Genomic DNA, 68,534 nt, shown 5'->3' with positions numbered 1-68,534 from the left:
GAACCTAAATTTTAAATGACAATGTGACTCAGATATCGAAAAGGGACTTGGTGATACAATCACCAAGGACAACAATGAGAATGAATTGGTACAGTATTCCATCATCTCATTGAAGGTCTAAAAGATCAGTACATCACTATGGAAAATCCACTAGACTTTGGGGATGCTTTACAGCATAGAAATTACCACCAGAAAACGGTGTTGCTTCCAAAGGCTAGAAATGACTAGAAGAATCTAAGATTCTTGGATTACAAAGTCATGGATGAGTACAACTCAGTCTTGTTTAAGACAGTCTCGATGCTGAGACTTTGTGGTGAAGTAGTAACCAAGGATGAGTTACTAGAGAAGTCCTATTCCACATTACATGTGTCGAAAGTCATACTGTAACAACAGTATAGAATAAAAGGCTTCACCACTTATACTGATCTAATTTTCAAAAGGACCAAATTTCGATACGACTAGTCTTATTGCTTTATGATTGCATTCGTGTTTACTTTAACCTAAGGATCATTCACGATTTATATGGAATTGGTTTTAAGTTTATTAAATCTTGCCTGATCTTACTTAAACATATGAATGTTTTAAAGAGTTGCCTAAAGGGCATAAAACCAAGTAAGAAATCATGAATGGTATAGAAAGCCTAGTAGGAAACTATGGCTAAGGCATTTGCCTATAAGGCATTATATACACCCAAAGAAATGTGGTCCTTTGAAAGTTATAATGAATGGTTTCCAAATAAGAAACAATGGGCAAGAAAGGTAACAAAGTTCCTTTAGATCTTTAAGAATAAAAACGCCTAAGACCTTTGAAAGAAAGTGGTCGAGACTATACCGATGATCTCTACTGATTTATACAATGCTAAGGATCAGTATGATAAGAGGCAAGAAATGTGATGACCATATTGAGAAACACCACGAAATTTTACATGGCATGATAGGATTAGCCATCCTAGTATAGAACTTGATGCAAAAGATCAATATTGAAAAGGCACAGAGTTATCCCGTAAAGATCTCACGTTGTGAAACATGTACACATAGGGAAACTCATTAGGCTTAATTATCCCAAAGCACCACGACCTTATAGTATGGTCATGAGGGGGAGAGAGGATAAACCCATGATCAATACTACAAGTTCGTGTACTATGGTCTAAACACCATGATATATGGCTCAGCCATTACTAGACCATAAAGGGCTATTACCCGGCCAAAGAGAGGCCATGATACAAACGGTCAAACCAAAAAGGCCATCACCTATAAACAGCTTAGCCACGACTTGGCCATGACTTGGCCGTGACTTGTCTGAATAGTGCAGGCTTGTCCGCACACAGTCCATGACTCGGCCAAAAGAAGCCGAAGAGACCATGAGAGACAACTGTCTGGCCGCAAAGGCCATAACCGGCCGGAAAGGCCATTACCTATAAAAGGTTCGGCCATTACCGATATGCTTGGGGACATTATGAATATACATGTACAGAATGATAATAAGCATCAGGCCATATAAGTGAGCATAGATATTCCCATCTAAAGAATGAATACGGGTCATTAAAACCAGACAAACCATCTTAAGAGATTCTGAGATAAAATCACCACATACATATATGTGCCGTTTAAGATGGAACCTCAGAAGAGGATTGGGAATATATGTTGGATAGGAGTATTACTTTCTCCCCGAATTCAAAGAAATCTTGAGCCAAAACATGGGTGATTAAAATAGTGGCCAAGTACGGATTGCATGATCAAATGGATCCGACTATCCAAACATTAAAGGAGAAAGATTATAAGCTGGATAAAGAAAGAGTAAAGGAATGATAAGAATGATTTTAACCATCATTGTCTTGGCAAGATCCTCGGACTATACATTATGATATAAGACGTCCAAAGAAAGATAATATAAAGATAGCCAATTGAGAAGCTAATCGAAATGCCAGACACTGACCCGAAAAAGAATGACTAACCAGCTTAGCACCAAACGAAATTTAAAGTCATAGAAGAGACATAATCAAGTTGCTATAGAGTGTATGCAAGATAGACCAAGTATTCCATAAGAGTAAAGAAACTCGGATAGAAAGAAAAGGTGCATAGACAGATCCGAAGTCATGATAAGAGAAACCATACCAGACATAGAGATAAAGGCTGGCCAGCTACACATCTAAGGTACCAAACCAAGTAGTCTTGGGACGCCAAGCTGCTAGGTAACAAAGGTCCTGGATAATGAAATCTCAAAGTGATCAGATCATGTCTGGAACATAGTGGAATCACATGAAAGTGTCGACACACACATTTGTATAAAGATACATAAGAGAATAGCACTTGAACATAAGCGAGGATCATGTACCCACGAATGAGTACTCATCATACAATCATAGAATCATAAAGATTATAAAAGAATAGAAAGATAAACGTGGAGGTTCAAAGTATCTAAAGAGAGATGAGCGTATTGGCCATGTACATATACAGAAACGCCATCTGATAAACCAGTGAAATAGATGGATCTTGTGAGATAAAGAAACCGTGAGAGAGGACACATGATCACGTGGCCTAGAGTGTCTATGTCTTCATATTAACAGCATTAGATCATAGCTTGTTTACACAAGGTACTCACAGAGATCAAAGGAACAGATTATAAGGAGATGAACTCCTATGTGGTGATTGCTGCTACAGATTTTCGATATTAAACCAAGTCTGGTCATAAGAAAGAAAATAGATACACTAAATGTAGTAAGCAGCATATAGATCACTGGATAAGATAAGATAAGAGAACAGCTTTGTTCCTAAGCTGATTCATAGACTGAAGCAAAAGCAGCTGCATAAAGTATATAAAAGAAATTGATCACACATGATCATTGATCTTGGAGTTGTGTAAAAGACAATCCAATAACAGTCCATATATATATATATATGATAATTTATAAAGAAATTCCTTGTGCTTATACTAAACCTAAAGAAGGTTAGTAGATATAGAATGAAATCTATGTGGGTGTCTGGCTAAAAACGTCCAGCACACCAGCTAAGAGCATCCGGCTCTCTGGCCAAAAGCGTCCAGCCCTCAGGCTATAAGCATCCGGTCCTTTCTACCAAGGATGTCCGACTCATATCCTTTGATCACGGCTAGTATAAAAGATCAACCAACAGGTTGTAATCCGACATCAGATCCCTTAAGGATCCGGGATAGCAGAATAGTTTACAGCTGCTGTGTAACCTACACAAGACTTTGTCGTGAGGATAATAGGAGATATTTGATCTACCCTTCCCGGTCGGATACCAAAAGTATTGTAAGCCCGTGGAGTCAAGATCCATGACCTAACAATATATATTAAGCGTGTGATATGATCCACAACAACTAAGGTCATGAGACGCCATCATATGGCATTACCTAAGGCAAATGAATCAATGTCCACATCCATGAGTGTGTTCGGCCTAAGAGCCACAGCAATGATTGATCTTGAACACTCATGAAACAAGTAGTGAACATGTATAGACAAGGTCTATGACCTGGACATAGATCGACCAGATTGAAACATGGTCGAATGATAAACCATATTTAGTATGCTGTCCATAAGTACTTGGTCTGTCCGACCTAAGTAAAGGAGTTTGATAAGTAGACAGTCACATCTAGACTATGGACAGATGCAAACACGTTTTGCAAAGACCAACATGTGATTCCCGAGGACAATGTGGTTCACATTGCTTAACACACATGCTTAAAACGGGACACTCAGTGTCAAAGGACATGAGAAACGACCTAAGAGGTCTAAGTGGTCTTAATTACGGTGCAGTAATGAAACTGGCCGATTACTCCCTTCCTACATAGACAGGATAGATCACGCATCAAGATGCGTAGTATGTAGAACCTACACCGAGGTTCACATCAGGGGGAGTAGTGCGTGTTGTACTCTTTTTCCTTCATCATGGTTTTGTCCCACTGGGTTTTCCTGATAAGGTTTTAATGAGGCAACATTAAGCGTACTACAAATCCTGTATGGTTATGGCATCCAAGGGGGAGTGTTATGAACATTGTGGATTGCCATTAACCAAGACAAGAAGAGATGGCCCATCAGGCCACGACCAGACTGGCCCATCAGGGCACGACCAGGCCCAACCACAGCCGTGTCCAAGAGGAGAGAGAGTCGGCGGCTGAGGAGAGAGAGTCGGCCTATCCTTTGGCCGACATTAGATATAGGATGTTTTCCTTTTCTATGTTTTAGATCTTTTCCTATTTCATGTTGTATTAGGTTTTGGATAATTTCTTTTTTCCTATTCCTTGTAACCCCTATATAAGGGAACACTTTGGTTGAGTAATATAATATACAGACACACACGAAATATTCAGTCTCAGACCCTTCGTTCACAACAATAAATAAATAGAAACTGTTGTTGCAAATGTCTCCAAAAAATAGCTAAGTGAATTTTGCCAAGATGTCAATCCAACTTGATAGAAGCCGAACTCAAATTTTTGACAGGTCGAACCACTAATAAATTTATTTTGGGGCTACATCTCGGACACATCCAATTTCAATACTGAGGTTTACTGTTTAGTGTTTACATTCAAGCTTTAAAATATAGCTGGAAATTAGTGTTGAGCATTTACATATTTGTGTTTTTTTTTGAGAAAAGCATTTACATTTTTGTTGCTCTTATATTTTGTAAGAACTTTATTATATTGAATTCTGATTACAACCAACATAAGCAAAAATTCTTTGACAAAGAGTGAAAACCAATTGTTCATAATTGAAAAGCAATAAATCAAACAAATAGGTTAGACGTTGCTTTTCATAATATTTTAATGTATATTTTTTTCTTATAATAAGATTTTCAACATGTCTTGTAATTTGTACTTATATATAAGAACGTAACTCTCTAGTGAGTGTTTGTAATCAAGATTTTATGATTTTTTAAAAAGAATAACTTATACTAATCGAGCATGTACAAGGTTGGAATATATGTATACGTTAACCAAATAGGAAGATATATACATCTAGAGTAGAACAGTTTATTGGTGGTCATCTCTTTGCCACAATATTAACAGCTTCATTAAAATTCTGTTTAACATGAAGAAAACTTGTTCTTTCAAACTTAGATGCCCGTTGTTTGGTGTCTTTAAGTAAAGTTTTTTAAGCTCAGGGACTTGGAGCTTGATGTATTGGTGCAATGACATAAAAAGAGTGTTCGATAACATGATTCTTTGGAATATAACTCGTACATTTTCAAGGATGTCGGAGTCTGGCGTGTTGCGGTTGTGTTACACATGGACGATAGTGTGTAGCACTTCTACATGAAATGAAGAACTAAAAGCGTGGTAACGTTGAGAGTTTTCATTGGCTGATCTTGTTTGGACATGCTTCACAAACTAGAAGATCCTCAAATCACAAATTAAAAGATTCGGTGATGCTGCTTTTTAGGAAAAGATATATTGCACAATTGGAAATAATTGGTGGCTATATATAGGAAAGCTTAAACGTAGGATTAGTTTAAGATTTTAACGTTGTACTCTCACAGAAACACAAAAGGAGTTTTGGGGTTTCAAGAAGTGAGTAATTTGTAGAGGTGACCAATGATATACCATATATTTTACCAGTTTTTAGTCATGGTATATAAGTGTTTTATAATCTATTTATTATGTTTTGAAGTCTTTTTAAAGTATTTACAGGTCCAGAAGTGTTTTGGAGCAATGTGGTGATTTTGGAGCATCTTGGTGACAAAGTTAGAAGAAATTCGTAGCTGTCCGTCGAACCAGTCCAGAATCGACATTCAGAGTCGACATTCAGAGTCAAACGTCGATCGACAAACACCCCGTGTCATCAATCAACAGCGAAGCGCACAAGGCTCGACTTGGTTCCCAGCCGACTTATAGTCCAAGTTCCACAGCAATTACAGAAATACTCTTGGCCGATTTTAACCTAATATTTATGTGCTATGTCTTTTTTTTTTTGGCAACCCACGCTTTTCGTACTTTCATATTTTCACAGCAAACATATTTAGGGTTTTTAGTAGTTTGGAGAGAAGATCCAAGACTCGTTCAGAGCTTTGTATTGGAACTCTAGTTTTTCTACTATATTCTATTTATGCATCTTATTCAGATTATTGCTATGCTTTACTTTTCTATGTCTGAGTAATTTCACCTGAAAGATTTAGAGTATTAGTAAGGTTATGAGGGATTAGCCCAAACTATAGAACTGTTAGGGTGATTGGCATCCTTCAAGGAATTGGTTGTAATGCTTGTGTTCTACAGTAGCTAATTAGAACCCTGATTTTAAGATTGTGGACAATTACCACGGTAGGTTCTGCAGCAAAATAGATACCCTTCAGATAGGATTGCTAGAAACAAGCGCAGCTGATTTAGTTAAGACTAGTGAACCAATCGATCAACTCGCTAATGCTTGCCTAAGGAAGCATCAATCGACGATAATATCATAGCATTGATCGACGTTTGATCTGTATCAACAAGCGGAAGCAGAGATATTGGACTTAGTCAATAGGATTGATTCACATACGAAAGCTGGAATATTTTCTCATTAGAGTTCGAGTTCTAGGATTGACAACCTAAGCATTTTATATCATTATAATCATGATTACCTGAAACCCTAGATCTAGCTGTTTTCTCATAACTATTTACAACCTCAATCAATCAATCAACTGAACAACTACCTTGTTCGCCTCTGCTGTTTATTGATTTACTATGTTTGCCTAACTTACTCATAAACTGATTAGGATCTATTGTGTGTCCTAGCTCCTTGTGGATTTGATCACTAAGTACTACAACTGAACCTCTTATTTGAGAGAGTAAAAATCACTCTTTGAGATCATTTGAGTGATATCAATCAACATGGGTTGGTTCACTCAAAGGGTAGATTAAGAATTGGGCTGTGTCAAGCCACTTGTGGCGTTGAGTAATTCGGATTAAACAAATCTGTAAGAGATTGTTTAAGTTATTCTTAATAAAAAGAGACAGATTGTCTTGAATCCCTTATGTTCACTACAAAAAAAATTTACATTGATAGCACATTGTTATAGCACGTTTTACTGAACTGCTATCGTTGATGATTTATAAATTTTCGTATTATATAATAGCGTTAGATAAACGCTATGATAGAGAAAAACCTAAAATAGCACTTAATTAATGCTATTTAAAAAATTAAGTGAGCGGGAATATAAAATCACTGATTCCGCCAATATTTAGCGGAAGAATGACTTAAGCGCCAAAGACATTATTTAAGCGGCTTCAGTAATGCTATCAAAGACGTATAATAGCATTTTCCTAACGCTAAGAAAAGCTATGTGAACCCTAAACCCTAAACATGGTTTTAAACCCTAAATTCTATAGACAACCATTAAAACTCTAATATTTTCATATTATAACTTCAAATCTTAAAACTATCTCAGAATTTAATATTTTTATCTTAAACTTTAATTTCCTCAACACAAATATTAAATCTTCAATCAAACTCTTTTATATCTAAACACAATTTTTAATTTTCAAAATTCTTTAATTAGTTTATAACTTTAAATTCATTTTAACATTTATAACCTCTAAACTAAAAAAAATAAATTCCAAACCCTATATCTTAACTCCAAACCCTATTCCCCAAACCCCAAATATACTTCAAACCCTATGTACTATACCATATATATATATACAGTTTCATATCTTAAATTCAAACCTTAAACTATAAATCCAAACCATACCCTAAATCATATACCTTAAATGCATACTAAAATCCTTAAAACTTTAATTTTTAAATACACAAATATTATTGCTGTAGTATATGTGAAATTAACATTCAAACTTAATATTTATAATTTTCAAGCCTTATACCCCAAATATAAACCCTAAACCAAATACTTCAAACCTTATATCATAAACACTAAACTTTATTTCTAAATCTTATATCATAAAAAATCTAAATTTATTTTAAATTTCAAATCCCATAACTGTGCTTCTAACCCTAATTATTTTCTAACTCTTACTTACCAAAGTAACAAAATATTAAAAACTAGATAAAAAATAGAAAGCTTGCTTATGACTGGTCAAGGCACAAAGGGAAGGATTGGCTTTGATTAGCCATCCACCGTTGATATGAAAAATCGTATGGTCACAAAATAATCAAATAATCAATTCTTTTTTTTTCTTCCTCTTAATTAATCATTTGAATACAAATAATATAATAAAGTGAAATGTTGAGATTGGTTAATATTTGATGACAAAGATAGCTAATTTTAACCATTGATTATTTTGATCCAATGGATCTAATTCACTCCCCTCCTTGTCCTATCATTTTCTTTTGGTCTTCCTCTCACCTCCAGACTCTCACGTTTCTCTCTTCTCATCTCTTCTGAGATTTCATTTCATCTTTCTACTCTTCTTCTTTCTTCACCATAGCAATCCTTATTCTACAAACACAAACCATCATCACAGTCACCTCGTCTACCACTACTTCTACCTCACCCACCATCACCTCCGCCCGACGCCACCATCACATCCGCCGCCTCCTCCTCCTTGTTCCCCACCTTCGCGGACCACAATCGCATCCTCCTCCTCCTCCTCGTTACTCAACCACAAGCGACCATCTTCTCCACTACCACCACTGCTTCTGCCTCAATCAAAAGCGATTCTTCCTCTACCCCCATTACTCTCTTTTATCTCCTAATCTCAAAGATTTTTGTTTCACATTTTTTTTCCAGATCTAGATTCGTGAATGGAGATGTGAGACTGGAGATGACGAACAGAGGTCTCAAAAAAACGTAAAGAAGTATTCACAAGATTGAGGAAGGATGAGAAGACAAACGAAGGTTGAGGAATGCTAATTAGGCAGACGAAGCTTGAGTAAGGTGGAGAGTCAAAAGATGGTTGACGGGAAGTGGGAGGAGGCACGGAAGCTGCAGTGGAGGAGACACTGACGCCGGAAGCAGAGACGACAACGTCTCCGGTCAAGGTTGGAAGAGGTGCAAGGCTCATGAAGGAGGCGGCTCGACTTTTTTTTAGGTTTAGATTTCTTTTAGATTTGGTTTAGTGTAAACCGAGTAAGGAACATTGTGTGCTTTGATTTTATTTTTTAATTTCAGGTTTAGTATTGTAAACCGAAATGTATTTGTAAACCAATTTTAATTTATAGATAAAATTTATTTTATTTTAAATTATAAAACAATTTTCATTTAATTTTTAATTTTTTTTTTTAATTTTTAATTATAATTTTTTTTTATTGTATAATGACCTATCATAGTACGAAAGTAGTGCTATAGTTAATTTAAATAATATCATTCAAACATTGCTATCGTATCTGCACATTTCGTAGCGTTCAAAAAATGCTATCGTAGAGGGCGTACCTACGATGGCTGCCGATGACATAGCATTTATGAATTCGCTATGAAACCCCTGCTATAGCATATTTTCCGCGCTAAGAATGTACATATTTCTTGTAGTGGTTTTTGTTGATTTCACTAGCTACATACTTTTCATTTGGTATCATAGCTAGGTTGCGATCCTTGGACATGTGAAGCTTAACGTGTTGGTTCAATTACACAAAAAGTGTTCGTTGACATGATTTTTTGAGCTTATATTTATTACCAAAACATATAATCCATTCATCAAAACTTTAAGATTATACATAAATTTATGGCTGCCTTCAAGTAGATTTCTTACAAAAGTTAAATGTCCATTTGATATCTTCATATTTTATATTAGAACTTGAAATACCATTTTCGTTTGACTATAAGCTTTTCTTCTTTTTTTGTCATCTGAATAGATCATTGTTCGGTTGCACAAAAAAAAAAAAAATAGCGGCCACCGAAAATGTTGAAATAATTAAAGATGTGGGTCCCGTTGTACTATTTGTACAGTAGATTTTTTCTCTATATATACGATCGAGTTCGATCGTTTAGAAACACACCATTTCACTCTTCTCTTCTCTCTAATAATAATCTTTCTATCAGTGTTAAAATTTCTACGGGTATAAAATTTTGCCCTTATTTAAATTCCTGCGATACAAATAAATTCCAGTTCTTTTTATAACACGTTATCAGCACGATCAATCTGCGATTCGGTAAAATTTATTTGTATCATTTATACCCTGTTATAATGGTCGGTATACCGCCTCTACTATTACTTATATCATGTTATAATGGCCGGAATACAGCCTATATTATTTACTAGTAATTTAAATTATTTATTGGTCGGCCGAGCCGCCTTATATTCTGTTTATTATTTATTGGTCGGCCGAGCCGCCGTATAATTTATTTATTATTCTGCATTGATCGGCTGAGCCGTCGCATGATTTGTTGTCATAACATAAATATTTCATTGTCATAATTTTTACTTTTATGAAATTTTATAGATTTGATTGACCGTTTAATACGATATTTTCAGACTAATTTTTGGTGCACTCGATTTAACCCCAACGGTCACAAAGAAATTTTTTCAAAAATTTCCCCTTTCTCCAACGGTTATGAACAGTGTTTTTCATCTATAAATACAACTCATTTTCACTCCATTTCATCATCCAAAACATTTCATCTTCTCTCAAAAAAATTTCAAATCGCTCTCCTCCGATTTTTTATTTCAAGAAAGATGATTCGCGCACTTTTGTTTTTATGTGCCATTTTTATTTGTGTTTCTATTTATGCTTTATTCGTTGGAGAATTTACTCCGAGTGAATTTAAGATGAATATCGGTTTAATTTTCTTTACATCGCTTCTCCTTGTAATTGCTTGCATGATTAATGTAAACGGTTCCTTTTAATATGAATAATATTCTAATAATTTTTTATTTATGTGCTTTAGAAATACAAATGGCAAAAATCGAGAAACTTCAGTTTCCGGCATTGGAAGTAACTGGGACAAACTACACGGCATGGGTTACAAACATGGAGCTTCATCTAGATTCCGAGGAAATACTCGGAACAATAAAAGACGGCAATATATCAACCTCTCATGAAAAGGCTAAGGCCGTGATATTTCTGAGAAGGCATCTAGATGAAAATCTTACGCATGATTATGCGAGAACCAAAGATCCCTTAGATCTTTGGAAAGCTCTGAAGGAGAGGTTTGATAACCAAAGAAAAATTACTCTCCCCCATGCACTTGATGAGTGGAAAAATCTACGATTTCAAGATTTTGAAAAAGTGGAAACGTACAATTCCGCTATATTGAGAATAGCGGCGCAATTAGATTATTGCGGTAAGCCTGTCTCGGAAGCAGAAATGCTCGAGAAAACTTACCAAACGTTCCACAAAAATCATTATGTTCTACAAGAACAATATAGAAATTGTGGGTATACGAGGTTCTCTGAACTCGTTGTGGCGCTTATGATAGCGGAGAGAAATAATGAACTCCTCATTAAAAACCACAATGCCCGACCCACGGGAACCAAAGCATTTCCTGAGGTAAATGCAACGGATATAAAAAATCCGGAAAAAGAAAATTATTCCTATCGTGGGCGTGGTCGTGGCCGTGGTCACAATCGTGGTTTTGGTCGTGGTCGTGGTTATCGATTTAACCGCAACCATGAAAGGAGTAACAACCCAAGAGGAAGGGGATCCAACACATGGAATCGATCTGATCGGGTAAAAGGGAAAGAAACCCAAGAAAACCCTACTCATAAAAATGAGAACGTCTGTTACAGATGTGGATCGAAGGGACACTGGTCTCAAGTATGTCGAACTCCTCGGCATCTATGCCAATTGTACCAAGAATCTATTAAAGGCAAGGCAAAGGAAGTAAATCTCAATGAACACCTTGTGGGTACAACATCGACATACCTCGAATCCTCTGACTTTATGGGAGATTTCGACGAGGCCACTCATCAAAATATTTGAAGTGCTTGTACTGATCAAGCTTAATAATGCCTAGTGATGCCATAAAATATTATGTATTTCACTTTCAAAATAATGTTGTATTTCAAAATATCTAATGTATAATTATTGTGTACTTGTTATTGATGAATAATATGTTTACTTATGAAAGTTTATTTTCTTTATTAATATTAACTGTGTGTTACAGAAATGGATAAGAAAGCAAATGGAACAACAACTAAACAAATTGGTAGAGAAGTTTGCATACCAGATAGTGGCACAACGCACACTATACTGAAGGATAAGAGATATTTCTCTACTTTAAAGTCAGTAAAAATGACTATAAACACAATATCAGGTCCTACAGACCTGATCGAAGGAATTGGCAAGGCGAACTTTATGTTGCCTAATGGAACAAAGTTTTCCATAGATAATGCCTTATATTCTCCAAATTCTAAGAGAAATTTGTTGAGTTTCAAAGATATATACCGTCAAGGGTATAACACTCAGTCTGCAACTGAGAATGGAAAGAAGTATTTGTATATAACTTCTGAAAAATCAGGCAAAGGCCTTGTACTGGAAAAATTTCCAGAACTTCCTTCTGGATTGCATCACACTTATATTGATGCTATAGAATCACATCTTGTGATAAAAAGAAATCCAGAAGATGTTACATTATGGCATGATCGCCTTGGTCATCCAGGCACTACAATGATGCGAAAAATCATTGAAAGCTCACATGGTCATTCAATAAAAACCCAAGATATATACCAAAGTAATAAAATGACATGTGATGCGTGTGCTCTTGGGAAATTAATCATAAGACCATCACCAACCAAAGTTGACAAAGAATCACCAAAGTTTTTGGAAAGAATCCAAGGTGATATTTGTGGACCAATACATCCACCGTGTGGACCATTCTACTACTTTATGGTATTAATCGATGCATCGAGTAGATGGTCACATGTTTGTTTGTTATCATCTCGAAATATGGCATTTGCGAGATTTCTAACTCAGATAATCAAATTAAGAGCACAGTTCTCAGATTATCCAATTAAAAGAGTTAGATTAGATAACGCTGGTGAATTCACATCCCAAGCTTTTAATGATTATTGTATGGTATCAGGGATTGAAGTAGAGCATTCTGTTGCTCATGTTCATACACAAAATGGTTTGGCAGAATCATTAATTAAACGGCTGCAACTAATTGCAAGGCCATTGATCATGAGATCAAAACTCCCAACCTCTGTATGGGGACATGCTATTTTGCATGCAGAAGCACTAATTCGGATAAGACCAAGTGCATACCATAGATATTCCCCATTACAGTTAGCATTTGGAAAAGAACCAAATATCTCTCATCTAAAAATCTTTGGTTGTGCGGTTTATATTCCAATAGCACCACCACAACGTACAAAGATGGGACCGCAAAGACGGTTGGGAATATATATTGGCTATGATTCTCCATCAATAATAAGATACCTAGAACCACAAACTGGTGATGTGTTTACGGCACGATTTGCCGATTGTCATTTCAATGAGAAAGAATTCCCAACTCTAGGGGGAGACAATAAACAAGTAGGAAAAGAGATCAAATGGAGTGTACCATCGTTATTACACCTTGATCCTCCTACGAAACAGTCAGAACTAGAAGTTCGACGTATCATGCATTTACAAAATATAGCAAATCAGCTACCAGATGCATTTGCTGATACCAAAATGGTAACTAAATCACATATACCCGCTGCAAATACTCCTGCTCGTATTGAAATACCACAAAATGGTGGAACGGCAGTTGATACACGTGAATCAGGAACACGTTTAAAGCGCGGTAGACCTATTGGTTCAAAGGATAAACTTCCTAGAAAACGTAAGGAATGTGAAAAGCATGATACTCCCAAAATAGCGGAAAATATTTTGGAAGAAGCGAATTGTGAATCGAACGACAATATAGAGCATCATGAATCTGATGGAAATCACGAGATTTCTATCAATTACATCCATAATGGAAAGATATGGAAACGAAATGAGATGGATGATATTGATGACGTTTTCTCATACCTTTTAGCAAAGGAAATAAATGAAGAAAACGAAGATCCAGAACCAAAGTCTGTATATGAATGTCAAAAGAGACATGACTGGATAAAATGGAAAGATGCAATTCAAGTCGAATTAGATTCGCTTAACAAACGAAATGTATTCGGACCTATTGTGCTCACACCCAAAGATGTAAAACCTGTTGGGTACAAATGGGTGTTTGTCCGAAAAAGAAATGAGAAAACGAGATTACAAGATACAAAGCTCGTCTCGTAGCCCAAGGTTTCTCTCAAAGGCCAGGAATTGATTATGAGGAAACTTATTCTCCTGTTATGGACGCAATCACATTTAGATTCCTGATGAGCCTAGCGGCCAATGAAAATTTAGAAATGCGTCTCATGGATGTCGTTACGGCATATTTATATGGATCATTAGATACTGATATCTATATGAGAATCCCAGATGGATTTAAAATGCCAGAAATGTTAAGTTCCAAACCTAAAGAGTTATGTGCAATAAAATTGCAAAGATCATTATATGGGTTAAAACAATCTGGACGAATGTGGTATAATCGTCTCAGCGAACACTTAACAAAAGAAGGATACACGAATGATCCTATATGCCCTTGTGTTTTCATAAAGAAAACAACATCCGGATTTGTGATAATCGCGGTGTACGTTGATGATCTTAATATTATTGGAACTCAAAACGAAATCCAAAAGGCATCAAACTATCTGAAAGGAGAATTTGAGATGAAAGATCTCGGCCAGACAAAATATTGTCTAGGATTACAAATTGAGCATTCTCGAAAGGGTATATTTGTACACCAGTCTACATATACCAAACGAGTATTGAAACGCTTTAACATGGATAAAGCAACTCCTCTTAGCACCCCGATGGTCGTTAGATCACTTAATGTTGAAAATGATCCGTTTCGACCATCTGAGGAAAATGAAGAAATACTTGGTCCTGAAACTCCATACTTAAGTGCAATTGGAGCTCTTATGTATCTTGCAAATTGTACTCGACCTGACATATCTTTTGCCATTAATCTTTTAGCGAGATTCAGTTCGTCTCCTACGCGAAGACATTGGAATGGAATTAAACATGTCTTTCGTTACCTTCAAGGAACAACTGATTTAGGCTTGTTTTATCCTAAAAGTTCAAAAGGTCAAATGATTGGTTTTGCAGATGCAGGTTATTTGTCAGATCCACACAAAGCTCGATCCCAGACAGGATATGTTTTTACAATTGGAGGCACCGCCATATCTTGGCGTTCTCAGAAGCAGACACTTGTTGCTACTTCTTCAAATCACGCTGAGATCATTGCACTCCATGAAGCAAGTAGAGAATGTGTATGGCTAAGATCAATAAGCCGACACATCTGTTCAAGCAGTGGGATTGACGAAAATACGGAGCCAACTATTCTATATGAAGATAACGCGGCATGTGTTGCTCAAACGAAGGAAGGATATATCAAAAGCGATAGAACCAAACATATACCTCCGAAGTTCTTCTCATACACACAAGAGCTCGAGAAGAATAAAGAGATTGAAGTAAGATATGTTCGATCATGCGACAATGCAGCCGACCTCTTCACAAAATCACTCCCTACCTCGGTATTCAGAAAACACATCCATAACATTGGGATGCGCCATCAGAAGGATCTATGACTGTTCATTCAAGGGGGAGCTTACGTAGTTGTACTCTTTTTACCTTACTATGGTTTTTCCCATTGGGTTTTCCTGGAAAGGTTTTTAACGAGGCAACAAAGACGTTAACCGAGAGCAGACAGTGACACCGGCCCCCAAGGGGGAGTGTTACGAAAGTCAAAAGCAGCGGCCACCGAAAATGTTGAAATAATTAAAGATGTGGGTCCCGCTGCACTATTTGCACAGTAGATTTTTTCTCTATATATACGATCGAGTTCGATCGTTTAGAAACACACCATTTCACTCTTCACTTTTCTCTAATAATAATCTTTCTATCAGTGTTAAAATTTCTACGGATATAAAATTTTGTCCTTATTTAAATTCCTGCGATACAAATAAATTCCAGTTATTTTTATAACAAATAGATCATTGTTCAGTTTCAAAACAAGATTATTACAAGAAACCCACTCTCTCTCGCGAACAAACAAACCCTAGTGCCACCGTCGCTTTCCCCCGACGTCCGGTGTCTTTTTTCCGGAGTCGGAGGTATCTCCATCTCTTCCTTGTCTTCTTTTTGCTCTCTCGGTGAAGCCCAACCCGTATAGCGATATGCTTGGTGCTCTGTAGTCCGATGAAACTTCTTGGGTCAACTCTGTCCGTGGCGGGGAAGAATCAGGTGGTTACGGAGGTTCCATGGAGTTTCAGCGAGCTATGAGAGGCAGAATCACTGTGATGGGTCGGCCTTTTGGGGTTTGGAGGATTCCGACAATCGTTTTCCCTTAGATCTGTCAGACATTTCCATGGAGGAGGACGCATGGGACCCGGAGTATTCTGCCTGTTGCAGATCTGGTGGTTCGCGAGATTAGTGGTCCGTTCTGGTGTCGGAGAAGCACGGCGTCAGTGTGGTTCTGACGATTCTCAATCATGGCCAAGTGAACCTTGAAGGTCTGTTTCTTCAAGGGTGTGAACAGAGTCAGAAATGCTAATGGGTATTGGCTCGACAGGCTCTTGTTTCATGTGTGTTTGAACCTCCAAGCCTCCGTAATGGGTCGTCTATGGCTTTGTCTGGAGCTGGGGTGGAGGATGCTTTGCTTTGGACTTTCCGGGTCTCACCATCAATGTGAAGGCAAGCTGCAAGAAAGCTATCCACTGGTTCTCGGTGGTGGCACATGGAGAGGCTAGTTCACTCTTCGGTTGGTCAACGAGAGCAACTATGTCTCGGTGACGCTCATGTGTTGGAAAAGGTCATTCACAGTACCGAAAAGAATAGGAAGGCTCGATCCGGTAGACATATTCTTTCTTTTTGGTTTGCAGACATAAGCTGGAGCGCGATGGATGCTAAATCCTCAACCCGTGTTTCTTGAAGAATGGTGTGGAAGCTTAAGAGGATATATGAGACTCCTGTCTCAGTGCCTCCATAAGGTATGATCATCCCTCCTTTGCAAGAATCAATTGTTGTGGCTTCTCATCATTTGGAGCTCCCTGGATGAGAAAATGCACCAACGTGGTGTCGTTATGGTTGGACAAGCACAACACTCGGATCTTTTGGCTCCAACCGTTATGGGCAGTACATAAAATTCTTAAGTCAAGGTTGACTGAATGGTTAAAAGTAGCTTTGTATTCCTGCATTTAGTGGTTTAATTAGATGGTCTAAGAGACAATTCATTATGAGTCGTGGGATGAAATTGTTTTTACCGTAGTGAAAAATACAATGTCGTATTTGATTGGATAGCTTAGGATCCTTCTAAATGTTCTTAAGTGATACTAAATCTTGGCATTGTATGTGGGATTAAAATCTCTTGAGATTGAAATCTTGCATCCACAAATTGGTTAACGAAAGTTGATGCTGAGAAAAAAAAAACAACGTAAAAACACATACAAAAGACTTCATAAATGATAAACCCACTAATACAAAATATCATCCGAGCCAAAAGCCGGACGCATACCAGAGTCAGAATCCAACCATTATTAAAGCCATTTCAAACAAAAGTGAAAAATCTATAAAGAAACTTCACCTAAATCCTGTTTAGCAAAAAAAAAAAACTTCACCTAAACGGCAGCATATTCGACCATTGATCGGAATCTGCCATTGAATAAGTATCAAGTTAATAAACTCTTAGACAATCAAACAAAAGATTTACCATGTTTGTTTTTATATACCAACATTCAAATTGTTAATAATAAATTATTATAGAAAAAAAATCAAGACGTTATTATTCGTGTCAGTCAATCAGCATCTACTACACAGCAATTACACATTCCAGTTTCATCTCTATAATAATTTATTAAGTATTAATAATTTCATTGTTGGGATATAATCACGTCTTGATTTGGTTTGTCTTTTTGTTTTTACTTTTCTCTTAAAAAAAACGAATTCTGTTCATAAACGAATACAGTCTGATTATCTCTTCTGATTTCAATCATGGGAGACATTAAAACATAATCACGTTCTGTGGACCCAATTATTAAATTGTTTACAATTAATGAAGGTATCAAATACTCGTAGCATTATACATTTTTTTTTGTTTCTTGTAGTTATTGTGAAGACAAGTGATGAACATATTTATGATGGTACTGTTGATGCTTTCTATTAAAGATTAAAATGTCACAGATCTTTACTATGTCAGATTAATGTAGACTTTTTTACATTTTTTTTTCTTTTCTAAGACAAATGCTTGTGTCAAGCAAAAATTTGGGAAACTGTATACAATTAGAAATGTTCAGTTTGTAAGGAAAACAGAAAGACACCGGGGATGACAAATGACAACACGTTAGCTCAAGACAACTCCATCTTCCAACCAATCTTGTCACACCAACGTCTATATAACCCTAGTTTCTAGCGCATCCAATTAATTCACTTGTATTTTATTAATTAGAATGTATATTATTATATTGCACATGAACATGATCAGATTTGTGATTTTTTTTTTTTTTTGACTAAAAGATTTGTGATTAATTAAAACATAAGATTTTTTGATAAAGAAAGAAACAATATTATTACTTAAAATAGCTGAAGTAAATCTACATTCGAATTTAGTTATTGTAGGCAGAAAAATATCCACATTCAAAAAGGGTGCTTGTGTGATTCCAATCTTGTCAAACATACGACACAAGCTGGTGGAACATGTATGTCCTATTTAATGAGACGATCACGAGTAGCTAACGATTCTGAATCGCTAGCTAGCCAGTGGATCAATGAAGTCATGAAGGAGAACCTCGGGACCGTTTCACTGAACAAAATTGTCCTACACCACATAACTGGAGAATGCGAACCCTTAGATGATTTCGAGTCTCTTTGGAGTTCAAGACAACGCAAAAAGAGTATCTAGCCATAGTGAGTTTGAAGGGGAGAATTGGCCTCGAAGCTTAGTTGCAAGCTCTCTGCTTTTATCTTATCATGCGCCACGCAGAGCCCATAATCCAAGCCGAATTGCATGAATCACTCTAGCATCAAAATTGACAAACAACTAAGCGGACCCGATGGACCAATAAATCGATAAGCCGATAAAATAGGAGTGTTTACGGAAGTGAATTAATATAATGAATCTATTATAGTTTTTTTTTTTTTTTTGTAACTTATGAATCTATTATAGTTTTGATCCAGAAACATGTGCACCTCCAAAATCTTGAACTTCGCATAAAAGTTTATTTTGTATAGGAGACCAAACACGCAATTCTTTCGGAATATTTTGTTGTTGTAAAAATAAATATATCAACAACGTCTGGTTTTTATGTAAAAACTGTATAGTCACAACTTGAATTTTCACGTTATTTTCATTTTGTACGTTTCAATTTGAGTATTAGTGCGAGATATTGAATGAAGGTTATTACCATGATAAATATATAGAGTTATTTGTTTGTAATGTGTTGGATAAATGGCGAGGACTGATGAGGACAAAACAAAGAAAGAATCTATATTATAATAGATCAGTTTTTGCTCACTCCTCAGCGCCCCACGTCATCGTTTTGTGGATCTCACTTTTAAAAAGTGTGAAAAAATATCAAGCTCATGGCTCGAACCCGGGTTATTGAGATATAAACACCAACATTTATACCACTAAGCTAACTGATACCTTTGTACATTGATGGCCAAACCTAATATATATTTATGAAGGTCGGAAGCCCTTGCTTCTTCGGTTTCCTCTGAGGGTCGGACCTACAAGTGTGTTATGAATTTCATTTTTAAACGGGATTCATCACGTTATATGAAAAAAGCTTAAGTTTGCAACAATTATGGTTTTCCTATATTGTAAACTGTTGTAGTTTAATATGGGTTCTTTTCATCATTGTCTCAAACAAGTCTGAGTTACAGAGTTGCGCCGTGTGTATGTTCGTAATCTATTTTTTCACCGGTGAACTCTTCATGTCCCCATCTTAAATCGCTTGATCATAAATGTTCCTGATTTGTAGCCCCTCTGTAAACCATATATATATGATTCTCATCTTTGATGAACCCAATCTGCATCTCCACAAAACTCATTGATTCCTCTTAGCTTTAACCATCTTCTAGAAAATGTTTCTCTCTGCCTTTCCAGTTCGTCAAACCGGCGTCCCGGCGTCCGTCACTCAACCTTCGAGTCTCTCCGTCTTGGTCTTAGTAGTCAGAGTATAGCCTCTCACTACAAGAAAACATGAATTTACCGACTGCATGTTGCGACTGATCGTGCAGTCGCAAAATATTGCGACTGGATTGCGACTGTTTTGAGACTGATTTGTGACTAAAATACGTTAGTCGTAAATCAGTCGCTAATGTGTGACTAAACAAATCAGTCGCAAATCAGTCGGTAATTAGCGACTGTTGTGCGACCATTTAATGTTGTCGGCAACTGTAGTCGTAAAACAGTCGTAAAATAACGACTGATTTGCGACTACATACTCCACATAGGGTATAGAATACGTAGTCGCAAAACAGTCGCTAATTTTGCGATTGTTTTACGACTATAGATGTCGATCACAGTAGGTAGTCGCAAAATAGTCGTAAAATTAGCGACTGTTTTGCGACTGCATACCTATACCCTAAACTCTTATCTTAACATCTATACCCTAAACCCCAAATTTAAACCTGCATATAACATTATAAAATCTAATCTTTTCAATCTTATCATTTAAATTAAACTTAAACTTTAAATACTTTTTAAATGATATAATCAAAATATAAACCTCGTATATGCTATATACATTAAATTTAAAATTAAACTCCAAATACTATAAATTAATCTTAGGTTTTTTTTTTTTTTTTATAATTTACCTTATACCCAAATCTAAACCCAAACAACTCTATCTTAAAATTTGAACACCAAATCTTAAACATATATTTTACAAATTTTAAATTTGATATCTAATACTTTAAATTTAGAAAATTTCTAAACAAACTGTATATAAATGGAGAAGAAAATTTTATTAGTTTCAACTATACTATTCCAAACTTTAAATTTAACCCTCAAACCCTGTATCATAACTTTTAATCAAAACTCCAAACATAAAATCACAAACTTAAAAAACATTAACCAAAATGTATCTACTATTTATACACTTAATCTTAAGTTAAAACTAAGACCTATAAAAGTATATTTTTCAAGTCAAAACTCCAAAACTTCAAACCCTACACAAATATAATCAATAATCTCTTCTCTTAAAAAAAATTTCTTCTCTTTTTATATTGGTCAATACACTAATTAAGGGATACTATCTCAATCGTTGATTAGCTTAAATTTCTTAAATCTAATGGTCTAGATTCATTTATTTTTTTTGTGTGTTTCTTCTTCTGAAACAAAGAGCAATCCATCCTTTTATTTTCTATTGGTTGAGTACCAATTGGCGAGGATAACCAATCTTTTAATCTCCACCTTTGATTATTCTTAATCCAATGGTCTACATCTCTCTCATATCTCTCTTCCTTTCCACGAGTAAATCAATCTTCTTCCTCTTTCATCTTCAACTTAGAACTCATTGTCCTTCTTTCGTCCTCTCTTCTCTGTTTCTCCATCTCAGCTCTATCTCCTCTGTTCTTTATTTCTTTCTTCTTTCTGCACCGAAGCCGGTGTTCGTCTTCAAGCTCAAGCTGTTCATTTCCACCTCACTTATACTCAATCCTTCTCCTCACTTCTGCTCAAGCTATTAATAGACGACGACGGAAGGTACATAGAGACAACGAAATCTACACAGAGACGACGGAAGCTACAGAGATAAAGTGGAGGCGGAAGCTACATAAAGACGACGACCACCACCGTTGTCTACGGTAAAGCTCTTCCCACCTCTCCTCACCTCTTCACAAGCTCACCGTCTGTCTTCTCGTCTCGGGCTCAGGCTCTTCACCGTTCAAGCTTGCCTCCTCTGTTCAAGCTCCGGAGACCCGCCGTCAATGGCTGTGAAGAAGCCCCACCGTAAATGGCGTGAAGAACCCTAGATCTAATTTTTTTTAGTTAGATTTAATTATTTTTCTGCTTTGTTCATTGTAAACCGATTTCAATTGTAAACCAATTCAATTGTAAATCAATTCAATTGCAAACCATATTTTTGTGTTTTAATTGATTAATCAAAATTTTTTAATTGATTAAATAATAAGAAAAAAATATATATTTTTAAAAATATATTAATTGATTTTGTGACAGAAAAACGACTACAACATCGACCATATAACAACTTAAGAGCAGCCGTGGAGTAGTCGTAAACGAAATAGCAGTTAGTTGCATATCAGTCGTAATATTTTGTGACTGAATTGTGACTGTTTTGCGACTAATAACAGTAATCGTAAATCAGCCGCTAGTCAGTCGCAAAATAGCAACCGATTAACGACGAATTGTTTTAGCGACGCGTGGTATTCTGACTATGCGATTCAGTCGCAAAATAGTCGCAAACACATGTTTTACGACTGATTTGTGACTATTTTTGCAGTCGGTAATTACATGTTTTCTTGTAGTGTCTGGCTTCCTCCGCTTCTGGGATTCCCTGAACTTCAAGAAAGACAGGGAGTTTGTGGGAATCACGGTTCTTTTCCTCGATGAAAAGGTAAGTTAATCTTCGATCTATCACACTTATTTAACATAATTGTTTTAATTTATTTCCTGATTCTTTGTTGGATAATACTATTTGCAGATTCCATGATTCATGGGTTTACTCCCGTCGGACGTGCTAATCATTACATGCCATCTTTGAAAGCAGATTCCATTGTGAAAGTCGATCGTTTTGAGGTTGCTAGGTGCTCCAAGTGATTGCGAACACAAACCTAGAAATTGGTAAACATAGCATATTTGGCAGCTCCAAGCAAGATTACAATCAGGCAAATTCAAGTGGAATGACATACCAACAACTGAAACTGGTAATTAGTCAACAACTTATCCCATATTTTCCTTATTCTGAAAAAAATCTATTGTGTTTCTGATCTATTTTTTTCATCTACGCAACTTTAGCCTCTGTCATGGATAGCTCTCTCCTAAGAATTGCATTGACTATGGTTTCAGGGAAGAAAAAGATCTTGCTCCTGAAAAAAGACCGTGACAACCCTGTTATAAGATTTTAGTTTGTGCAGAACAAAAAACCTTGATTTATTTTCTATTTAGTATAGTGATAGTTGTTGACAATCATTAGTTATTTGCCAATATATTTTTTATGCGGCATTTCAGAACTCTCCATTCCAAGCGGAACAGCAGATGGAAGCTAATTTTTCTAGAAGCTCTTTGACTTCAAGACAGAATCAGAAGATAGATGTTGGTGGGAGGTTAATCAAGGGAATACTTCAGAGAAGTGAGACGGCATAGCCAGACTTCATCTTTTGTACAACCTGAGCAAAGAGTGGAACCCGCAAAACACGAGAGAAGAAAAAACAAAACACAAAATTAACATATTCAGATCTTCTCTCTTGCATGTCTAACATCTGGCGCCGATGAAACTCAACACCCACGACAGACGAAGCTGATGCAAGTAAACCTCTCATCAATCATGCTTATAATCAATCTACGCTTTTCAATCTCACAAACTAAGAAACAATTTTACCTACATGAATCAGGAAATTAGTGCCCACATTCCCGACATTGAGAAAAAAAGGAGTTGAAGTCCTAACAGTTTTTTCAGTATTAGACTAAACCACAGATTCAAGGCCCAGTTATTTTGAAACCCTAACATTTTAAATCCAAATTTATTATCTTTTTCCATGCACTATTTGATTTATATACAAACAACTACCTAAGTAAACACTAACAAGTTCCATCACCCTCAACTTTGAACATATAAGATATAAAAATATCAACATATGACTTCGTCGTTCATTCTTATATCAAATTCATCAACCTATGTAATATCCAAAGTCCCATAAATCACATTATAGACAAAAAAAACAATAAAATCCCGTAAACAAAACTATACAATGCACCTATAATGTAGTCGATCCTGCGCTTGCGAGGAGACTATGCACCTGGTAGAAGTAATAAGACAGAAAACGCGTGCAACAGCCGGAGATTTCGGATTCGGTCGTATCCTTTTCATTTGTCTCAGCCATTAATTCCCAAAACCATATCTTCTCTTCCTCATCCATCCTTTTCGCTACTTGAATATAAACTACATAAAAATTCAATCGTTTTATGTATGGACGTATGATCACGCTATTACCTTTACATTTTTGATAATAAAACCTTTGAAGATCTAAATCCAAATTCTTTTTGGTCAAACGGAAATTCTGAGCATTATACTTCTATTAGATGTGCCCACTATATTTTTTCTATTTGTATAGGCACATTTGGTTTAAACTAGGAGATATCCCGGATCAAGCCCATGTACATCATATAAAAAGTTATTTGCAATCTTTGTATAAGAAATATGTTATTATAACAATGTTTTCTTTCTCTAGATCCAATAATAAAATAATTATTTTAGTTAAGAGATTGACAAGTTTTGGTTTAAATTATATGTATATGAATCCAACTGAAAATATTTCAATTATAAAAAATGTTCTGATTTTCAATATTGTTCAAGCCATCCAGTCGTATTTTACAATGTTAATGTTAAGGTGTTATATGTTCAAAACGGTTAAATATTAGGGAATCATCTAGACGTTTATACCGCTAAACTTAATTAGAAATGATTTCTACCAAATAATTGTTACAGTTTCAACTGAAATTTTATCGCTTCAATCACACAGGTTTTATCATTTCTGCCATTTGTGCACATGGCTAGTCAAGAATGGCGTTATAACAATATTAGATACATGTGTTTCAAGAAAATAAAAATACATATTTTTGGTCCATTTTATTTTGTTGGTAATAATAATTTGTGGTCCTTTTATCCAAACAAGCATCATCAGTGTATTAGTATTTTAAAATAAATTTTAATATAAATATATATATATGTTTGTGTGTGTAAGAAGAAGCTTGATTACGATTACAAGTTGAGACATTTTTCTCATCTCTTCACATCTTGATAATGTTTTCCTCTTGCCTCCTTTAAAAACTTCAAAAGAAGGCAATTTTCTTTTCTAATTAATAATTTTTTGATTATAGCTAGGGTTGATGTAAGGTTTGCGTATCTACATGGATCTATTTCTGTGCTGGTTTTGAGAGGCTGAAGCTGCCAGCATGATCTGGTAATCATACGACATACACACACCACTATTACAATACATACAATTATGTTATATGCAGGGTCATCTCAAACTCTAGAGAGACTCTGTTCAAAAAAAAACAAGGTCCTTTTTTATAACCTAAAATAATTTATGACAAAATATTGTTAGAATATAAAATGAATATACCAGTCTAATTTTTTTCATCTAAATAACGCCATTCTTCTAGGTCTTTTTGATGCAAAATCATCGACCAAATCATTAAACTTGATCTTCTCCGGAATATCATTTTCAATTGCAATCATCGCTAGCCCATTTAATCTTTCTTGTATCATTGTTGTCCGCAGATATGACTTCAACAATTTTAGTTTCGAAAAACTTCTCTCTGCAGATGCAACAGTTATATGAATAGTTAGTAAAATTCTATAAACAATAATAGCACTTGGAAAACAATTAGCACGCATCAAATAATTCAAAATGTCAATAGGATAAATTATCTCTTTTGGCATAACTTCTCTAAGTAATTTTAGTTCCATAAACAATTCATCTCCACTAACGTGAAAATTCTCACCTTTGTTAAAAGTATTTGTAAAACTACTACAATAATTATTTAAAGTCATATCATCTAAAGAAAACCATTTTTCAGGGTTAAATAAAAAACCAAAAATCTTTTCATACTCTTGATATTGTTCAAACCTTTTAGTAAGTGAAGTAATTGCTTGATCAACTATGCATAAAAAAATACTCAATCCTAAATAATTCCTCACTAGATTGTGGAGCAACTGAAGGTATATTTGAGATCTCATCAAATTTTCTTTTTCTTTGAATAACACGTTTTTGAGGAAATATTGGATCAACACCTATATCTATAGCAATTTTTCTAGCAGTTTCCAAAGCATTTGAAAACCAGTATCTGTATACTTTTTGAAAAACTCTACTAATCCCCTAACTTTTTCAATAGCAACATCAATAAGCATATTTTTAGACTGTAAACTTTTACTAACCAAATTAACAGCATATAACATTTCCTACCAAATAACAATGCTCACCAAAAACTCAGATTCACCAAGTTCATTTGTAGCTAAGGATTTAGCTTCACTTCTAATCATAGAATCATTATCACTTTCAGCTACTTGAAGTAAAGCCTCACGAATTTCTAAAATTTGGAATCTAATTGCTTTAACACTATTTACACGACTCTCCCAACGAGTAGATGACAATGGCTTAAGTGTAAGGTCTTTTATATTATCTTTTAAAATATCCCACCTCTTAGTAGATTTAGCAAATATTGTATAGATTCTTTGTATCACTCCAAAAAAATCTTTAGCTTTTCCACAAGTATTAGCCATATCACATAACCTTAAATTAAGACTATGAGAACTACAAGGAGTATAAAACGCTCTTGGATTTACATCTAAAAATCGTTTTTGTACTCCTTGATGTTTTCCTTTCATGTTTGCACCATTATCATAACTTTGGCCTCATACATTATGTATGTCAAGACCCAAAGACGATAATTCATTTTGCACGACTTCAAAAAGACTTTGACCACTTGTATCATTCACATGTAAAAATCCTAGAAAAGATTCTTCAATTTTAATAGGATGAGAAGAGTAATCTACATACCTCAATATCATAGACATTTGTTCTTGGTGGCCACTGTCAGGAGTACAATCAAGTATCACAAAAAAATATTTTGCTTGTTTTATTTTACTTAAAATTTCAGATTTAATTGCAGAAGCAATCAAAATTATCAATTCATTTTGAATATTATGACCAAGATAATGAAAATGAATATCATCATTTATAATTCTATCCACATGCTCTTTGATAACTAGATCAAATTCAACTAACATTTCAATTAGTCCTAAAAAATTCTCATTGTTTGGACTTGTCTTTTTTTCTTTGTGTTTTTTTTTTGAAAAGTTGGTGAAAAAATTATATATTTCTCTCCTTATTTATAATCACTAATTAATAATAGTTTCCTAAACATAATCAAATTAGAATATTAACTTTCTAAACTTACATTGAATATTAAAACAAACACCCACAGCTATTGTTTTTTACTTTCCAAAATTTATAATTGATATAAATGATAATTACTTCCTAACTTATTGCATTTTTTGTTGGTTATGTTAACAAAATAAAATTTGTAATTAATAAATACGAAAATTAAATTTACATTTAGCTATGTGATTTTTTTTTTATAAATATATGATTTTATATTTATACTATTACTAAAATAAAAAAATATGGACCCTCTATAATTTTGGACCCTGTTCGACCATTCCACTTGCACGTGCAAAAAGACGACCCTGGTTATATGCTAGACACATACTCATGCTAATTTACTTCCAGACATCAAAGTTGTTTTTTTCTCACCAAAACAGCATTTCCCCCTTTCTTTTTCATAATTCGTGATGATTCTCTCTTACATTTTTTTAGAATATGAGTTTATGGATCCATGCATGTGTATCTATCATAACTTAATACACCAATTAATTTATTTTAACCATATTGTACAAAGAAAAAGAAATGGCATTTCAAAACAGTATATAGATGATTTCATTGTTCATGTTGTTGCGTATATGTGTGTGTGTGTGATATGTGCATATATGTATGTGTAAGTGACTAAGTGAGTATATATGGTAGTACCAGATCATCCTGCGGCTTCATTCACTCAATCACCAACAATGGCAAAACGATGAACTTAAATTTCATGAGAAAAGCGATTCCCGTTTGACTTTTGCGACTAGCCTCTATCATCACTCGAGGTAACAATACATTTACTTATCTTTTTAATTTTGTTTATTTCGTATCCAATATGTTAGCCATTCTCTAAAATATACCCATATACGTATACCTAGTTAACTAGATATACTTACATATATACAATGGTACGAACAGAGACATATGATTTAGTTACTGTGTATATGACCATGTCCACACAAGCTCATGTTTATTGGTGGAAACGTGTTTACAAGTGACTATATGTTTCTTTGTCTAGACCTCTTGTTAGGAAACTCGCTACACATTATCCGTGTGGCAACCCCAGCCTAGTTATAAAAAATTAAGAATAAATCGGGGAATACTTATGATTTTTTTTCTTTAATACGTATAAATATTAGATATGTGGAACACAAACGTAACTACGTAAGTACAGCTTAGTCTACTGGTTTGTGATATATTAAATCCACTGGGCAACCCAGGTTTGAACCATATATGATGTGTTTTGCCATATCTGTATTTTCTTTAATAAGCTGAAAAGGACAAATATGTTCTTATCTTCAACCTGCGACTCAAGCTGACAAGCTCCAATCCATGGCGGCCAGCCTTTTTCATGACTTTTACCTCTATAGTCTCGTTTTTATTGGGTTTATCATATAAACATTAAATCTAACCTTAATCATAAAATTTTGAACAAAAAAAAATTATTTAATGGTTTTCACCAATTTGGTTCTAATTGCCATGGAGCTACACCGTGAAGCGTATAACCAGCGATTTTACGGCCTCTGGCCGAGTTTTGGAATAGGGTCTAGACCTATGCTTAGATTTAGGCCTGGGTATTCGAGTATCAGATCAGGTTCAGATATCAGATGTTTCTAATATGGAAAAATTGATATCAATCGGGTAATTTTAAATCTCGGATTAGATTCAGTTCTCTACTTGTCAGGTTTAGATATTTTTGGGTATATCCGAATGAACCGAAAAAATCGAGTTCCGGTTCGGAAAGATTTGTTGTGATCCAAATGTATATAAAAATAACCGATTTTATCTCAAATATTTGGTTCGAACCTGTTTTTTTTATATCCAAACATGTCTAAGAATATCCGAAAGTAACCAAAAATATCTATAGTATCTAAATTATCTATAAATAACTAATTTATTTTTAAAAATTATTATAAATCTTTTTTTACAGCAATTTAAAAAAACTCAACTAGGACTCTTCAAACCAAACTGGATAATCTGAATCCATGTGAATAACATAAAATGCCTTAGATCTAGCACTGCGTGCGAGACTATCTGCCTGTATATTCCGCGATGAACATAGATAATCGTTGTAATGCTGAAGCCCTCCTTGAGGATCCATATGTCTTCCAAATATGATGCAAAAGCAGGGGTTTTGATACTATCTTCACCAGCTGAAATTAATATGTAGCAAAAGTCACATGAAATTGATGTAAATTCTTCATGCATTCCATTGCCCATATGAATGCCTCAATTTTTGAGTGGAGAAGGGAAAGCGCTGCACTCGTGTTCCTTGCTCCTACCAGACCATCAAAACCCTGCAAAGTACTGTATCAGTCTTGTCCCAAGAAATTTTCCCCCTCCTTCCATTATAACTAATATTATAATTTTTAATATTGAAATTATTACATGTATGAAAATAACTAATATTTGTAGATACAATAAACATCTTTAAATTAATAATATCGAGACTGTGAAATTTTCTTAATTTATAGAGTTATAATTTATAAAAAGTTCATTTTAAAAAATTTCTCTATTTTAAAATATAAATTTTTATAAAATATGTGTCATATCATTTAAATGTAATTTTAGATATAACTTTACAAAATGTTATCAAAATATATTGAATTGTTAAAAAAATAAAGATAAATTTTATTGTGAATATAAAACAAATAATACAATGTGTTCTTTGTACTTATATAAACCTTATATAGCTATATATAAATTATTAGTTTATAATTTTAGTGGGACTATACATTTACGTAAGATTTTCTAAAAAACGATTATCTTATTATTTTATCGATTTATTTCATATTTTGAACATGTCCAACTTGGGACCAAATTTTTTAATAATTTACCGTGCTTATTAATTTATAAATTTTCTAATGTATATATTTGTACTTCAGATTTTTTCGGATACGAGTGATTTTTTAATTCGGTTCAGTTTCAGATTGGGTTCTTCGAGTATAGGAAATCATGTAACGTTCGGATATCTATATCAGATCGGGTTCAGTTTGGTGTCTTAAAATTTGGTGTCTTCGGATCCAGATAATTTACTCAGGTGTACTTAGATTTTTAATTAATTTTAATATAATATATTGACAAAAGGTGTAGTTTATTGACAAGACACATAATTATCATATTAATAATAGTTCATCAAACTATAGAATTAGCCTATCACCTTTACATGCTGAATGTGAAGCCTTTATTTTGCAAATGAAATGCATGAAGATCCTATATTTTATGGAAATGAAGTTTGCAACGGACTAAGCTCAATTGGTGAAGATGGTGTCTGCACCGACAGAATGGCTAGCTTTCGCACCCCTTCGAGGAAGTACAACGATGTAAGACGCTCTTTCCACATTTCTCACTCCAGCATATTTCTAGAGCAAAAAAATATTATGGCAGATAAACTTGCATGAGGTGCAAGAACCTCTCGTTCAGCTATGTACTATGTTGGCACTTTGACTTCAACTTGGGAGAATATTTTTATTAAATCGTGAAAGTCTTTTCATATAGTAGTTCTTAAAAATAATTTATAAATTTACAAAAAATATTTTTATGAGAGAAAATATTTAATCTTATTAGAATTTTGGTCTCCCTATATAAAGAAAATGTACACATTTTCTCACACTCTCTCAAATGGCTACAACAAAAATGTAATGTTACTCATTCTAAAACTCTCAAACCTCTCTCTAATCTGTTTAATTTTAAAAACATCAAACTTTATATCAATTTCTCAATTTTTTGTTTTATGTCTTTCTCACTGATTTATCTTGTTTTTGCAGGTTTTTAATTAGATGGTTTTCATCTTCCACCTCTTTTATGGTATATTTATCAATTTTGTGTTTGATTCTAAAAAGTTATATATTCAACCTAACGTGACTGTTTTATTTATTATTTAAGCATTAAAAACTTATTTTGAGGTTTTTCTCTGTTTTGAAGCCATTTGAATGCATTTGGATATGTATGTTTTTCAGATTCGAGTCCGACTTTTAGGAAGTCTTTTCTTCTTAGAAGTCTTCTAGCATATAATGCAGTAGAATACTTCCCAAAAAGTCTTCTCTCATGTCTCCTCTTTCATAACAGACCTGAGTATTTTGGTTAGTCTACATGTCTGATTTTTTTTCATTTGATCTCTTATTGATTAAAGCTCTTACCTCTCTCTCAAACGATGCCGGAGTCTTTGATTTAGTTTTAGATCTAGAGCTGTCAAAGTGGAGGAGCTGTCCGAGCTAGAGGAAGAGGCCTCAGAGGTTGCTGTTGGAGGTGTCAAAGTGGCGGATGAGGTCTCGTAGGTTGAAGTTGATGGTGGAGCCAAAACAGATATGAGCATTTTTTGTAACTCTCCATGTCTAAATTTTCTTCACCTGGTAACCGTCTTGTTGCTTAAAGCTCTTGTCTTTTTCTTCATCTAGTAAACAAATCTGAGTGTGTTAAAGCTGATGGAAGTTTCAGATTTCAGGTTTTTGAAGATTTCATGGAAAACTTCCTGGAAGACTTCGAGGAAGTCTTCCACTTCATGCATGCGAATTCTTCTGAAGTATTCCAGGAAGTCTTCCACCTCATGCATGTGAAGTCTTTTGAAGTATTTCAAGAAGTCTTCTCAAGTATTCAAGACTCCTAATATTGACTAATGTGCATGAATTAACAAGAAAATATTCAGCAATCATTTTTAATTATAGAGAAAATGAAAATTTATTAAACATTGACCTATAAGACTTCGACGAAAGTCTTCCGGTAGAAGACTTCTAGGAAGTCTACCATTTATGTCATTTTTGCAATTGCAAATTTACAAAAGAAGTCTTCTATAGAAGTCTGCTCTGCATCATATTTCTTAAGAAGTCTTCCTTTGTAAGTATTGGTTTACTTTGGTATTTGAATTTTTTTTGAAAATACCAGATAAGACTTTCCTGGAAATCTTCAATAAAAAGTCATATTTTGGACACAGTTCGGTCAGTTGCAAAACTAACATGTGTTTATCCGAGAAGACTTTCACAGAAGTCTACTCGTTTTTTTTTCTTAACAAAGAAAATTTGGAAGACTTCCAGAGAAATCTTCTCTAAAAACACAAACAAAAAGTCAATTACGAAACTAACTTATATATTGACCAGAAGACTTCAAGAGAAGTCTTCTCTACCGAGAAGATTTCAAGAGAAGTCTTCTTCGTGAAACATATCCGAAAAAATTCATCCGGCGAGATTCATGTTTGATATTCTCAGGCACACATAACTTCTTAATGATAGTTACCCACTCGTTCTTGACCACGAATCATGAACTTGAGTAACTCTAATAAGGTTATAAAATTTGAAATAAAAACGTTTGGATTTTGGGATGAAATAAGAGAGGAAATGAAAAGGTAATGGTTTGTGTGTGTAAGATATAAGAATTATGAAGATGTTGATTTTAAGTGCATTTAGAGTTTGAAATAGTTTGTTCATGGTGGTTGGTGTATTGATGACAATGACAATGTTGTAAATAAAAGAAGAAGATGAAGATGATCGAGTAAAATATGCATTTTCAAAAAAAAAAACTAATGATATTTTCGTGAATAATTTGAACTTCTGTGGTGAATAGAGCAAATGAATGTTCCAAAAATCATGGGTTAATTTTGCATTTGACATTTTGTGAGTATATTTTGAAAAACACATTATTCTTTATGCATTACTAATTAATAAATGCATTACTAATTTAAAAACTATCATGATAAGTTATTGTTTATGTTCTCAAATTTTTTACTTGAATATCAAATTATTCAAATATGACAACGATTTTCATAAAAAATTAATATTTGCTATTGCATTAATTTCTTTTAAAACTATCATGTGTTACAGATATTTTAAAATTTATTTATACACTACCTTTATTATTAATAAATATGTTTTTAAAATCAATCAATATTCTTTTTCATTTATATAAAATTAATATTTTTATTTGATTAACATTTAATTAAGTGTTTTCTATTTTTTTATTTCTTAAATTTTAACTTTTTATAATTGGAAGATATTTTTTCGGACAATAAGACAATGTATATAAGGATTATCTTTTTATCTTATTAATTTATTTAATTTTGAGAAAGTTTTATTATATTAGTTTTAATCAATTATCCAATATATTAAATTAAAATTATATTTACTTTTTGGTAATTTTATTATATTAATTAATATTCAATAATTTAATCAAATAAATAGATATAATTATTCATTAAGGATAATAACAACTTTTGCCAGTATTACCTTTAACGTGAAGTCTTATAGGCAAAAATCATTTCACAAATAATAATAAACAAGTTAATAAATTAGCCATAATAAATCTAGTCAATATATTTACAAGAAAAAAAATTGATAAGAAGATATACTTAATTTTTTTAAAAACATTTGTCAACTAAATTTATTATATATAATTTATCTAGCTAAAATAGAATATATCTCACAATATTTCATTTTTAATAATGAATAACACTATTATATAGAACTTCGATCATTATTGTCATACTATCCTCTAGACATTATTTGCCAAATGATTTCATACACTTTGCATATGTGTCCTTTGTACAATCACTTTAAGTAAAAAATGTGATATGACATAGCTTACGGCTAAATATGACATGGACAATTACATTTAATGTTGATTTATATTTTCGGTAAACTTTTAAAAAACCTAGGGGGTATCCGCGCTTCGCGCAGAATATTATTTTATTATGGTTAAGTATGATGTTTTTGGATGATGTAATTATTTGGTCAGTATTTATTTGTGAAGAGTATGATTTAGTATTTTATTGTGTTATGTAGTATTAGGTTATAGGTTAATATATTATGTGTTCGTCTTTTCAATAATGTGTTGTGTATAGTAGTATTTGTTAGTGGTGAACTGAGCTTCTGATGTAAAGCATATTGAATTTCAAAAATTTTGAATTTAGGCATTTGTTGATTCTAACATTAACGGTTTCAGCGTTAAAATTTTATTTCATATTTTCATATTTTTGAACATTATTCTTTTTTAACAACATTGAACATTATTCTCCTAAGATGTTTTTTTCGTCTCCGCATATTTTGACTTGAGTCGTCACCATCTATACATTTTGTTTACATTTCCGGTATGCGGTATTTCTTACCATCACCAGAAAGACTCACCTTTGTTGCTCTTGTTTTCCTTGTCTTATTCTCTTGTGAGATTATCTAATATTTGCTGTAGATCAGTTTTATGAGTTCCCAGTTGTGCGGTTGTTTCTCATGATGTTGTACGCTGTTCTGCTCAATATTTTTCCTCTTCTTCCTTAGATTTGGCTAATGTTAGGAACTACATCTCTTTGGGTTGGGTCAGAGTTTAGTTGTCTTCCTCGTAGTTGGCTTGCAGTTGATAGTCCCTGCTTGTCTTGGTTTTCAAGATCTGGTTTTTGGTGATCTGACTTTTATGTTTTCTTCATAGCTCGAGGATGGCTCCACAGTTTTCTGATTTTGTCTAGTCTTTTTTTCTTTCTTTGTTCTCTCATCTCGTTGCTCTTTTCATAGCTGGTTGCATCTCTGGTGGCTCTCCATTTCACCATGTTTACCAGTCCAGGTTTGGATAGTGTTTTCCTTCGTGTATGTTTTGTGGGCTTGGAAGATTAATTCTTGTCTCAAACATGAGCTATGGTTTCTCCGTGGTTGGCTTCCATTCTCCTTCCCTTATGTTGCTTGCTTTTCTTCTTCCCCTGCTTCCCTTGGTATAGGTGTGTGGAGTTAGTCTCTTGGAGCTTTGATCTCTTCTATTCAGAGCTTTATGTTTCATCGTTGGTATGAGCTCCTTGTATGTGGTTGTTTTGTTTGTGCGGTGATTCTTACCTCTTAGCTGGTGGTTGTGCTTTAGGCATGTGTTTTCCTGCTTCGTGATGACTTTGGTCTTCCGGTGATTATTCTTTCTCTGATCCATTTTTTTAGTGTTTTGGGTTAGTGTTTGATCGCGTTTATTTGTGTTCCAGACCTTTATTGAGTTAGTATTACTATAGTATTTTGCTTTTTCTTTGTGATTGTGAAGATTTAGGTTTAGATTACTAGTTTTTTTTAGTTTAGTTATTTTATGATTTCTGATAGTAAAATAAATTATATTTGTAAATAAAGTAATAGAAAATAGTAAAAAATAATAAAATAGTAAAAGTTTAGGTTATTTTTTAGTTGTGAATAAATAAAATATTTAAAATTTATTTATTTATATTATTTTATTTTATTTTTATTCATCTCCTGTTTTATTGACCAATAAAATAGATTATAAAAATTCATATAATAATGGTTAACACAAAATTCTATCATGAAAATTATACCATGAAAATTATATCATGAAAATTCAGGCATCAGAAAAGCAGGAATATGTGGTATTCATCTGGGGATCTCAACACAAAATTCTATCATGCTTTAACAAAGCAACGACAGATCTGTAATAGAATTGTTGGTGGAGTTGAGATTAGCTACAGAGGAGGAAGTTAAGGAAGCTCTTTTTATAATGCACCCAGAAAAGGCACCTGGGCCGGATGGCATGACAACTCTATTCGTTCAACATTCCTGGAACATTATTAAGAAAGATTTGGTGGAGTTGGTGAATGACTTTTTGGTTTCCGGAGAAATGGATGCTAAACTAAATATTACTAATATATGCATGATCCCAAAAACTGAGAGGCCTACAAGGATGACGAAATTAAGACCAATCAGTCTTTGTAATGTAGGGTTTAAAATTATTTCGAAGGTGTTGTGTCAGAGATTGAAATTATATCTTCCCATACTCATTTCAGAAATTCAATCGACATTTGTGGCAAGAAGATTGATTTCGGATAATATTCTCATAGCACATGAAATGTTTCATGGATTGCGAGCTAATAAAGCCTGTCAAGGAAAGTATATGGCGATTAAAACGGATTTTAGCAAGGCGTATGATAGAGTGGAATGGGATTTTATTAAGGCATTACTCCGGAAAATGGGTTTTGACCCTCATTGGATCAAATTAATGATGGAATGTATATCCTCAGTTCAATATCGGGTTCTATTAAACGGTCAACCACGTGGTCTCATTGTTCCACATAGAGGTTTACGTCAGGGGGACTCTTTATCTCCCTACTTATTTATTCTCTGCACTGAGGCTTTAATCGCAAACATAAAAAAGGCAGAGGCAGGGAATCAGTTGACGGGAATGAAGGTTGCCAGAGCATGTCCATCAATATTTCATTTGCTTTTTGCGGATGAGAGTCTTTTCTTTTGTAAAGCTCAAAAAGAAAGATGCCAAACCATTCTTACGATTTTAAAGGAATATGAGCAAGTATCAGGTCAACTCATAAATTTCGATAAGTCATCGATTCAATTTGGCCACAAGATTGAGGAATCGATCAGACAGGAATTAAGGGATATTCTGGGTATTCATAATTTAGGAGGAATGGGCTTTTATCTTGGTTTTCCAAAAGACTTGGGGGGATCCAAGATACAAGTGTTTAGCTTTGTCCAGGATCGGCTAAATTCCAGAGTTACCGGATGGGCCTTTCGGTTTTTTACAAAAGGGGGAAAGGAGGTGATCATTAAATCAGTGGTCACGGCATTACCAAATCATGTGATGTCATGCTATCGCTTACCTAAGGCAACTGCGAAAAAACTGACGAGTGCGGTAGCACAATTCTGGTGGAATCCAGGGGCAAGCACCAGAGGCTTGCACTGGAAATCATAGGACAAAGTATGTGTTGATAAAGAGGAAGGAGGGTTGGGGTTTAAAGACATCACTGATTTTAATACAGCGATGCTTGGTAAACAGCTTTGGCGTCTCATAGAGAAGCCAAATACTTTATTTGCCCGAGTTTTTAAAGGCCAGTATTACAGGAATGCTTCACCCCTGGAACCGATCCGTTCATATTCTCCGTCATATGGATGGCGAAGTATTGTATCTGCTAGATCTCTGGTAAGAAAAGGACTAATCAAAAGGGTGGGAACTGATTCTTCTATATCTGTATGGAATGATCCATGGCTCCCAACCACTCGCCCGAGACCAGCCAATAAAAATCAACATAACTTATACCTGGACCTTACAGTGGATTCCCTCATTGATTCCACTTCGCGTACTTGGAATTCACAGGCAATTCGAGCTTTGGTGGAACCACGGGATGCAAAACTTATAGAAAGCCTACCACTGAGTAGAACTCAGAGGACAGACAGGGATGGATGGCATTTTACCAAAAATGGGAAATATACAGTTAAATCTGGATATCAGGTAGAACAGATATACCCAGATAGGGCACGACCACCACTTTTGATTGGCCCCACAGTTGACGCATTGAAAGCTTTTTGTTGGAAAATACGGTGCCCACCAAAGTTAAAACACTTCCTATGGCAGCTCGTGACATGATGTATAGCAGCTAAGAAGAATTTACAAGGGAGAAGGATTCAAGGAGATATTTGTTGTGCCAGGTGTGGAGCTCAGGAGGAATCGATAAATCATTTTTTTTCAAATGTCCTCCAGCAATTCAGGTTTGGGCTCTCTCGAAGATACCATCGAACCCATATATTTTTCCAACAAAGTCTCTTTTCACAAATATGGATCATCTCTTCTAGAGAGTTCTACCACAAATGGAGGACCATCAGTTTGCGTGGATTTTATGGTACATATGGAAAGGCCGTAATAACAAAGTTTTTAGTAATTTGGACACTGATCCCATGGATACGCTCAAGTTGGCAGAAACAAAATCTACACTTTGGGCGGAGGCCCAAGTTTTAAAAGAGCAGAGAATAGTACCACAAGTTGTGGTCACGTCCCTGCCGACAATTCCTGGAAGATGGTGTTTCACAGATGGTTCGTGGAAAGAGGGTGATATTTTCTCCGGACAGGGATGGCTTAGTATGCTAGAAGGATTTGATGGTCGATCTGTTGGGGGCAAGGAATGTTCGGGCTAGCATTTCTCCTCTTCATGCGAAGATGGAAGCGCTACTCTGGGCAATGGAATGTATGAGAAACCTATGTCAATTTCAGGTTACGTTTGCAACGGATTATTCTCAATTGGTGAAGATGGTTTCGGAATCAGAAGAATTGCCAGATTTTGCAAATTATTTGGAAGATATCAAGACCTTGAAAGAGAGTTTCATCCGATCAAAAATTATCCATGTTCCAAGGACGCATAATGCAATGGCGGATAGTCTAGCCCGTAGAGCTAGGATGCAACCGTCTTACGTTGTCCACATGGATGCAGATCACCCAGTTTGGTTTACATAGTCTATATGAGTCTGTAAAAGTCGATGACAAAAAATAAAAATAATAATGGTTAATGTGAGAAAAATTATAGTGCACAATTAGAAAATACTAAGCCAAATGACAATAGTGTAAAAGAAAAAGTACATAAAATGTAAAAACAAAAAAATACATGGGGACACATGTCATCGAACCTCTTTACCACTTGTCATAAGAAGGGAAAAAGTTAACTTTATATATATATATATATATATATATATATATATATATATGGTAATAACTCATACATTTCATTAAAGTATATATATTCAAACATGATATTAAATGATATAATACTAAAATATAACAACATTTTACAAAATTTTGAAATATTATTTAATTATTTTTTATAATTATCCAATTTTATCACTAAAATTTTAAAATATTCTATACTTTTTAAGAGACTTATAAATGTTTAATCATAATATCATTAGTTTCCTTTATATATCTACAAATTTTAGAAAAATTATTTAGTTTTATTTTTTTGATAATCATACAATTTTTTATAAACAATATATTTTCTCAATTTTAAGTTTAATTAAATCAAAACTTAGATTAAATATTGATAAGAAAATAATAAAATATAAAATAATAACAAAATTTTATTTAAAAATATAATTTAAATTTGAAATTTATATGACTGAACATGGCTGAGGAAAACACTTAGTATACCATAAAAGTATTGCATAACATTCAGACCAAATTAGATCTCTTAGTGACCATGACTTTAAGGCCTTGTTTCATGCGAAGAATAACAGAAGGAACTGGCTCAATCGTGTGTCCTTCAACGATCTTTATCTCATAGTTTTGTATGATTTTCACAGCCACTGTCTTCATCTGCGTCATAGCCACTTCTTTCCCCAAACAAGTTCTTGGACCGGCATTGAACGATAAGAACTTAAAAGATGGGACATGTATCGAACTTCCAGTTTCCGAAATCCATCTCTCTGGTTTAAAGTCTGATGCATCTTCTCCCCATACCGATTTCATTCTCCCTAGTGAGTACAGACAAAACACAATCTTCGTACTTGGCTCGACTTTGTGTCCGCTTGGAAGAACGTCGGGTTTTGTAGGAGACTTGTGCTGAAATGGAACCGGTGGATATAGCCTGAGGGCTTCACACATGGCGCCATGTAGATACACCAACTTGTTTAGTTCTTGTGAAGAGAAATGATCAGAATCATTATTGGTTCTTGGAGATATTTTTGTGTTGATTTCTTGACGAATCTTGGTCGTTACTTCCGGATTCTTGGTGAGAAGCCAGAAGAACCAAGTGAGAGCAGAGCCTGTGGTGTCCCTACCTGCTATCATGAAGCTTAGAATCATGTCTCTGAGGAATTTGTCATCACCTGGATTCAACGACTTGTACTTGGTGGTGTCTACATCCATGTAAGACATCAACAAATCTTTAGAAGAAGAGTCGATGCTAGTAACGCCACGTGTTATTTCATCTCTCTTTGAAGCTATGCACTTAGAGCAAACTCGATCTAAAGTCGAGTGAGCAATTTTCATCTTCAACTCATCTCCAAACCCAAGCAACCTTTGTATCTTGCAAACAATCTCCGGCTTGATATGTCTGAAAAATATCACTTCCATTGCTTCATCTAAAGCTCTAGCAAACTCGATTTCTGGCATTTCAATCGAGAGACAACCCGGATCAATCCCGGTCGCTAAAACCAACGTAGTATCGAAGGTGAATCTTTGGAACACATCCTGTAAATCAAGGACTAGTTTCTTCTTAGCAAAGTGATCAAGAATTGGGACAAGCCCTTTCTCTAGCTTTCTCATGTTTGTTCTTAGTGTAAACCTTTGAAACTCCGGGCGACTCATCATGCATTGAGCTGACTTCCTCAGATCCATCCATAGATCGAAATCCGCGTTGAAAATCCCATCTCCCAAAACATCGAATATCTTCTTGAACTCTGATCCTTTTGGGTAGTTTGTGAAGTTTGAGCTCATGATATGATGAATATTAGCCGGATCTACAGTGAACAACATGTTGACGCCAACGAAACATGGGCCTTTAAAAAGAAAAGTTAAGTTTGAGGCTTCGAGAAACTCGGTTATATAGTCGTACACACGAGGGATCTCTACGAGTAGGCCCGGAAGCATACCGAGGAATGGCCAGTTCGTGGGAAACGAACGGTGAGGTTTCTTCATAATAAAGAAATATCCAAAGAAGAAGGAGAAACAAAGGAAATAAACTGTGATTTCAAGTAAGCTTATCATAGCCATTAGAGAGAAACTTAAGAGTTCAAGATTTTCAAGATACACACACGGATATTAAAATGTCAGTGCGCCGTTGAAAGTGGTGATGTGTCTCCGTCGTGTTTGGATCAGAAAATAATATAAACCTTGTCGTTTGCTATTTTTAATTCCTTACTTTTGTGGTTTGCTATTTTTAATTAACATTTTTATTCCTCAACTATCCACTATGCAATTAAAATCTTGAAGTGCTAGTTGACTTTACAAAATCAGACGGACCTCAATTATCGACTATGCAATTCCTCAACTTTTGTCGTTTTGTTGAAATTGAACCTTGATTAAATCCAAGAGAAGAAGTGGAAGCAAGGAAGCTTGCCACACAAGAAACGAATAAGAAGAAGTGACCAAGGAGTCACGTAGAAGAAGAATGAAGAAGTGGAAGCAAGAGATTGCTTACCATCGAAGGAAAAGAAGAAGAAGCAAAAGCCAACTAAAAGAAGAAGTCCAACGAGAAGTTGAGATGTGACTTTAGTCACAAATAATCAAGTTGAGAAGAAAATATATTAGTTGGCCAAGCTATCAAGGAAGAGCGAAGTGTTGAATAAAAGCTTTAGCTAAGAAGAGCTAGTGAGAGTTGTTAAGAGTGGTTAGTAGAAGTAAGGGCTAAGTTGTAGTTGTTAAAGTGCATGTGTAGTAGTTAATGAAAACTACTATATTTTTTTGGTATGATCAGTGGTCCCCAATGGGTTGCTTGACTGACATTTTTGGACCACGGGGACAGATAGACACGGGCATTGGCCAGCATGATACTGTCTACACAGCTAGGACAAAAAGAAGGCGACGAAATCATCGCTCAGAAGGTCTCATTAATGTGGAACACCACCTCATATCATTGCCTAGCTCTGACGCAGAGGATATCGTTCTCTGGCGGGAAAACAAAATATCTATAAAAGTCAGTTCATTACTCGGGACACTTGGAATCTCATCAGACCAGTGAGGGAGAAGGTGGCTTGGCACAAGGGCCTATGGTTCAGCCAAGCAACACCGAAATTCCGGTTCTGCTCATGGCTTGCTCTGCATAATCGACTCACCACAGGAGATAGGATGATATCGTGGAATCTAGGTATTGACGGGGGCTGTGTGCTATGTCAACATCATCTTGAAACTCGGGATCATCTCTTTTTCCGGTGCACCTACAGTTCTTCTCTCTGGAGTAAGCTAATGCGTGAGCTCATGGGTAACCATTACACAGATGAGTGGAGCAGTATCATATTTTTCCTGTCGCAGTCTCAGCTTTCTCGAACCCGGACGTTCCTTGCACGTTACGTATTTCAGACCACGCTCTACATGCTATGGCGGGAGCGCAATTCTCGAAAGCACGGAGAGAAACCACGATCACCTGAGACTCTTTTTCGGGTAATTGACAGGCAAGTCAAGAATCGCACTACTTCCATACGAACTCTGGACAAGAGACTAGACATGGCGTTTCAAGATTGGATCGTAGCAGTGGGGACATAGCTTTTCTATTCTTTTGTTGTTAAAAAAGTCAGAAACAAAGTAGCTTTGTTGTAAACAAATTCATTTTCTTTTGAATCGAATTTAACATTTTATTCAAAAAAAAAAAAAAAATGAAAACTACTATAAGTATGTTTAGTGTTGTTGTGAGAAATATATCCAATTCTAATACAAAAAGAGTTGGAGAAATAACAATGTAGACATACAAGATAAACTCTCTTCTCTCTCTACACGAGCAAAGACAAACGTGAGAGAGAGTAAAGAGAGAGTGCTTGTGTTATGACATTGTAACACAAGTGTAAAAAAACAGAGAGTGAGTGAGAACAAAACAGTCTTGAGTGAACAAGAGAGATAGAAGCTGGCCCTAAGTGAGTGGAGAGGTCAAGCCAAGAAAGAGCAAAAATCAGAACACGTTTGCTATGAAAACACTCGATTTCTGCTTTTCGAGTTAACTCCGGAATCAAATTCTAACGTGCTGCACAACCTGTTGAATTAAAATAGTGGGAGTATAGATTTTTGTTTTAAGGGATTGTGAGATGACAGAATGTAATAATAGCCTTTTAAGAGAATCATAGAGCTCTTCTATAATCTGGGAAATTGTAACATTTTTTTCTGTTAGTGTATTTGGGGAGGAAGCAGAACTCTATTCTGTGACACTTAGCGTTTCTTGTTTTTTCCAGAAATTGCTCTAATGAAGCTGACATTAATGGGAGGGGGGACATTGTCAGTTGTCACGCAATCGCGAAGGAATCCAATAGAGCGCAAGGAAAATGGTGATAGATGTGCAACAAGATAGGATTAAGAAGGAGCTTACAGAATACACTAACGTTCACAGTTAACCATTAACGTGAAGTTTGTAGACGTTTAATTTTGCAAAGTCAACCAACACACTTCAAGATTTGGATTGCATACCTGATAGTTGAAGAATAAAAATGTTAAATGCAAATACTTGAAGATTTTATTGACCATTTTCCCATTACCCTCTGCTGTACATATTTTTGAAACCATTAAATCTCATATCTAAACTATTAAAACAGATGTACAAAAATAAAATAACCCTGAGTTTTTCTCAAAAATTACAACATTTTACCACTGCTTTAAACACGGTCGTTTTATAACATTACAAAAAACGTTCTAATTAAATTTGACTCACCTTGACCTGAAATAACGCGAAACAAAACTGACGGAACCTATCTCGCGTGTTTGTGTTGTAAATGCAGAGCAAGACAAATCCAAGAATAAATTAGATGATGAAGATGCTTGGTTTTCGTCGATAGCGGTGGAATCAGATGGAGATTTAAGAATAGATTTTCTAGATCTTAAACTTGAACCGAAAGTCTAGATCTTTATCGAAGAAGATGGTGATCTGATGATATAGGAATCACATAGAGTTTTCTTCTCCGTCGATATCATTCGCTAAACCGGTTGGGTTCCATTTAATTGAGTTAGCGAATGGTTTCATGCTAATAAACCAACAGTGATCTATTTTCAGTATGTTTTTGAGGGATTCAATGGGATCTATGAGGTTTTTCTGGTTTATATGGTGGATCAATTGAGATTGATGTTTTTAGGGTTATTTGGCCGGAGCTTCCGGAGGTAGACGCGGCGGAGAAAGCAATAGAGGTGGAATTATCTGAGAAAGTAGATCAATCGATTCATCAACACCGAAGACACCAAAGTGATCGACGGAATCTCGCCATTTGATTTCGAAATCTCAATCCTCAGGAAAATCTGGCTCGAGTTAGATTCTCCGACATTTCCGCCTTTTCAATTTGGTAATATCTCTGAAACAAGTTTTGGGTTTTGCTCTGTATCGTCTAAGTACCAACGCATGATTGCTCATGTTAAAGTCTCCACCCTTATAACTTTGAGGTTGAAAGGAGTGAAAATGTTGAGCTTTATTGATGGGTTTCTTCAGGTTTGGCTGGTACTATATACATCAAAGGCGTTGCAGTTACTAAGTACAAAAGGTGAAGTTTTATGGAACTTTCTGTTAAGTCATTACATCTGTGCTTATATAAGTTCATAGAAATGAAATAAAACATTGTTTGTATAGATCTGCTGTAAAGTAATCAGAGGAGTGGTCATAAGTTCAAAGTTTTTTGTCGAGGTTTGAGGAATTATAACACTCGAGATGTGTTCACTATTTGCTTCGGTCACAAATGAATTCTATTTTTTTTTGTTTACAGCTTGACGATGGTTTGGAGCTTTCATTTACTAACAGAAGGAAATTTGCCAAAGTTAGATATTTAGGTACTGTATAGATGTTTTAACTTTTTATCATGCTTTTCGTTACTAAAAAAAATTGAAGTAAACAAATAGTCAAAACAATTAAAATACAATTACATGATATATTTTACAAAAATAAGACAGTAATAGATATTATGCACACTGAAAAATTATTCTCATATTTTAAGTGTTTATTAAATTATTTATTGAATAATACTAAAACTTAAACAATATAAATAGTTACAATTAGGTGAATTTGAAAACTTATAATATTTATAATAACATAAGATAATTAAAAGTATATTCATAATATTTGATGAAACTAAAAGATTATCAACATAAATTTGTGAAAATAAAAATTATAATAAACCAAGTTTTAGCCATTTAAATTACCAGTAATATCCCTTGACCTTCATGACACATCTCTCAACACCTCTTTGAAATCGAATACTAGCCTTTAGAGACTCCACTATCTTCGTCACCTGAAACCTTGTGGGGTGCGATCTCCGAGGTGAGATTCCAGCGTTAATAGGCAATCTGAACCGTCTAAGCTATCTTAGCCTCGAGTATAACTATCTCATAGAAGAAACACAACAAAAATAAAATAAATGAATGTGAATCTCACATTAATATCAAGACAGAAAAATTACATGTATGTTTAAAAATAATAATATTAACTAAATTAATTGGGTTAATTTTGATTAAAGTTTTTTAATATCCAAATAAACTAAATCAAAATAATTCAAACCAAGTCCAAATTTAAACCGAACTAAACCCTAATCTAAAGAAATACTAAGTGGAGGCCCATTTATTTACTTTGTAAATGATCTTAACCATTTAATCTGAAAGCTTATGTTTATAGGTTTATTCTAATGAATACACTGGCCCATTTATTTACTTATAAATTATTTTACTAATATGATCTATTTTACTTGTAAAAAGATTACGTGAATTATATTAAAAATTGTATGGTGAAGTGATGGCGACGGCGATTGTGTATGAGGGTTGAATGGGTCGTCAACGGTGGGATCCGGGGAGTCTTTGGGCTATCGAGGGTCTTCAATGGATAGATCATCAGCATCAGTGTGTTTTTGGGAATCGATGGAAGCAAAAGGAAGTTTCTGCAGGGCAAAATCTTTCAGATCTCGCAAGAGATTTGAGAAATCAAGGGAAGTTTTGGGGTCTAAGGATTATTGTCAAATTAAGGATATTCAGGGTATGATTTTCGTTCTGTTTAAAACGAAATCCAAGATGATTACTAACGAGTTTGGGGAGATTCTTCATCGCTACATATACATGGAAAGCTTTGAAATTTCATCAGTTTTATTTTGGGGATGAGTTCCAGAACCTAGAGTTAGAAGAGATTAAAGAGGAAGATGCTGAGGGGAAGGAAGTAAATGTTGGTGTTGCAGAGAAGAAGAAGGGCGCACACACGGTTTTGTTTAAACAGTCGGTAGCTGCGGGGATAGGGTCCCTCAAACCCCAAAATAAAACTGATGAAATTTCAAACACAGCTTTCAAAGCTTAATGTTTATGGAATTACAGGTTACTGAAGAAGAGTTAAGTGAGCAGATGGAACGCTCTGGTTGTTTCGTTTTTAGTTTTTTAATAAGCTCATTGAGAAGTTTTAGTTACTTTATCCTTGTTATCTCATGGCTTCATGGTTTGATTTTGTTACCTCCGAGATCTCTTTATACGATCTCGATTTGGAATAAAAATGGCTTTTTTGGTTTCTGGTATTACTATGTTTTGGTGTTCAAATCCAATGAGGTAATTTCGAAATCTATGGAGCTGGAATGTGGTATAGATGAGCATATTGAGAATGAGAATGTGGAGAATGGTATTGCTTTGGCTAAAAGCATCTATTTGATTATTGGTTTCAATTTTATTTGGCATTATGTTGGCCATTTTGGTTTTATATGGTTTGATTATCAGATTGTCCTTTGGAATAAAGTTGGCTCTATTGGTGTTTATTGTATTTGTGTGGATTTTCTTTGGATATGGAAGTTGGAATGCAATGTCATGAATTGGTATTGTATATGCTGGATGGAAGGACCTTGGTCTGTGCGTGGGTATCAGAGTGGTGGGAGTATGATAGTGCTCCTCAATAAGGTTTTATTACAGAGCCGGTCTTTGGTCTCATCAAACCAAAGTCGGTTTCAGTTTGGATGCAGGGAACAAGATCGGATCACTTTCCATTTTATTTGGCTTTTTGGCATTATTATGGATGCATTCTATACATGTACTCTATCAAATCGTACAACTGGTGTTATAAAGGACAAGCTTTATTTGTGATTATATTGATGGAGCTGTGGTGTCATATAGAGTTTAACTTTTTTCAAAAATCAACTTTTTGGGATACGAGGTTGCTTGGAATGGAGGTCATGTGGTTTTAATGTTCAGATTAGTATAAAGATTGGTCTTTTCCTAATTATGTTAATAGTAGCAAGGACTAAGTTTTTTCCATTGTCTCAAGTTCTTGTACGTTATGCGTCTTTTGTAAAGAACGAAAATGGTAAATATGGGAAAAAGGAGTTTTTAAATTTTCTTGGAGTACAGTGAAATGGTTCAGGGCACAAAGAAAGGATATTAGGTGGTTTGTGGAAATATGGGACCATTACCCAGCGATTTGGCTCTTCGGAGCGAATGAAGAACAAATTTTTTATACGAGAATATTAAGTTGGAATTGCCGAGGAATGGGTAGTAAGTGGACTATAAGTTATCTAAGCGAGATAAGAGATAAACATAAACCGGACTTTCTATTTTTAGCAGAAACAAAGCAAGAATCAGAGTTTGTCTAAAAATTTCAGGCGCACTTTGGTTATGATAATTTGGTCACAGTGGAATGGGAAGAAGTGAGAGATTAGCGCTTTTTTACAATAATGAGTATCAGGTGAAGGTATTATATTCTAGTAACCGAATGATTGATGTGGAAGCATAGGCTCTAGGCAAGAAGGTGTATCTTACTTTTGTATATGGGGACCCAGTTCAACAAATGAGGGAACAAGTATGGGAGCGCATAACTAGATATGGTCTGGCGAGTCCGAACCCTGGTTCATTATTGGTGATCTAAATGAGATTACTGGAAATCATGAAAAAGAAGGAGGATCTATAAGGAGTGCGGATTCATTTATTCCTTTTAATAATATGATACGAATAGTGGCTTATTAGAATTTCCGGCTCGGGGAAATAAATTGTCATGGCAAGGGAGAAGAGGAAAAGGGAATGGGGCGGTGATGGTCCGATGTCGTTTGGATCGCGCTTTAGCAAATGAAGAGTGGCATACGTTATTTCCTTGCTCTTTTACAGAATACCTGGGGATGGTGGCCTCTGATCATCGGCCGGTGGTGGCTTATCTAGACGACAAAGTTCCCAGGAGGAAAGGACAATTTCGGTTTGATAAGAGATGGATTGGACAAGCGGGCCTACTGGATTCGATTACAATGGGTTGGGCAGAATCCAACGACGGAGGAGTAGAAGGAAGAACAGAGGGTATTGTGGAAAAAAATAGCAATTGTCGCCATGAAATTGCTAAATGGCAGAAAAATAATCCACCTTATGGGAAATAAAAAAAAATGAGTTACACCAAGCGCTTGAAGAAGTCCAAACAGATAATGCCACGTCACAAGAGGATATTTTGGAGGTGTCTAGAAAATTACAAGAGGCATATAAGAATGAAGAAGACTACTGGCACCAGAAAAGTAGGAACATGTGGTACTCATCTGGGGATCTTAACACAAAATTTTATCACGCTTTAACCAAGCAAAGACGGGGTCGTAATAGAATTGTTGGTTTACATGATGTTGATGGGAATTGGATTACAGAGGATAATGGTGTGGAAAAGGTGGCAGTAGATTATTTCGAAGATCTTTTTAGTACAACCTCCCCATCGGAATTTGATAGTTTTCTGGCAGAAGTTATACCTGGAATTACTCCTCAGATGAATCAACGATTAATGCGGCTAGCGACGAAGGAGGAGGTCGGAGAGGCGTTGTTTATGATGCATCCCGAAAAGGCACCAGGACCGGGCGGCATGACCGCCCTTTTTTTCAAACACTCCTGGCATATTATTAAGAATGATTTGGTAGAAATGGTCAATAATTTTTTGGTTTCAGAAGAAATGGATGCAAGAATAAATATTACTAATATTTGTATGATTCCAAAGACGGAGAGACCCACAAGGATGACGGAGGTCAGACCAATCAGTCTATGTAATTTGTGGATATAAAATTATTTCGAAGGTTTTGTGTCAGCGGTTGAAAATTTTTCTTCCCTTACTTATATCTGAAACTCAATCAGCATTCGTGGCAGGAAGGTTAATCTCGGATAATATTCTCATCGCTCAGGAAATATTCCACGGACTACGGACCAATAAAGCATGTCAAGGAAAGTATATGGCAATTAAAACAGACATGAGCAAAGCGTACGATAGGGTGGAATGAGACTTTATTAAGGCCTTATTGCAGAAAATGGGTTTTGATCTACATTGGATCAAATTGATGATGAAATGTATTTCCTCGGTTCAATATCGGGTTCTTATAAATGGTCGACCACGTGGCCTCATTGTTCCACATAGAGGCTTACGTCAAGGAGATCCTTTTTCACCGTATTTATTTATTCTCTGCACTGAGACTTTGATTACAAATATAAAAAAGGCAGAGAGAGGGAAACAACTAACGGGAATGAAAGTGGCTAGAGCTTGCCCATCGATATCTCATTTGCTTTTTGCGGATGATAGTCTATTTTTCTGCAAAGCTCAAAAGGAAGAGTGTCAAACCATCCTCAGAATTTTAAAGGAATATGAGGTAGTTTCAGGGCAGCTAATAAATTTTGATAAGTCTTCAATTCAATTTGGACATAAGATCGAAGAATCCGTCAGACAGGAATTAAGGGATATTTTGGGCATTCATAATCTTGGAGGAATGAGATTCTACCTTGGTTTACCAGAAAACTTGGGGGGATCAAAGATCCAAGTTTTTAGCTTTCTCCAAGATCGCTTAAACAATAGAGTTAATGGGTGGACTTTTAAATTTTTCACAAAAGGCGGAAAGGAAGTGATCATTAAATCAGTGATTACGGCTTTACCGAATCATGCAATTTCTTGCTATCGGTTACCTGATGATCATTCATATGTGGGAGAACTCTCCAAAAGAGATGATCCATATTTGTGAAGAGAGAACTATTTGAAAAAATGGCTGGATTTGATGGTATCTTTGAGAGCGCCCAAACCCGAAGTGCTGGAAGGCATTCAAAAACTACATGGTTTATCGATTCCTCTGAAGCTCCGCATCTGGCACAACATGTATCCCCTTGTATCACTCTCACTTGCAGATTTTTCTTAACTGTTATATACCCTGACACTAATTGCCATAAAAAAATGCATAATATTCGGTGGGCACCGTACTTTCCAGCGGAACACTTTCAATATATCAATTGTGGGTCCAAACACCACTGGTGGTTTTTCCTTGTCTGGGTAAACCCGCTCTTCTTGGTATCCTGATTTGACCGTATATTTCTCATTTTTTTTGTGAAATGCCATCCATCTCTATCCACCATTTGGGTCATGCTTAGTGGTATGCTTTTCGATGATTTTTGCATCCTAGGGATCCACCAAAGCCTGAATTTCCTGCAAGTTCCAAGTTCGCGAAGCTAAATCAATGAGAGAATCTACTGTGAGGTCATGGTAAATGTTATGTTGGTTTTTATTTGCTGGTTTCGGACGAGTGGTTGGGAGTCACAGATCGTTCCATACTAGCATAGATGATCCTGATCCCACCGTTTTAATTAATCCTTTGATAACCAGAGATCTAGCTGATACAATACTCTGCCAGTCATATGACGGAAAATATGATCTAATCGGTTCCCAGGGTGATACATTCTTGAAGTACCGTCCTTTGAAAACTCGAGAAAATAAAGTATTTAGCTTCTATATCAGACATTTTAATACTAAACTTTCACAGATTTGCCAAAAAAACTACAGACTTTTAATTAATCAATATAAATCATAAACTTAAGTTGACCAAGCCATATAAGATACACTACTTTTGGTCAACTAATTTTTTAGTCAAACGTCTATTAACTGTTTACAGAGGCTTTATACGGTGCCATTCTAAAAATAGAACAGATTTATAAAACTCCCCAAACCGACTCTTGAACCTTAGCCCCCAATACAATTTCAACTCTTCGTCTCTTATCTGCAACTCGATTTCATATATTCTTGTCTTCTTTGTAATTTGATTTCATTTCTTCTTCTTAGAATACTTTTCTCCTACGTAACTATTGCAAGCCAAAACTGAGAGAAAGAGATAAGTTTGATTCCTTTGGGAAACAATATTTTGGAAAGCTTGAAGAGCAGTGTTTAAGATTCACTTCCAACGCTTGAGAACATTCTATCTGAGATTTACAATATGAATATCGAGGTTGATTGCTTCAAGAAGGTGATTGATGACTTAATAGAGGCTGTTATTTGGACGAAGTTGGAGATAAGAATACTGAGACATGTTATCGATTCTTTTGTTTGATATTGGTTGTAATCGTAATTGTCTATCTCATCTCTTATGCTCTTGTATCTTTGTCTCAAGACTGTTTTAGAATGTTCACAGTTCAGAGACACACAAATATGAACCGTACACAAGTATTTCAAGAACACTTTCTTGTATATTAGAAATCTTTTAAACAATCCTCCTAGATCTGTTTAATCCGGTTTATGCTCACTCACACACGACTAGCGACAGACCAATTTCTAATCTCTAAATTACTGAAACCCAAGCTGAAAACCTTTCAATCGATTTCTGTAGCCGACAAGAACAAGCCTCTTGCTCTAGCTTTTACTCTCTTAACGCTTAACCTAAAACACTTCTAGGTTCCCTCGTTAAGTACCCGTGAAAGACAATATTCTACTTCCTAAAATATCGTCAACAGAAGATCTTCTTTGATTCGCGCCAAAGCAATATCTTCTACTTCCATAAGTTTGTGACACGTCATCACGCTGTAACAAACTTAACGTACTATGTTACACACTCATCACCATGTGTAACACACTCTTGGCTCAGAACGAACAAGCTCACAATTCTTGAGCTTACATTCTCCCCCTTTTTATCTGAATGTGACAACCTACTCAACCTGTTGCAATAAAGCTCAACACAAAAGACAATCTTCCATATCAAGCATAAGGATTAGTCTACCATCATACCACAAGATACGAGAAAGCGAAAACACCACACACTTAAGAAATTAAGTGTTTCAAATCACACAAGCAAACAGAAGCAAAAACAATAGTACGATGCAGACTACAACATCTAGGTTCAGTACATAGTGCGTAGAGTAAGAAACAATAGATTCACTCATTAGAAACTCTCTTCACTATCCAGTTCCACTTCATCTTCCTCCTCATACTGTGGGGTTTGACGAGGATATTGTGGATATTCTCCCCCTGAGTAGATGCACATTAAGATAAAAACATAAGGTCATAAACTCATAGAATTCAAGAAAAAAAGTTCAACAAGTACTACACCCTTACTCCTCAAGCGAATCCGAATGCTTTTAAGATCAGCTATGGTTCGCTTAATGTCAGCCAGAAGATCCACGGATCTTGAGTCAGCCCCTTGCCCTCTGCCTGCCTTTTTGTCTTTGACAACCAGATTCGGATACCCAGTATACTCCTCATCATCTTCAAATGACAGCACTATACGTTGATAGTCAATAACTTGCTGAATCAATGTAGGGAAAATGATCCTCCGAGACCTGTCAATGTTGATGTTAGCTGCAAAGCTGATGATTTGATCGTAGACCATCTAACCAAAGTCAAAGCTTCTGTGATGATGCTTATGTGATGATTTGATCGTAGACCATCTAACCAAAGTCAAAGCTGCAAAGCTGATGATGAATCATATAGAGAAACTTGAGTCGTTCCTGGTTCATTGACGTGTAGTTGATGGTGGGAACCCAATTTGAGAACACTAGTTTGTAAAGGACTTGATTCGTCGGGGTCAGATACTTGGAGCTCATGGCTTCCCAACACTGCACACAATTATCCGTCAAAAACGAGCACACTCGATCAATGTCTGCGGCCATGTAGTCATGATCTTCTTCAAATCCCGGAACCAGATACAGAGCATTAATCAGGCTAGGCGAGAAATCAACCATAGACCCACGAAGAAACACAGCAACACCATTTCTTCTATCCTCAGCAGCACCCAAATTGGCAATAAACTCTTTCACCACATTAGGGTGAAACAAATCACTATCAATCAGAGTGTAGATCAAACCCGACCTAACTACCACCTGTTTCACATCAAACAAGTTCTCATCATTCACATCTAACCTCTGTTGAATCACAAACTCACGTGGAGCCAATTTTTCATACCTCTCAGCCGAATTGCTCGTGACGAAGCGACTCGAGAACGGAGTGATGTTGGAATGAAGCATCTCGGGGTTTTCTTGATTTCGTGCTTGGAAGATAGCACGGCTTGCTTGATAACGCGGCTCTTTGGGTTGAAAGGCTTCAACCTCGTCGTCGGTAGATGAGGAAGACTTATTTGCAGCAGGCGGAGAAGACGGCGGCGGAGTGATCTCTCGCCGTTGCTTCCGGATTCGTTTGCGGGAAGATCCGGAAGGACCAGCGGCGGAGGGAGCCGGAGTAGATGTTTCTCTCTCAGACAATCGGGAGCTTCTTCGGGTGCGTTTCATGTTTTGATTTGGGAGTGAGATGTGTCGGAAACTGTTTTTGAGAGTAACACAACCGATGACCTAATTTCACTCAATTTAAAACATTAGCCCCAAATAAAGTAACTCGGCTCAAATAAAATAATCGCAAATAATACACTGTGTGTGATGCAATAAAACTTATGTGTAACTCATGCATGTAATCAGGAGCATAAACTTCACTTACATTCGTATGAGAGTACGGAAGTCATGAGAATTGTGATGATAGCCAGCCTTATACACATAGACATCGATGGGTATGATGCCTGCATCTCGGGGGTATAGTCACTGAAGAACGATTTCACCACACATCTAGCTACCAAAACAGTTTTTATTGAAATCAATGAGTCAACCCAAGTCTGTAGCTATTTCTCATCCGAGTAGCTGTCAGAAACGAGATTCTGCTGTGTTCATTCAGTCAACCCAACTCTGTTTTCTCACTCAGCTGTATGGTCTGGAAACACACGTTAGGATTCTTGTGTGTCTGTCTCTCCAACTCACAGACATTCACGTTTTATCAACAGGCAATTAATACACAATTCTAATTCTAGGAAAGAGATGGAATCCAAAGACAAAGTGGGGTAACACCCTGGTCCAAAACATGTATCCCAAGAGATTGGTAACATACCTGCCCAGTCAAGATAGTGATCAAAATCAGAGACAAAGTGGGGGTAACACCCAGCTCCAAAACGAGTATCTATCATTCCGGGCCTTCCTTTTTTTTTTTTTTTTTTTTTTGAGTCACATACCTCTTTCATGACGTTACATATGAGCCTTACCTTTGACACTTTTGCGTGACCCACATTTCTTCTTATGTAACACTCATCCCCTTATGTGTTTCCTCATTCAATCCAGGCAGTGATCAATGGCTCAAACGTGAAATGGGATAACATCTCAGTTCAAGATGAGTGCCCTTCACTAGTGAATCAGAAAAGCGAGATAACAAGAGTCAGGTGACAGAACTTACACAGTAGAACTTGTTGACTCAAGGTGTTAGTGAGGGGGTAGCATCGAAGCATAGAGTCCAACATTTTTACAGTGACTCTTCCCCCTTCTTCAGGACTTAATCAAAGTTCCATGATTCCCAACGCCTTTCTAAGACCCAGAAAGGTGTTGTAATCTAGTGGTTTGGTAAAGAGATCCGCAAGTTGTTTCTCTGTTGGGACATGCTCTAAAATCACAATCCTCATTTCCACCAACTCTCTCACAAAGTGATGTCTTATATCCACGTGTTTAGTACGTGAATACTGAACTGGATTTTTAGACAGATTTATAGCACTCATGTTATCACAATGAACAAGCATGGGAGCAGAGGTGATATCGTAGTCAACAAGCATTTGTCGCATCCAAAGGAGTTGAGTGCAACAGCTTCCTAGTGCAATGTACTCAGCTTCTGCTATGAAAAGAGAGACACAGTTTTGTTTCTTGCTATGCCACGAGACCATGTTGTTTCCTAAGAAAAAACAACCACCCAATGTGCTATGTCTGTCATCTAAGCAACCTGCCCAATCAGCATCACAAAAACCTGCAAGATTCACATTAGTCTCAAATGTATAATGAGGACAAAAGTCAAGGGTGCCTTTCACGTATTTGATAATACGTTTTACCGCATTCATGTGAGACTCCTTCGGTTTAGCTTGATAGCGAGCACAAATCCCCACACTGAGGCATAGATCAGGACGACTTGCCGTGAGGTAAAGAAGACTTCCAATCATGGCTCGGTAGAGTTTCTCATCAACTGGTTTCCCATCGGTATCTCTGAAAAGTTTGGTTGTTGTGCTCATAGGCGTTTTTGCAGTCTTACTTGTCTGCATTCCAAATCGTTTGATGAGATTTTTGGCATAGGTACTCTGTGACACTGTGATTCTATCGGTTAGTTGTTTGATCTGAAGTCCGAGGAAATAGCTCAGTTCGCCAACCATACTCATTTCAAACTCCTTTGTCATAGTCTTCACGAAGTCATCAACCATTTGCTTAGACGTTCCTCCGAAAATGATATCATCCACGTAAACTTGAATGATCAGCATATCATCTCCATCTTCTCCGATGAAAAGAGTCTTGTCCACACCACCTCTTTGAAAACCAGCTTGTACCAGGAACTCCGTCAGACGGTCATACCAAGCTCGTGGAGCTTGTTTCAATCCATAAAGAGCTTTCTTGAGTTTGTAGACGTGATCCGGAAAATGTGGATCCTCAAACCCTTTTGGTTGTGTTACGTAGGCTTCTTCTTGTAATACACCGTTTAGAAAGGCACTCTTGACATCCATCTGATAGAGTTTGATTCTCAGGTTGCAAGCTATACCAAACAGTAGTCGTATTGATTCAAGTCTCGCAACTGGAGCGAAGGTTTCATCAAAGTCTACTCCTTCAATCTGAGAGTATCCCTTTCCAACTAATTGTGACTTGTTTCGAATGACGTTCCCTTCCTCATCAGTCTTGTTCTTGTGAATCCACTTGGTTCCAATGATGTTTACATTCTTTGGTCTTGGTACCAATACCCACACTTGGAGTCGTGATTCAGTCCAGAATTCATCATCTAATGCTTCCTGAATGTTCTTGGGCTCAATAAGTGACACAAAGCATTCCACTTCATTCATTTTCACCATGAAACACGCCAACTTGACCATCTCTTTGAAGTTGATTTGTTTCTTTCTTGTAACTTTTTCATCATACAGTCCGCCAATTACATATGACGAGGAGTGGTTTTTGTGTACTTTTCCTTGATCAAGATCGACCTTGGTCATCTCAGGTTCGTTGTCTTCTTCAGACTCATCCTTCACTTCATTTTCAGCTTCATTTTCAGCTTGTCTTGAAGAATTTGGCGTTACACTGTCTATTATCTGTGTTACTCGAGCCTCCTAGAATCCAATGCTATCATCAAAGACGACGTTAACATTGTCACCAACAAACTTGGTACGCTGATTAAACACACTGTAGGCTGAACTGTTCACTGAGTATCCTAGGAACATCCCTATGTCACTTCTTACTTCAAACTTTCCCAGATGCTCTTTATCATTCAGAATGTAGCACAAGCATCCAAACACATGCATGTGGCTCAGATTCGGTGTTTTACCCTTGAAAATCTCATAAGGAGTAGTCTTGGTCTTTGGCTTGACATAGACCCGATTTATCACATAGCACGCAGTGTTGTTTGCTTCCGCCCAAAAGCCAGATGGAACACTGTTTCAACACAACATTGCTCTAGCCATTTCTTGCAATGTTCTATTTTTTCTTTTCACAACCCCATTTTGTTGAGGATTTCTCGGAGCGGCATACTGATGACGGATACCTTGACTGTGACAGAACTTATCAAACTGCTCATTCTGAAACTCACCCCCATGATCGCTCTTAATCTGAATGATTCCTCCCTTATCCTGTTTGAGTTGAAGAGCCAGGATTCTGAAACTCTCAAGAGCATCAGACTTGTTGCGTAAGAAGTCAACCCAAGTGTACCTGGAAAAATCATCAACCAATACAAAAATATATCGCTTACCAGCAACGCTTTCAGGTGTTATAGGACCCATAAGATCCATGTGAACCAGTTCCAATATCCGTGTATATCTGATCTCTGAAATTTGTTTGTGTTGTGCCTTGACTTGCTTTCCTTCACTACAGGAAATGTGGTTAGTAATAGCGGACGAAAAGCGCTATCATTTTGGTTTAATAGCGTTTCCTTGGACGCTCTGACATCACCCGTTATAAAAAGTCCAACCCTTTTAATAGCGATTTTCCTCTGTGCTATTACTAAGTGTATAACAATAGCGCTTTTGTGTTCGCAATTGTTAGTATTTATAATAACGTTTAATAAATGTTATTAGAACCAAATAATTTGATTTTTCCTAGTAGCAAAGATAGTAAATGTTTCGTGTTATTAATTAGTTTTATAATTATCCCAAAATTAATTAATAATAATTATTGAATTGATTTTTAAATAATTAATTCGAAAATATGAAATAAAAACAATATAAATTATTAAAATTCCAAAAATCAATATAATTATTCAAATCCCATAACACAACATTATCACATTCATACAAACCATCACACAAGCATACAACATATCATCAATCTACCACTAATAAACCTTCACAATCATCCCTAACATATACACTATCATCATCCATATCATCACCCATATCATCAACTTCTTGGACAGGTAAAGGAGCACCACCTAAATCCTCTTCTGTTTCCAACTCATGATAACCTCTAGGTGGTGCTCTCATAACAACATACCAATTTGAAGCATCATCCTCCCTAGAGTAGAAAACCTGTTTCGCTTGAGAAGGTAGAATGAATGGATCTTTCAAATAGGCTGCTTGGTTCATATGAAGGTTAACAAGAGTGAAGCCATCTTCTTCCTTCACACCATTCGCTGTGTTTGCCCAGTTGCATCTAAAGAGTGGCACTTTGAACATGTGATAGTCGATGACCAAAATCTCCTTTATCACTCCATAGTATGTAATCATATCCGCGACCTGTCTCATATCTCTTGCACTTGATCTACACATGCTAAAGGCTTCATAAGTTACTCCACTGTTTTGTGTCTTCAGCTTGACCGCATCAGTATGAAACCGTTGGCCATTGATGATGAATCCTTTATGTGCTAAAGCAACATTTCTTGGTCCAAATGCCAACCACCTTATCTCCTTAGAATGACTATCTTTTGAGTCTAAATGAATCTGCCGCAGGAAATCAGAGGATTATCATCAAGCCGAGGTACTTAAATTATAATCAAAACATGATAATATGTACCACGAAACCAATCATCAATCTACAAGCTAACCAGTCATAAAAATACTAAAAATCCAGACAGTTTCATCAAGCTATAAGCTACTCAGACATCAATTCGCTAAAATATGGACATGTTCTTCAAGATACAAACCAGGCATCATGATACAAGCTAACTAGTCATCACCAAACAAGCTAACCAGTCATCACCAAACAAGCTAACCAGTATTTACAATAATAATCAAGAAAAGAATTTGGAGTTTGTAACCTTATTTTTAAGCCATTCTGTAAAGTGTTCAGTATGGTTTTTCCATAACAAAGTTTCATTTTTAGCCAATCGAGCATCCTTAGCTTGCAACTCTTCCAAATGCATCCTGATTTTAAATTAAACAACAGTATATGAAAATGAAATTATGAGTAAAACAAGTAGAAGAAACATAGAGAATTACTTACTCAAGAAAGGGATCCAAAGATGCCATGTTCATTAGCACATATCGATGTGCAATGTCTCTATCTTTATCTGACAGGGTAACCTCTATACCCTTCTGCAGAGGTCGGCCTTCAACCACCATTCTATCAGCCTCAACATCTTCATTACGATTAACTGCTTCTTGAACTGGTACTGATTCTTTAAGGAACTCTAAACAAAATGCAACACATTCTCCAGCTAAATACGCCTCAGCCATACATGCTTCTGGCCTTGCATAATTCTTAACAAAAGCCTTTAGTGTTTTCATGTACCTATAACTCAGGAAATATGAATATTAGTCAAACATCATTGTGGGAAGTGGATATATTGAAGAGAGATGTTGATCAAACCTTTCGAAGGGATACATCCATCGGAAGTGAACTGGTCCTCCCAACCGTGCCTCTCTTGATAAATGTAGTGGAAGGTGAAACATGATATCAAAAAGGGCTGGAGGGAAGAAGCGCTCCAGCTGACACATTGTCTCCACAAACTCTGTCTCCATGGATATAAGTTTCTCTGGGTCAATGATGCGCTGACACAACCTGTTGAAGTAACTGCATAATCTATTTATGGCTATCCTAGGACCCCTATGTAACAACCCTCTTAATGCAGCTGGTAACAAGTTCTGTACTAAGACATGATGATCATGCGACTTTAAACTACCAATATTTGGAGGGTTAACTGAAACACTATTCGCAATATTACCACAATAACCATCAGGGCCTCTAAACTTAGCTAACCTTTGGCAGAAAATGGTCTTCTCTCTCTTCGATAACCAGTAGGCAGCAGGAGGTAAGTATGTTTTCTTTCCCCTCACCTCTGTGTGCAAGTGCTTTCTGATTCCAATATCTTCTAAGTCTTTTCTTGCTTTCAACCCATCTTTTGACTTCGCACTTTGCATCAACAGAGACAATATAGCATCGGACACATTCTTTTCTACGTGCATAACATCAATATTGTGACGAACAGGCAACTCCTAACACATTAAACAAGAAACTGTTAGACATATTGATCTCTTCTTCCAGTAATCAGATAATATAGGTCAGTTACTATAGTTTACCTTCCAGTAAGGTAGATCAAAGAATATTGATCTCTTCTTCCACCGCCATAGTTCATTTGATTCTTCACACTCTTCTTCTTGTAACCTCTCATCATCTTCCAACTCTAGTCTTTTCCTTTTTTTTTCCTTCTCTAGAGGTCTACCAAAATCATTCGTAAAAGCTTGTAGTGTCTCATATATCTCAGCGCCTGTTTGTATCCTATTAGCATTCCCTTCCTCCACAGTGTTGTCAAACCAAGCTTTTTTATATCTGTAACGATGGCCAGGCGGTAGTCTCCTTCTGTTACTCATGTAGACAAACTTGCGGCTAAACTTAAGCCACCTTGCAGGTGTATCCTTTCCACATACATTGCAGGCTTGTTTCCCCTTTACTTTACATCCAGACAGTGTTCCTAAGGCTGGATAGTCACTGATACTCCAAAGCAGCAAGGCTCTGAGATTAAAGTTCTCCTTCGCAAATGAGTCATACACTTCAATACCCTCAGCCCACAAATCCTTTAGATCGTCTATCAGTGGTGCTAGGTAAACATCAATGTTGTTACCAGGAGCAGTAGGACCAGGGATCAACAAAGTCAGCATTATATTCTCAGCCTTCATACACATGGTTGGAGGCGTGTTATAGTTCACTAACAACACTGGCCATGTGCTGTGATTGGTGCTTTGCATGGAGAAAGGGTTCATCCCATCTGTAGAAATCCCAAGTCGAAGATTCCGTGGATCAGCAGCAAAGTCTGGCCATTTAGCATTCACTTGTGCCCAAGAGATAGAATCAACAGGGTGCCGCATTGTACCATCTTCAGTGGCATTGGTATAGTGCCAACGCAGATCTTCAGCCATCCTTTGTGATCTAAACATCCTCCTAAACCTGTCCTTGATTGGAAAATATCTAAGGACCTTTGCCGGAATCCCCACCTTTAACTCATTACTGTGCTTATCCATTTCCCATCTTGAAACTTTGCATCTTGGACAGCTTTCTAGGTTCTCATACTCCTTCCTATACAATATGCAATCATTCTTGCAAGCATGAATACTGTCGTAGCCGAACCCAAAGATCTTCAGAAATTTTTGATTGCAGCTAAACTCTTGGGAAGAACATTGTCTTCAGGTAGCAAATCCTCAAGTAAAACCAACAGCTGATCAAAGTAGTTCTCCGACACACCACTTTTAACCTTGAATCTGTAAAGTCCCATGATAGCTGAAACCTTTGTGTGCTTGAGACAATCCGAGTATAATGGCGTTTGAGCGTCTCTGAGCTTTTTCTTAAACTCAATTTCCTCTGGTGCTTCATCGTCTTCGTTGTCAGTTGTCGGGTTTGGACCACCTTCGTCCATGGAGAATATTGTCTTAAACAAATCAAACGCCTCTGTTTCATATTGAAGAACACTGTCTTCTGCAGAATCTCTTTTTTCTCCATGAATACTCCAACGAGAACTCTTATACTTCTTATCCATACCCCTAATCACCAAATGCTCCACAATTTTATCCAGTGACTGATGGCTCAGATTGCGGCAGTCTCTACAAGGGCATAGCATTTCAGACAGACTTCCCAATCTTTTTGCGGACGAATTCACAAAATTAGTTGCTCCTTCTGAATACTCGTGGCTATTCCTACAAGAATCAGACAAAAGAAGTTAGCTTTATTTCAATCGGCGAGTAGAAATGAGATCGAGGGATTTTAGGTTATACCTTGGAAGCCAAATCCACGACTTATCCATTTGCTTACTTTCAATCGGCGAATACAGGAACAGCTGGTTTGATTTTAGCTCGAGAGATACATGTGCTTTCTTTAGGGTTTTTTCGATTTTAGATCGCGAGACAGAAAGGAGTTTCGACAGAAAGAGAGATGTTGTGTTCTGAAATTTTCCGAGTGCAAACAGAGACAGAAAAAAATGAACGGTTGTGATCAAAGATTTGGAGAGAAATCGGACGGTCTATGATTAATCCGAGTGCAATCTTAGTAGTTGCTCCTCATTGGCTCAAAAAATAAAAAGAATGGCTAAGATTGAAGTTGGGAAGACACATCCATCGGCATATGGTTTGCCACGTCTGCAATCTTGGAGGTTACTCCTTATTGGCTCAAGGTATTAATTTCGTTTGAAATCTGGAAATTAATATATAAATATGATTTTGAAGCAAAAAAAAATTAAATTAAATCTTAAAAATCAAATATTCAGTTTTCCAATTTTACAAAAAAAAAATTGTATGAATATAAATTTTTTATGTGAGCTTTTATAAGATTGATCAATCTAGCTCATATGTTCATAAACACTACTACTTATTTGTATGTACAAAGGCTTAGGGTATAGGGTTTGAACAAATGAGTGTTTATAAAATTTATAACTAATCAGTTTTGTGAAATTAAGATTACAATATCCTTTTAAGAATGAACAAAATTGTGAAATCAAGTACAATTAGGGTATAGGGTATAGGTTTGTACTTTAGGGTTTAGGGATTTCACTTTAGGGTATAGGATTTTAATTTTTGGTCTTCCCGTCTGTGGATTTAATTTTTAAAGCTTATGGTTTAATGTAAAATTATGCACTTAAGGGTATAGGGGTTAACAAGCTAAACATTTTCACACATAACCTTATATCATAATATAACACATAATTTTTGTTTTTTTGTCTGCTAACTGTTACATAATATCATACATGATTTCAACCGAGTAAAAAAGTACCTAAACATTCGATCACACACTAGAAATACATAGCCGATGAGAACCAACTTGAAAAATGTTTCAGACGACAATTTTAGACAAACTTGATTTTGTCATTTGGCCATGCCACAACCGAACCCATTGCATCAGATATGTATTCAATCTCTGAATTTGGCCTCCAGACTTTTGCATCACCGATCTTAGCCACATCAATCCACACCTTGCTTGCATTTGGACCTAGGGGTACAAAGTGGCACAACTCATTCGGATCCGTTGAAGCTACCCTTCCTTCAGCTACCTTACGTCCAGAGTTGTTGCAATCCAAGAGAGTGCACTTCTGCTTCGGACTTCTGGTCGAACTAGTGCTGCCTGGACTCTACAACTCAAACAAGATGACAGAAGCAAGTTCCAACATCAATCAAGGACGCAACATCAATCATCAGGCAAATAAAAAAATTTAACTTCATGTCAATTACATACCACTGCTTTTTTCTTGGCTGGCTTCGAAGGTGATGCTATTTTCTTCCCTGCACATTTAGTTGGTGTTACTTCTGTAGCAGGTGTAGGCATGACTTCAACCTTTAGGACTGGCCATGCTATTTTCTCGCTAAGTGCATCACCAATCAAGAACATATCAGCGGTTGGCCTCCACAAATATGCTTGATCATTGAACACCTTCACTACTTCGACACTAACAGCATTGGGACCCAGAGGTATGTTGTTAACCATGTCTTTGGATTTTGAAGAGCACACGAGACCTTCAGCAATGACCTCGTCCCCATCATTGGTCCAATCATATATCTTGCATCTTCGATATTCACCTTCCTTGCTTTGCTAAAACAAGATTTGAAATTAGAAATTTTAGTAATGATTAGAGATGACTCAATTGTTGTAAGAAGAAAACAAGATTTGAAAATTTACCATAGATAAATCTTCAGAACAGTTTGGATCCTTATCCAAAATCACTTTATCCATTGGCCAAGATATCTTGTATCCCACAGCTTCATCAAGAGTTAACACATCCGTAGTAGGCCTCCAGAGTGAAGCTGATGCGCTTAGTGCATACTTAACTACGATAGCCACTGCATTAGGACCAATTGGTATACGACCAATTTTGTACTTCGGTTCAGCAGAGCAGAATTCTCCTTCACCAACAACAACATCCTCTGATTCAATCCAATCCAGTATTTGTACTCTGACTCTTTCTTTGAATCCAACACTACTCTCAGATGTTTCAGCATCAACATTACTTTTCTGAGAAAAGGCAACGGAAATCGTAAATGTCTTCAAACTAATTCACCAAAGGTAATGAAAAGGATTACCTTCTTCTCAGCTAATTCTCGCACCATCCCCTTTAACTCTTCAATCTCACTTTTCATTTCTGCAATCTTAGCGTCTCGAAGATATGCTAGCTTATTAGCTGTAATCCCTCTACCAAAGCCCCTTACTCGTCCAGGTTTGTCTTTTCCCAAAACCTTGCTCACAGCATCTTCCCTTATGTTATCAGCAGCTGATGTGGAGTCCATCCGACTGTCAAGTGACTGTATTTGTTCCTGATACAATCATTTAAACACAAAATCATTCATTGCCATAGTCTATTAACTATACACAATATACAACTTCCATAATGCTTACAATAGTCTCAGCAAACTGGGGCTTCACAGGTCTGCCATCAGCATGAGTGTGTCCCGCAATCCAAACCTTGGATCTACTCACCTTACTTGGGTCTTTACTCTTTTTTTTCTATATGAAAACAAACATATCTCACTACCATTTTAATCTAACAAGCTGATCTACAATATGTAGATGTTTGACTACTCTTTTACCATATCATCAGCTAAACGAAGCATTCCTTTGCGGCTGGTGGTGTGAGGAATCTGATTTCTTCTCATCGCTCTGTACTTGTTACTCGTTTCCTACAATATAAATATGACATTGATTATATCCATCAGACATGACCTTTAAGGATGAAACTTACTTAGTTGTAGATAACTCACTGTGAAAGATTTGGTAGTCTTACTCTTAACCCAAGTGTTCCACAGTTGAAGGGATGGGATGTTGCTCGGTTTTAAAGCTATTCTCTCAGCTGCAGTCTTCGCCACACGTACTTGTGACACCAGCCTTGACTTCCCAGCCCTCCACACATTTCCCAGCTGCTTGAAAATAACAGCTTTCTGCCACTCTTCTTGCAAGTTAAACCTCCCCTGCATCACAATAATCAAGTTAAACATGTTTATAATTTCATCTTGCGGTTAAACAAAACATACTAATATATATACAAACCTGAATTTCTTCCCACATTGTTGCTTTAGTCGCTGCATCAAGTTTTCTCCAATCGGCAAGTGTAACCGGAACATGTTCCCTCACAAGAGGACCAAGAAACGACGATAGGGTTACTGAACCAGGTCCAACATGCTCACCAATGTCATTGAATGTGACCATAATCTTATCATTGGGATTTTCAGCCACTCTACGCAACTTTGTAGGTCCTCTTTTATTTTTTTTTGAAACTTCCTCCCCTGCTAGCTCAACTCCTTCAGTACTAGGAATCTCATCATCTTGCGCAGTGCCATCTTCTTCCATATCGCGAGCTTCTTCTTCGCAAGCTTCCTCTTCGTTCCCTTTCTCATTAAGAACTCCATCATCTTCCATATTGGCCGGTTCTTCTTCATTCTCTTTCCCATTGAGATCTCCATCTTCTTCATTCTCTTTCCCATTGACATCGCCATCTTCTTCATCCTCTTTCCCATTGACATCCTCTTCATCGTCTTTATCTTCTTCAGACATTGACTTCTCAGCCTGATCATCTTCTACTTCATCATCCTGAGCAGGTGTTACATCTTGTACTTCATCATCCTTAGGAGGTGTAACATCTTCTACCTCATCATCCTTAGATGGTGTTACATCTTCTATGTAATCATCTTCAGCAGCCACTTTCTTGATTCTACTACTTCTTCTCGTTGGCGTTAAAACTAAATTCTTTTTAGGGGAAGCCGTTTTCTTTGCTGTTCTTTTCTTCACTTTTAGTTGCGGTGCCTTGTCCTCTTGATCTACTACCTCCAAGCCTTGATTACGTTTACTCCGACGAGAACCAACTTGTCCTCTTGTCTTTGCCATTTCTGAAACTGATAAACAAATCCAAAATCAAATCAAGCCATTCGATCAAAAAATCTAAACCCAAAATCAAATCGAAACCTTCAATCATATTCAAAATCAAACTGAAACCCACAATCATATTCAAAACCTAATCGAAACCCACAATCATATTCAAAACCTAATCGAAACCTAATCGAAACCCACAATCAAAATCGAATCATGTGTTAACGCGGACATGCATGTGAAAAGAGATTTGAATCAAAGAGAAACCCAAAATCAAAGAGATTCGACTCGAGAGAACCAGTCTCTATTCTAAACTCAGAATCAAATCGAAACTCATACCAATTGAAGCTTCGACTCGAGAGAACTCTGAAGAACTTCGATGAGTCGGTTTTGATTTTGAGGAATGTGAAGAGAGTGAAGTGAAGAGAATGAAGTCTCGGTTTCGATTAATACTTAAGTTATTTTTAATATATTTTTTCATATACGATAGCATTTAGTTTTTGATTTGCAATGGTAAGGCGCCTCCACTTACCAAATTAATGCGGCTGAATTATTTTATTTTCCCGCGACTACAAAGATAGCATATACATTTCAAAAACGCTATTATAAAGGCCCGTGTTTATATACAATAGCAGAGAAGCAAAAAACGCTATGCTACGACGCTATTAATACCCACATTTCCTGTAGTGCTTGGCAGCATGCTCCACATACTGTCTCTGTCTGTTTCTACAAATCAGGGACACCTCTTACTACTTCAGCATTCACGAGTCTGCTAAGCCTATTGGTGTTCATGTGACCCAGTTTCTTATGCCAGAGATCAAGTTTGGATTCAGTAGCCGTAAACCACACGTTTGAAGGTCTCCAAAAATTGCAGTTGTTCCCTGAACGAATACCTCTCAACACCACATTGTTTCTTGCATCAACGGCGCGACATTCCTTGCTGTTAAAGATAACCTTTAATCCTTTATCACATAGTTGACTCACACTGATCAGATTCGCCTTGAGACCCTCAACAAAGTAAACGTTTGAGAGTTTAGGCACATCAGGTCTGGAGGTTATTCCAATTGCACGAATTTTGCCTTGTCCTCCATCTCCAAAAGTAACTTTTCCACCTCTGATGAGTTCGAGCTTCTCAATATAGTCTTCATTTCCAGTCATATGCTTTGAGCACCCACTATCAAAATACCAGGGAAGTTGAGATTGTGATGCTTCTTCAGCAGAGGTATAAGCAACATTACTAACGATCTCCGTGTCTACTTGTACTCGCACAAAGTTGCAAACAAGATCATGTTCTGCTTCAGTGTGTGACTTAACAGAAACGGTGTTTAGTTCAGAGTGAGTGTTCTCTTTGTAGTTCGGATATAGATCACGTTTGGCTATCCACACGCAACCGTAAGCAGTTGGTTCGGTGAAACACAGGTTCAACCTCCATGCCCTCTCATACTGACGTCTTCGAAAGTAACATAACCTAGCGTTGTGTCCTCGTTTCCCACAGAAATGACATCTGTTTCCACGTCTTCTTGGTTTAAGAAGGACATTCTCGTTTCTTTCAGCAGGGACCCCTTTCTCTTCAGGTTTCTTTTCTTCATTAGGAGCTTCCCTCACAAACTTCGTTTCAGTAGCCTTTGAGGTAGATCCTTTATATCCCAAGCCGATGTTGAGACTCGGACACTGTCCCAATGTAAGTATGTGATCAAGAGTTGCAGTACCAGCTGAGGGCATGCGAAACTTCTTGTGATTTTCAGTTAGGTGACTTTCGAGTAGCCTACTTCGATCAGTCTCTACGACTAAGAGATCGCTCAACCTTTGTACGAGTGCTTCAGCTTCCTTACGAACTCGTTCCTGCTCTGTCATCGCTCTCTTAAGTGCAAGAACTTCTTGATCCGACTCTCGGTCAATTGAGTAAGCTTTTGTCTTGGTGGAAGGCTGATCAAGTTCCAGTATGTTAATCTGAGCCTTCAGCAGTGCTTTCTCCTTGAGAAGCTCGAGATTCTCATGACTGAGATCAGAACTTGTCAAATAGAGTCTTGTACTCAGTTTCAAGATCTTGCTCAAGATCATCATCATCCTCGCTGTAAGCATTAGAATCTTTTCCACTTTCTTGATCAATTAGAGCCATGAAGTTTAGGTGCAGCTCACCTTCGTCACTGTCGCTTTCAGATTTAGTGTCACTGAAGCACATGAGAGACTTCTCTTTCTTGAGAATGCTAGGACACTCACTGCGTGTATGCCCAATGCCTTTACACTCAATACATTTTTGCTCTTTTCTCTTAGCAAGGGGACACTCGCTTCTGAAGTGGCCGTAACCTTTATACTCATGACACTTCTTTGTGTTCTTGCTAGAATCCTGCTTTGAGTGCTGAGAGCTGGCCCTTTCATCATCATTCTTTTGGTAGCGTCCATTGGATCTACCACCACCTTTCTCCATACGCTTGACAAACTTGTTGAAGTTTCGAGCCATTAAACTCAGATTCTCTTCAATTTTAGTGACTCGACCATCATCCTTAGACTCAGCTGTGAAGGCAATGCTTTTCTGGTTAGTAGATTGTCGGTCGGTTTTCTCAAGATGATGCACCTTCAGAATGTCTGATAGTTGATCAAACTTCATCTCATCTGTGTCAACAGCAAGTGTGAGAACAGCTTTATAAGCTTCAAACCGTGGTGGTAAGCACCTTAGCAGCTTCTTCACCAAATCCTTTTCTTCATACTTCTTGCCAAGAACAGACGCTTCACTTGCCAATTCACTGATCTTGCATATGAATCCATCAATCAGCTCATCATCACTCATTCTCAGGTTCTCAAACTTGGAGGCTAGGTGATCAAGGCGTGTCCTTCTCACACTGGTATTTCCTTCAAAGTGATTTATGAGCGTATCCCACACTTGCTTGGCAGATTCACATCCTTGTATGATCTTGAACTTCTCAACATCTACTGACGAGAATATGACAGTTAGAGCTTTAGAGTTGAACTTAGACGCTTTCTTCTCACAATCAGTCCACTGGTCTTTAGGCTTTGGACCAACAGAATTATCTTCCAAGACAACGGTAGGAGCACTCCAACCATCTTCTATAGACGTCCAAGCATCTTCATCAACTCCTCTGATGATGTGTTGCATCCTCACTTTCCAGTGACCAAAGTTGGTACTGTCCAGCATGATAGGCTTATGAATGTGTAAGAGTTCCTTCATGGTGTCCATGAAATCTGCAGGATCTCAACCTGTTAGTAGTACTTGATACCACAGAGGTTTCCTGCTCTGATACCAAATAAAAGTTCAGAGACACACAAATATGAACCGTACACAAGTCTTTCAAGAACACTTTCTTGTATATTAGAAATTTTTTAAACAATCCTCCTATATCTGTTTAATCCGGTTTATGCTCACTCACACACGACTAGCGACAGACCAATTTCTAATCTCTAAATTACAGAAACCCAAGCTGAAAACCTTTCACTCGATTTCTGTAGCCGACAAGAACAAACTTCTTGCTCTAGCTATTACTCTCTTAACGCTTAACCTAAAACACTTCTAGGTTCCCTCGTTAAGTACCCGTGAAAGACAATATTCTACTTCCTAAAATATCGTCAACAGAAGATCTTCTTTGCTTCGCGCCAAAGCAATATCTTCTACTTCCATAAGTTTGTGACACGT

The 68,534-nt window shown here is 36.3% G+C and overlaps 6 protein-coding genes across 8 annotated transcripts; all 6 read right to left on the bottom strand.

Moving 5' to 3' along the window:
- Positions 1-38,798: 38,798 nt before the first annotated feature.
- On the bottom strand, positions 38,799-42,434 carry LOC106414068 (alkane hydroxylase MAH1). Its single transcript, XM_013854781.3, has one exon. It carries the CDS (start codon positions 40,454-40,456, stop codon positions 38,915-38,917), a length of 1,542 nt encoding a protein of 513 aa, XP_013710235.1. The 5' UTR covers positions 40,457-42,434; the 3' UTR covers positions 38,799-38,914.
- Positions 42,435-52,021: 9,587 nt separating this feature from the next.
- On the bottom strand, positions 52,022-52,858 carry LOC125591880. The gene has a single exon (XM_048766780.1). It carries the CDS (start codon positions 52,856-52,858, stop codon positions 52,022-52,024), a length of 837 nt encoding a protein of 278 aa, XP_048622737.1.
- Positions 52,859-56,827: 3,969 nt separating this feature from the next.
- Positions 56,828-58,301, bottom strand: LOC125591398. The gene is made up of 2 exons (XM_048765582.1): positions 57,870-58,301; positions 56,828-57,552 (listed from the first exon to the last, which is right to left on the bottom strand). Exons 1-2 carry the CDS (start codon positions 57,972-57,974, stop codon positions 56,938-56,940), a joined length of 720 nt encoding a protein of 239 aa, XP_048621539.1. The 5' UTR covers positions 57,975-58,301; the 3' UTR covers positions 56,828-56,937.
- On the bottom strand, positions 58,051-60,069 carry LOC125591879. Its single transcript, XM_048766779.1, has 3 exons — positions 59,131-60,069; positions 58,421-59,046; positions 58,051-58,342 (listed from the first exon to the last, which is right to left on the bottom strand). The coding sequence occupies exons 1-3, from the start codon at positions 60,067-60,069 to the stop codon at positions 58,051-58,053; spliced, it is 1,857 nt and encodes a 618-aa protein (XP_048622736.1).
- A 1,531-nt stretch (positions 60,070-61,600) lies between these two features.
- On the bottom strand, positions 61,601-65,423 carry LOC125591397 (nucleolin-like). 3 transcript variants are annotated; one of them, XR_007327392.1, is made up of 4 exons: positions 64,070-65,423; positions 63,784-63,990; positions 62,267-63,702; positions 61,601-62,162 (listed from the first exon to the last, which is right to left on the bottom strand). XR_007327392.1 is itself a non-coding variant. In XM_048765581.1 (3 exons), the coding sequence occupies exons 1-3, from the start codon at positions 64,901-64,903 to the stop codon at positions 63,601-63,603; spliced, it is 1,143 nt and encodes a 380-aa protein (XP_048621538.1). In that variant the 5' UTR covers positions 64,904-65,423; the 3' UTR covers positions 61,601-63,600. The 3 variants fall into 3 exon arrangements, 1 of the variants encoding a protein (XP_048621538.1); XR_007327391.1 differs by having other exon boundaries at positions 61,601-62,620; positions 62,708-63,702; XM_048765581.1 differs by having other exon boundaries at positions 61,601-63,702.
- A 188-nt stretch (positions 65,424-65,611) lies between these two features.
- On the bottom strand, positions 65,612-68,072 carry LOC106412807. Its single transcript, XM_048766778.1, has 2 exons — positions 67,025-68,072; positions 65,612-66,957 (listed from the first exon to the last, which is right to left on the bottom strand). The coding sequence occupies exons 1-2, from the start codon at positions 68,070-68,072 to the stop codon at positions 65,612-65,614; spliced, it is 2,394 nt and encodes a 797-aa protein (XP_048622735.1).
- Positions 68,073-68,534: the final 462 nt, after the last annotated feature.

The sequence above is a fragment of the Brassica napus genome, chromosome C8, assembly GCF_020379485.1.
Source record: "Brassica napus cultivar Da-Ae chromosome C8, Da-Ae, whole genome shotgun sequence".
In the NCBI taxonomy this organism is placed as follows: Eukaryota; Viridiplantae; Streptophyta; class Magnoliopsida; order Brassicales; family Brassicaceae; genus Brassica; species Brassica napus.
Note: the sequence above shows the minus strand (reverse complement) of the source record. Positions and strands in the feature narration are given on the sequence as shown.

Coding starts and splice junctions, on each gene's coding strand:
- LOC106414068 (XM_013854781.3), bottom strand. CDS start 40,456: ATGGCTATGATAAGCTTACTTGAAATCACAGTTTATTTCCTTTGTTTC.
- LOC125591880 (XM_048766780.1), bottom strand. CDS start 52,858: ATGAAACGCACCCGAAGAAGCTCCCGATTGTCTGAGAGAGAAACATCT.
- LOC125591398 (XM_048765582.1), bottom strand. CDS start 57,974: ATGCATTTGGAAGAGTTGCAAGCTAAGGATGCTCGATTGGCTAAAAAT. Junction 57,553..57,869: donor CAGAATGGCTTAAAAATAAG/GTTACAAACTCC, acceptor TTCCTGCGGCAG/ATTCATTTAGACTCAAAAGA.
- LOC125591879 (XM_048766779.1), bottom strand. CDS start 60,069: ATGGATAAGCACAGTAATGAGTTAAAGGTGGGGATTCCGGCAAAGGTC. Junction 59,047..59,130: donor TTGATCTACCTTACTGGAAG/GTAAACTATAGT, acceptor TTAATGTGTTAG/GAGTTGCCTGTTCGTCACAA. Junction 58,343..58,420: donor TGGATGTATCCCTTCGAAAG/GTTTGATCAACA, acceptor CCTGAGTTATAG/GTACATGAAAACACTAAAGG.
- LOC125591397 (XM_048765581.1), bottom strand. CDS start 64,903: ATGGCAAAGACAAGAGGACAAGTTGGTTCTCGTCGGAGTAAACGTAAT. Junction 63,991..64,069: donor CAATGTGGGAAGAAATTCAG/GTTTGTATATAT, acceptor ATTGTGATGCAG/GGGAGGTTTAACTTGCAAGA. Junction 63,703..63,783: donor AGACTACCAAATCTTTCACA/GTGAGTTATCTA, acceptor TTTATATTGTAG/GAAACGAGTAACAAGTACAG.
- LOC106412807 (XM_048766778.1), bottom strand. CDS start 68,072: ATGAAGGAACTCTTACACATTCATAAGCCTATCATGCTGGACAGTACC. Junction 66,958..67,024: donor TGAAAGCGACAGTGACGAAG/GTGAGCTGCACC, acceptor TAATGCTTACAG/CGAGGATGATGATGATCTTG.